Source organism: Hesperophylax consimilis, chromosome 1 (genome assembly GCF_061612785.1).
Source record: "Hesperophylax consimilis isolate HC1 chromosome 1, BYU_Hcon_1.0, whole genome shotgun sequence".
NCBI classification, from domain to species: domain Eukaryota; kingdom Metazoa; phylum Arthropoda; class Insecta; order Trichoptera; family Limnephilidae; genus Hesperophylax; species Hesperophylax consimilis.
Window position 1 is genome coordinate 47,433,242 of NC_142836.1, and position 72,089 is coordinate 47,505,330.

The 72,089-nt window shown below is 32.9% G+C and overlaps 5 protein-coding genes across 5 annotated transcripts; 1 reads left to right on the forward strand and 4 right to left on the reverse strand.

The window, feature by feature from the left end:
- The first annotated feature begins 4,182 nt into the window (after positions 1-4,182).
- Positions 4,183-12,537, forward strand: LOC149427024 (uncharacterized). The gene is made up of 4 exons (XM_089634714.1): positions 4,183-4,225; positions 9,184-9,411; positions 10,277-10,443; positions 12,328-12,537. Exons 1-4 carry the CDS (start codon positions 4,214-4,216, stop codon positions 12,410-12,412), a joined length of 492 nt encoding a protein of 163 aa, XP_089490840.1. The 5' UTR covers positions 4,183-4,213; the 3' UTR covers positions 12,413-12,537.
- Positions 12,538-17,360: 4,823 nt separating this feature from the next.
- LOC149427025 (uncharacterized) lies at positions 17,361-25,807 on the reverse strand. The gene is made up of 4 exons (XM_089634704.1): positions 25,658-25,807; positions 24,234-24,695; positions 20,433-20,599; positions 17,361-17,556 (listed from the first exon to the last, which is right to left on the reverse strand). Exons 1-4 carry the CDS (start codon positions 25,667-25,669, stop codon positions 17,505-17,507), a joined length of 693 nt encoding a protein of 230 aa, XP_089490830.1. The 5' UTR covers positions 25,670-25,807; the 3' UTR covers positions 17,361-17,504.
- Positions 25,808-36,372: 10,565 nt separating this feature from the next.
- Positions 36,373-38,287, reverse strand: LOC149427026 (uncharacterized). The gene is made up of 4 exons (XM_089633980.1): positions 38,250-38,287; positions 37,473-37,964; positions 37,153-37,319; positions 36,373-36,502 (listed from the first exon to the last, which is right to left on the reverse strand). Exons 1-4 carry the CDS (start codon positions 38,259-38,261, stop codon positions 36,448-36,450), a joined length of 726 nt encoding a protein of 241 aa, XP_089490106.1. The 5' UTR covers positions 38,262-38,287; the 3' UTR covers positions 36,373-36,447.
- Positions 38,288-46,050: 7,763 nt separating this feature from the next.
- LOC149427027 (uncharacterized) lies at positions 46,051-53,260 on the reverse strand. Its single transcript, XM_089634043.1, has 7 exons — positions 53,237-53,260; positions 52,935-53,141; positions 52,614-52,780; positions 52,455-52,506; positions 46,502-46,993; positions 46,182-46,348; positions 46,051-46,105 (listed from the first exon to the last, which is right to left on the reverse strand). The coding sequence occupies exons 1-7, from the start codon at positions 53,258-53,260 to the stop codon at positions 46,051-46,053; spliced, it is 1,164 nt and encodes a 387-aa protein (XP_089490169.1).
- An 11,975-nt stretch (positions 53,261-65,235) lies between these two features.
- Positions 65,236-70,313, reverse strand: LOC149427028 (uncharacterized). Its single transcript, XM_089639602.1, has 5 exons — positions 70,242-70,313; positions 69,386-69,518; positions 67,050-67,237; positions 66,704-66,870; positions 65,236-66,070 (listed from the first exon to the last, which is right to left on the reverse strand). The coding sequence occupies exons 1-5, from the start codon at positions 70,251-70,253 to the stop codon at positions 65,944-65,946; spliced, it is 627 nt and encodes a 208-aa protein (XP_089495728.1). The 5' UTR covers positions 70,254-70,313; the 3' UTR covers positions 65,236-65,943.
- Between the last annotated feature and the right edge of the window lie 1,776 nt (positions 70,314-72,089).

Genomic DNA, 72,089 nt, shown 5'->3' on the forward strand with positions numbered 1-72,089 from the left:
CTTCTTATGTTATTTTTCAGCTCTTTCAGTAATTAAATACTTTTTTCATTATTATAAACTATCACTTATGATTATTTAAATACTCCTCTCATAGTTACGAGTCAGTTCAACCTATGGAGAGTGCATATATATAAAGAACAAATATTGAACATCCATTCTTACCATGATAATTGTATTATATACACCAGACCTATCCATGTTTTAAATAAATAATAAAAAAACCTAAAACAATTTTAAAAAATTTACCAAAAAATAGATAAAAAAGTAAATAAATAATTATTTGTGAAATTAATTTTAAATGTAAAAATATATTCCCTGTGACCATTAAGTTTATTATCAAAAAAGTTTTTTTTATTTGGATCAGTTTCAAAATATTATGAATACAAAAATAATAAGCAAATCACCAATTTTATTTGAAAATTAAGTAATAATGTTGACACGTTATGACTACTTACTACTAACAAGTACGAGTATATTTAAACAAGATCAATAATAGCTCCAGAAAAGTACCTCCGCAACCGGCGGATAAGTGAATCTTGCAAATATATCTGGGTTAAACGAGGTATCCGGTTACGCTATAACTATCGGTTCATGATGACTGTGGAGCTGTAATTTGAAAAGGAGAAAACTGTTTCTTATAAATCGTGATCACTAAAAACGTAATAAATAAGGGGTGGCTAAATGATTTTCATGCACAAAGTAAAAGCACTACATAGGAAAAGTAATTTGAGCGGATGTTAATTACAATCTTAATAAAAGACGTTATCGGAAGTCGTGGACCTCCTTTGACCGCGTATGGTCATATTCAAACAACAGAACACATTGTAGAAGTATAGTACCTTTTGTCAGTTACCCTATAACATGTCGGTGCTAAATAAAGCGACTCCTGATGCCGTCGACTGGCTGAATAAGCTGAAGCATCCAAATTTCATCTCCACCAACTGTCCTGAACCATACAAGGAAGAACAATAACTGCATTCGTTTTTATTTCTTCAATAGTTGCAATTAGTTTTACATTAATTTTTTGAATTTGGATGCGGCTATGGGTACAGCTGCCCCGGGAACCATTTATTAAATGACTAACACCCCTGCCTTAGGTCACCTCAAGTAGTTCGCTACTTTTGGTGTCTTAACAGAAGTGCTTGGGTTCATGGAGTGAGGTTTGTATAGGTTTTGGAGGCGGATGCGTTTGCCCATCAACTGCGTGGCGGGTCAAATAGGGAAAGGCTGGTTGAGGAAGACCTTTTCATCTCTCTAGTCGGACTCTCTCGACCATAGCTTTACATCGCAGTGAGAAGTATGGATTCATACGTCCATCATTCCTCGATACATTGACTCGAAGATTACCCACCTCTTATAACTTTTTTCTTCCCAGTACTTCCTGTACGTAAAAAGACAATTAACACAACATCCCTTAAGATGAAATAGGGGCTGTGAGAATGTTCCTTCCTCAGGGTATCCTGTTTGGAGCTAATGTAAAGAGATATATAATTATATGGCATTTTGAGAAAACACTACTTCACAATTACAAACTTGGTAGTGGTATTTTATAACTTACAGGTAATGTAAAATCTGAAATCTAACTTGCCATTTTACATAATTGCATGTCAAGATACGATATCGACAAATGATTAAAAAACTAGCGTACCGGTAAAATTATTTGCTTAATACGATTCTTAGGGAAAGGAAGTAAAATCTCAGGTAGTTATCTGTTTATTTACACGATTATTATTAGTCAATAGATTACTCATACAAAGATTGGACTGTATACTAAATCGGTCTTAATGTCAAGGTTTGGAAAACCGAAGCATAAAATCCATTTAGCTTTAATAGGCTTTTTATTTTTAATACAATGTAACCGATATCATAATTAATAATATGTATTATTGTTGGGTATTTTTCTAATCATTTCACGGCCAATTCTATTCCAATCTAATAACAACTCAGGAAGGAATTAATCACCCTATTTTGTTTACTATTAATTATTACACAGATCTGACCGATGAGTTTTACTATTGGATAGTTAATGCGTAATGAGTTTTAGACAAATGAGCATAAATATGTACTTCAGTTTCTTAAGTAATGTCAAATTCTTTGTCAGCATGTAATTGCAGACGTGGAAATAAAATAAATTATCTTTGCATAAATAAAATAAATTAACTTAATGTTAGCAATTTTTATCGAAAATTTGATACCGAAAAATCAGATTAAAGATGCAGTCACATCTGGGACTTGAACCCAAGTCCTTCGACTTGCCGGGGTGCTGCTCTACCAATTGCGCTAATGAGACCCTATTTTCTTCGGTAATATTTAACTGTATCATACTTTTAATAAGAACTACCAACATTATCTTCAATATTCTCACCGCACATGTTTATTGGCTGTTTTTATGTATTTTCACAAGATTCAACTTGAATTAAATGAAATCTAGATAATTTCAAAATTGTCGTTTAAAAATCGCTAATATTATTTTCAATATTTAAATATTAAAAAATTGAAGTTTTACTCATTAAGTTATTCCAAAAATAAAAGTTATTAATTTGCATACACCATAGTTTAATCAAAATATTCTACATGTTTTGAAACCATATTTTCTTCATCGAGATAAACATATAAAAAAAAATGCTATAAAAAATAGATATAAATACAAATTATTCTTTACTTTTGATTCAATAGTGGTGTACACAAAGTGATTTATTTTGTTTAAGTTAAAATGACGCCGCAAAGTGAATTTGCAATTGTAAAGGCAAAAATCAATACGAAATTATTTTATATTATCTCGGAAGAAAAATACTTACTCACGGGACTGGGAAGCTGTTTCTATTGCTATTTAATTTAATTTCTTCCAATATTTCTCAGGAAAACATATTGATTATTTTTCCTTTAAAAGACTTCCAAATGTTATTTTATCTAACCCCTCTGAACTTACTTAACATCAGCCTCGTGTATTGGAATTAGGAAGGTGGTTTTTACGTCTTTCCTTTATTTTCTTTGCAGGTAATTGATTTCTTTCACTTAGGTACGCCTGCCAGTGCCGTGCCAATCCTTTTACGATTTTTCACGTTACCGCGCATCATTGATGTTTCCAAAGAAATGTGGATTATGCAAATAATAGTCATAATAGTAATATTGGATTGTTACTAATGTATTTATATTGTAAATTTTATACCCTTTAAATGTTATTTGATAAATTGGGCAGACCCGCAAAGACTTAAAGAATCACAGGCTATTTATTAAAATTATTGTAAAGCTTTAGGGTTTTTATCTTTCACAAGTAAATATTGTCAATTTTTTTATTGTATGATAATATTTTTTTGTTGAAAAAATTGAAAAACGTTCATGAATTAACGATTTGGTACTCCTTCACTAAATCTAGTTAGTTAACTAGTAAATAAAGCTTTCTTGATGGTGGAAAAAGTGCACACCCTTAAAAATCACACAATAACCCTTAAAAATAAAATAAAAGAAACACACATTTCAAATAGAAAATTAAAATAATTTAATAAAAAAATACTAGGCATAAATGTGTAGGATCACGTAATCAGTTCCAATTTTGAAAATTGAAGTTAAATTCAAAGACAGTTTGAATTCATTAAACTAGATTTCACGCAAGACTAACAACTAACGAAAATTATGAAATACTGACTTTTCTATCTGCTTTCGAGATTGCAAAAAAAAACTTTTTTCCTACTAAATACTGAACAATTGACCGGTGCATTTTCTTATTTTCTATTGACGGGAACATTTTGTAACTACATATATCATAATGGAACTGCTGATAATAAAAACCACGATCTTACAATTGTTATAGACAAAAAAAACTGTTAAGACACCCGAACTCGCCGTCCAAGAGGTTTATCAGTTTCACGAACCGAAAGTTTGAACCGAAAATGTCAACATAAGTAGAGTATCCATGAACGTAAAGTCCGATGTTGTCTGTTCAGTTCTACTAGCAGCCATCGGGGAGCTTTTGTAATATCTGCCGATATCGTTATGTTCCATGGTGTTTATTATTTGAAAGCATTTACCGCAACTGACGTTCAATGTTACATTCCGTGCAGCTCTGGCTCTTTTGTTCTGTGCTTGTGCAATTCGGCCCGCCAATAATACTGTAATGCCGCTTTTGCCGGTTTGGTATAAAAGCGGCTACGATCGCCACCGTTGACATAGTCAATCGCATAATTCACTAAGTGAACAATATCCCATTCCCACAATGTTTGTTAAAGTGAGTAAAACCTTTCATATAATTAATGTGAGAATTTTTGACCGACATTGAATGAATTGTACCGTAGAAACATAAGATACATTGTAACTGGTAGTTGATGCTAGTGTGGTTTAGTTGTGTTTATTGCGCGAAAACAGGTGTCGTTTTGTTGAATAAGATTTAACGGTGTGGGAGATTAAAAATTTTGTAGATGTGATATCGTGGGACATTAATTTTCATCGTTAGATTTATCTTCGTTTACCAACACAATTGTTTCAAATCTTGGCAATAGTTCAAAACCATACCACAGTACAATAAGAGCACAGTAATAAAACGTGCCTTATTGTTCATTTTCTATGTTGTAATCGTCATTTTATAGGTTTTTTAAATTATTGGAAGTATTTCTCACAAAATACTTGAAATTATAATGCACTAAACAATTAACTTCACATATTTTTTTGTATTAAAATGAGACTTGAACCCCCAATCCACCAATTTAAACAAAAATTCTAAGACCATTGCGTCACCTAGGTAACTTATATAAAGGTAATCATTTAAAAAATATCCTTACATGTGTGATGGTGTACTGGAGGGATCAAAAATAAAGTTTGTTAATCTTTATAAATTTTAACGTTTGAACACAGATTCAAATTCATAATTCAAATACTCTAATATACAAATGAAATACAATCCGTTCCTTGTAGTTAACCAGAAGAGCTAACCCAAAAAAGGTATATTTATCTGTACATTATAAATACCTAAATCTATAAATTATTTGCTAGTCGCTACATACTTATAATCTTTGGGCATTTACGGGGTAAGGGAGGACTGCGGGTGGGTGTTCCAAACCAAATCGAAAAGTTTTGTAAAAATTTTTGACTCTGTCGGTTTGCACAAATAAATTAAAACGTGTCCTATTTAAAATGCTTTTCCTGCTAATATGAAAAAAATATAATTTTTAATCAAAATATATAATTACCTTGCCTCCTGGGGAAAAATCACTTAATCATACATAGTTTGTAAAAGTTAAACATCGTTTCTTCAAACATTCTGAATTAAATTGAAAACATACGAATTTGTTGTTGATTTAAATTTCAGTTTCAATGGTCTGATAAATAAAACATACCAATCATAAAACAAAAATAATACATTTGATAAAGTAATAAAAATAATTTAATGTTTTAAACATCCAAATCAAAATAAATTTATCGAATTTGAGCCCTGTGAAATGTAGTCAGTACAACTGACCAACGCAACAACCCGCTGTAAATCTTCTTAATTAAAAAAAAAACAAAGGTCAAACTCGATGAAATAAAAATTAACAGTTTCTTTCGTTGGCTATTAACTTCTCAACAGCCGGTACTTAGAAAACCTAATCGAATTATAAATTACAAAGTTTCGACACGAAACTGCTTCCTGATAAACTTTTCGTTGAGTCCATTTCGCAACATTAATCGGCAAGTCCTCTTTTAATTTCGTACCTTGGTTTATTTGCCTGTATAAAACCTCAGTTTTCGAAACTTAAGTAATTTTCTCTATTGTTATGATTTGAGAGTTTTCCGGTAAAAAATCTTCAAAATCAATAGGTACGATTCAAATTTATAAACGCCTTTCTAGGTTCGATTGGATGTGACTAACTTGATTACGTTGCTTTGTCACATTATTTCTTCTTTTAGGCTTGTTATATTTTTCTTAGATTATCTATCCAATTATTATATAATTTTCAACATCTTTAAAGATGAATAAGTCCATGTACTTATTCTGTTTATTTTTTAAACGTTTTCATCAACAAGGAAGTTGCTTGAGTGAACCAATCTATTAAATAGATTGGTTCAACTAACCATTAACCAATGCATAAAATAAAACTTAATTTAATGCATTTATTGGTTAGTTGTTACTTTTATTTTATAATATCCAAGACGGAGCTGGAACTGCCTTTAGTGAACTAATTTAAAAAAGCGCTTTTTATTTAAGTAAATCAAAATCTTCGCAAAACCAATGCTGGAAGATTTTTAATTTAAATTTATTTGTTTGTGTAAAATATAATTAAATAATTATTCAGTCCATATCTCACTGGGAAGTTCATTGTCGAAGGTGTCCATAACGCGGTATGTGATCAAAATCAGTTGGCTAAATATTTTAAATGAAACCTCATCGTGATTTTCATTTGTTCATTTAGCACAACTTCTTCAGTAATAATGTATAAAATTTATATATCATTTTATTGGTTTTAATTATTTTATGATTATTTTTTTTGCTTTTGTATAAATGTATATATTTGTATTAATTTAACTGTATTTCTGAACCCCTCCGGCCTCTGGCATATTATGTCAGAAGGTCTGAGTATTTCCGTTTTGCAATAAAATCCAAATAAATTGAATTTTTCTGAACGCATCTGAAAACTAAAAAAAGTTTTCGAAAGGTGACGAAGTTCGCTTTTTTTTGTTAGAAAAAATATTTTTTTTTTGAAATAATAAAGTTTAGAATGCATAAAAAGTTATAAAATGGCTCACAATAGCTTTTTTATAACTAAAAGAATTGATAACGAAAAAAATTAAAACACATTCAAAAAGTTGTAGTTGTTTTTTGAAACTTTATTTTTATAGAGGTGTACATTTTGATTATTCTGTGGCTTACTTAAAGATTTGAATATAGCGCGTGGTATTTTCTCTTCCTAACACCGTTTAGAATCATATTTCCCACCATGACAGTAAGGGAGATTTCTATGAGACTAAATGAGGTTTTCCCAAATCTGAACAAATTAACAAAAGTATTTTCAATATTTTTTTTGCATATCTTCCCATTCAAAACAAATAAAAAGTAAGTGCTAAGTTTCTAAGGAAAAAAATGTTACATTTTCACCAGGGTGCATTGAGATTGCGTGCTCCGGGCACTTTTACTGAGATCTCAGACTCACACTGTAATTATCAAAAACCTATTTAATCAGACTTAGGTAAAAAAAATGACTTTGTAATTGTTTTTAGGAAAACAGAAACTGAATTGGTACTAGAACCTACATTATTTAATAAGTTGTCTTTAAACAGCCAGGTGGTAATTTGGTGGCTGTATAATACCTATGTCTATTATAGGTACTTATAATGTATTTAGATACTTGATTTTTCCTATTTTTAATCTTTATTTGCGTGTGCCTGAATTAAAAGCCAAAGAGAAAACAATCGAATTTATGTATTCGTTGTATTTTTGCTAGCCATATTGTTAATCATTGTTCTCACACTCCCGGCTAGCGCGTAATACAGAAATATCACTAAAACTTACACTTCATTCAGAATTTTATTACGAAAATAAATACTTTAGTGTTCCATTGTTTCCAAAGTATCATGTGAGAAACACCGTAGTATGCGCATTCACGTTCAAAGACTTGCATTTTCATCTAATTTGAAGTTTGGAGGCAAAACCTAGGAATGCTGATTTCTTTCGAAGACATAAAAAACCTAGTTACTTGGATAAACTTTAGATTATCTAAATATAAATAAGTTTCTCTTGAAATAATTTCACAAACAAAAACAATGTAATTTATTTAATTATTCTAAGAAAATAAAAGTTGGTGGAAAATAACGTTTTTCTACATTTATTTCAATTAGAAAAATCACGGGTTATTATAATTGGATGATTTGTGAAGCTGAAAGTATGTAAAATTTTTTTCATCAGGGATCAAATTATTATCTTTTAAAACAGATTTTGCCAATTTTGGTTTATGATATAGCTATAATTATTTTTGTTAAAAAATTAGAGAAACGTTTGAAATTTACCTTTTGAATGAACATTGTTAGTAAACTTGCAAAGTCCTTTATATAACATTTTAACAAAAGAAATATACACAAAAAATAAAATGACTAATAAAATAAATCAAAATGTCTTGCTTTAGATAGGTAACTACTTTATCGATTGTCTGAATTCACACAATCGTCAATTATAGTTGTATTTATAGTTTATTTTGAGCTGGTATATTTTACATCACGCAATACAGTAAAAAACCGACAGCCAAAATTAGTATTTTGGATTTAGTACATAAAAATTAAAGTGTGGTTAGTGAAAACAACAAACGCAGCGTAATCAACTTTTTATAGACTTAATTGATCAAAAGTCCGTGAAATCAACGATTCGATATGAAGAGTAACAATAGAGTTAAAAAGTTCATTCTTTAATTAGACGGGTCATTATTGTGAACGCGGATGTGATCTGAGAAAAATAAACAATTAAATGTGTGTATCCTTAACCGAAAAAAAGTTCTTTCCCAAAAACTACAAGTTTTGAACGCTTCGAGTTAATAAATAATTATTATTGTAGCCATGCTTAAAAAATTTTAAATTGCTTTATGTCGTCAGATGTTCATATTCGATTTACCGAGAAATCGATTAGCATTTTCAATCAAGTTTCATAGCAAATTAATGTAACGAAAGTGTCCACATTTAAAAAAACACTAAGTAACCGTGAAAAGCGTTGACAGAAATGTTGATAATTAAACCTCTTGATATGATATCTATCTTGAAAGATTCTTCTTTATGATAACTACAGTCGTGTAACAAAAGATTAATATACAATAATCAAATGCAAAATCAAAAATATAGTTTTGTTTGGCAATAACATAATTTATTTATGAAGTTATGTATATTTTATTTTGTATCGAGTTTATGCAAAAGTGAGATATATACAAAAGCTATAACTATATAAGTATAGCCAAAATACCCTACGAAGTTATAAGATTTGTAAGTAGGTACTTAAATACCTACCCACTGAATTATAAGCCATATATATTGGGTAATTTTTGTTATTATTTCAAATTATTAATTATACAATCTACACTAAGAACGGTCACTATCTCGATGACATCCACTATCTGATTTTGAAATAGAGACGGAACAGACAAAAACAACAGGACTTCGCCACACTCAGTCAACAATTAAGTTTGGTACTCCTCAAAAGATAGAAAAATGAATACTAATATATTTCCCTCCCAGGCTGCAGTGTTCCTAGGGGTGGTGGCGGCGTGCAGCTGCTGGCCGGTGGCTGACTACGAGGCCTACGCGCACGCGGACGGTGGCTACGAGCCGGAGTACGCCTCGCACGCTGTCGGGCACGCCGTGTCCTCGCAGAACGTGGTGCGCCACGACGGGCCCTCTCACGGCTACACGGCGCCTGAACACGAGTATGGACATGGACATGCAGATCACTACTACGACGAATATGTAAGCTTACTAACTACTCTGATGACCTTTGTCATGCCTCTGAAATAACCCACTCTAATTTATGCGACTTTGGTAAAATTTCCGTTGTCTGCTTACTTCAATATGCACAAAAAATTTTTCAAATAATTCCCCATGAAAAATTACTGCCCTACCAAATTTCTGTTCATTTCTCCCCACGCTTTCTTCCAATTGATTATTTTTTGTTATTAATATTCATTCCTACATTAGTATATATGTATTATTGAGACATACGTAATAGGAACTATTACCACGTGAAATTTAATATATCTACCTTATCACTTGAAATAATATTCACTGTGACAAATAAATGAAAAAATTTCACATTGTTTCAACTCAATTACTACAAGAAACAACAATATGCATAAAAGTTAAACTAATTTTATCAATCAAAGTTAAGATTTTCTCGTGTGTTGAACGTTTTATCGTCATTTTTGTTCTCGATCAGTGTGATGAGTCGGTTTTCCGAAAGGTTCCGTTTCAATGAAAACACTCACAAAATATTTAAATAACCGAAATTAAAAACCTAGTAACCGATTTTGTGCTTGTTTTTTCATCTCCGATGAATTGGCAGATCAAAATGTTGCAAATCTCCAAAACGGGCCGATAATCATTGGGTTTGTGAACGGTTCAAACCGTTAATTTAATAATCAATCAAATGTGTCAAGAATCTTTTTCAAGTGTAAAAAATTTTATTGGTCGTAAACAAGTTTTAAAAACATTGGAACATAAAAGAACTTAAGCCTACATCATATGTACTAAGTATACTAAAAGAGGATATCTGAATACAACGTCTTGAATTGTGAGAGATTTAAAAATGTTTAAAAAAAAATTATTTTGATTTCAGGCCCACCCCGCTTACAAGTACGACTATGGAGTGACCGATCACCATACCGGAGATCAGAAGAGCCAGTCGGAGACCAGGGATGGTGATGTAGTAAAGGGACATTACTCCCTGGTGGAGCCAGACGGTTCCATCAGGACTGTGCACTACACCGCTGATGACCACAATGGGTAAATCATCACTACTTCCTGTCATAATCAATTTTACACCACACAAAAAATTTCACCGTCCGAAAAAAATATTTTAAATTTTTTATTTGAAACCTTACAAAAGCACCCGTGACTTTACAGTAATGTAAAGACAGGGGAACTATATCGGAACCCGTTTGGTAAGCGTTATGAGATGGGTTTTGGTAGGAGCTGTAAGGGATTTACTCGGGTCTTGAATATGAAGCAGGAAAAACAGATTCGGCTGCTTGTTACATATACGACTTTCATGAAGCCATCATCAATTGTGAACTGCTCGTGTCCATCAGGTTTCACGTATTTACACCGGTGCACAGGGGATCAATGCTGCTAGCCCCTTAGATCAGGTTCTATTGAAATACATGTAGAACAGATTCAGCATGCCCGTATTGTGTCTGTGCATAGGAGATGGCAATTATTCTGTTAACAGAGGGACCGCCTCCTTCGCATAAAATCAAGTAGGTTAATCAATTATTTGGGGTACCAGTCCAGAGGTGACATCTTCGAGTCCTAATGTACATCTGTTACCATTGCATCTTTAGAGTTTGCCATTTATGAATTTTTCACGAATGCCGTTGAAAACAGAGAAATTGATTAGGTATCATGAACTCAGAGCACGCATTTTTCGAATGGTTTTTTTTGTAAATTTAATGGCGATTGTGTTGCGAATTGACGATTGTATTGCGAGTCAGAGAGAATTTTCTCAAGCGCGATGAAATAATACAGCAGAAATGTTCCTTTTCACACATTTGCGACAAATTATAGTTCAATTGTCTGTTACATGGATAATCATCAGGCCTTCATGAAATTGTTAAGTGTTCTTGTTGCCTCAGGTAGCGTGCATTTTCCTTCAGGTTCGCTGTGCAGATTTCGTCATTTCTGTTATGATAGGTCTGGTCGTTTAGAAGTACCGAAACATAATTTAAGCATGCTTCAGTGGTATAAATGGAATGCCTGTCTCATAAAATCCCATACAATTTCTGCTCCATTAAGTAAAATTGAATTGTGAAATTTTCATTATAAATGAGAAAATATATGTGCAAATCAAATTGAAAGTTTTTTTCAACATTGTGTATCAAAATTTTGAATAATATATATATGAAATGAGCAAAAGAAATTAGTCATATCAATACTTATACTGATCGGTTATGTGTCTGCCTGTAACTCTAGTTTAAAGAACTCTAGAACTCGGATTTGTTTTGAATTTTAGGGTCTTTTTCAAAATTGAAATCAGTTGTGTAAAGAATATTAATTCAGATAAGCGATTAGATACTTACCTGTATTATATTATTATAACATACAAATATTTCAGTATGGTCTTTTATGAATTATAATAGCCCGCGATTTTTCACGGGCCTATGCTATAATTCTTATATTTTTCAATTATAATGAAAATTTCTGCCGCCGTAATTAAAATACTTTCTCAGCCGTGTCAATTAAATTAAAAAAATAATAATTTTAAATTAAACAGAAAAAAGGTAAAGACGAGTATTTATCTTATGGAATGGATAAAGACGTTGTCCCTGCAAGACAGAGATCATGGGTTCGATTCCCAGTTGAGACCGTTACCTTTTATTTTCTCTGTCTTGTTCTGTTTCATCTTTATAGAATTGTTATATTATTTTCGTCTTCAATGATATTTGTTTAAATTAATTTATTTTTCATTTTTAATCCCGTGAGTTTTCATAGGCTATAAATAATTTTCTTGATAATATCGAGTTTTTATTTTATGCTTTAATAACATTTTTTATGTCTTTAATTTCACCATTAGAGAATTCTCTTTAGTCGTAGACCGAATTTACAAAAGTTGAATTCAAATTAATAAATTAGTAGAAAATAATTAATTGACTTCTCTTTTATTTATAACAGTTTCAACGCAGTTGTGAGCCGCACTCCCGCCGTCCACCCCGCGCCCGCCGCCCCCTCCCACCATGACCACGGGTACTACCACTAAAGATGAAGACCAGATCAACACCACTCGAGATTATTGTATTGTTAAAATAGAACCTAACTTATAAGCTTTTATACCAGATGTAAAATTTGAATAAAATTTTGATTACCGGTCACAAAAGTAATTTTCCTCATGCATGAACAAACATACCAAGTTACTTAAAAACTTGCGATACCATTCAGCTTCTGTAGAGGGCTGCCATTTCAATTACACTTCCAAAGAATTTTTATAATTTGCTCGCAGCTATCTTACTCTCTAAGATAATCTTGGTGGCCTCAGTGGTCGGGCAAGATTCAAAATTCCGGCGTGCGCAAGTAAGTTTCATTCACACAAAATAATATAATACGGTTTATTTGCGGTACGTTACCTACCGCTTTGATGATAGACCATAATTCAGAATTAAAACATTGAGATGATTTTAGCCTTATTTGATGACCAGATCTGGACTTACCAACTTTCCTCTTCCCTAACTCCTTCCCCGCTTCACTTCCATCGGAATCACAAAATACCTAGATTGAGGATGCTATTATCCCACTGGTTTCAGACGGATTGAAACAATTGGGACTCTTATGCTGTATACATTTATAAAAGCCCCTTCAGCCCGGCCAGCAACATTCCTTGGTCATCCTAAGGGATTGATGTCAAATAGCTTGCCTACTTTACACGACCGATCTATTAAAGTGATTTTGGAAGGTGTCCGTTTATTATCAAGTTGAAACTTTTGATAAATCGATGTTTCCTTGTAGAAAGAAAATAATAATAATATTTGGCTAATTTATGTAGATCAGTTTTTGTGGAAAATCACCTCAAGGGCGCTGTACAAATATATTTATTAAATAATAAATACAGCTGGCTTACGACTAGGATTCTTAATAACTAGTGACTTATATCTAGTGACTTACAACTAAGGCCTATAACTATTGTCTTAATGACATACATATTTAGAGACTTACAAATAACACACTTACATTTAAAAATACATACATTGAGATATCAGATTAAATATCCAAAATTACTGCACTCGTACTGTTAATACGCAGAAATTATTTAAAAAAAACACTTTGTGTTAGTTTTATGACAAAGAAGAACAACTTTTCTGTATTTGGAAATGGAAAACAATGCCTCTTTAATAGCTATTTCGTCATGTTTTGATATAATATGAAAACAGGTTTTTAGGCTAGTTTTTTCTCTTTTTACTGTAAGAAACTAATTTGGTTTATTAGGTTCTTAGTTTGAATTAATAATATAAGATAAAAACTAACCTTCGACTGGCACATCAATAATAATGACCAAAGCCAACATCATTTTTATTATAACGAAATTTTTATTTTCCTAGGATTATTTATTAAAATGTTTCACAATTACAATGTGGTTCCGTTAAACTGCTGGATGGCAGCTTGTCAACAGGTTCTTAGTAAAAATCTACTTTCTGTAAAAGAACTTAAAAGATAATGACCATAAAATGTATTCATTTCCATTTCCGGTGACAGAATTATTTATATAATAATAATAAGTGTTTTATTATTTTTTTTTTGTGTAACAAATAGATATAATGATATCCTCACTGGGATCTCCCGTGCTGAGGATTTCATTTACATATTATGTATAATTTAATTATAAGAAAATTAATATTACATCAAAGTTACAAATAAATTTAATTATGAACAAATATCATTCAATATATTTTTTTAAAATAATTTTTCTAATAAGTAAGATGTTTTTGATATATATATATGAAGTGTTATAAGTGTTAAGTGTTATTTGTATATATACCGCACAGGAGTCAACTGCTCCCAACTGTCTAGAGCCAGTGAGACTATTGCATCCCCAATTGGGGTATGTTGTGAGATTTAAGTTAATGGGAAGGGAAAAAAGATGGGAAAGTACTTAGCTATTCAGATCTGGTCACCAAACTTAACCAAAGCCATTTCAAGCAACGTTTCAATTCTGAATGGTGTTCTTACACCAGGGCGATACTGAGAGTATCTTCCAATCTAAAACGTTCCGCAACTATAATTATATATTATTGGTGAAATAACATAAATTTATCAAAATAATATTTACTTGCGCACGACGGGATTTGAACCCGCTACCTCCAGCTTGTTGTTGAGAGTCTTACCCCTCGACCATGGAGGCGCGTGTTTTTAAAATAATTTAATTGCGTTTAGTAATTCTGGATATTTAATAATTATTAATAATTCCAATACAACAGTTATCTGTGTGAAATGCATATTATATATTTAAAATCATGTATAATAGTTTTGCCCCTTATATCTTAGGAGAAAGTGTAAAATTTCAATGTTGTGAAATCCCAACCTCTAGTGTAAAGTGTTGATTTTCAATGTTGTGAAATCCCAACTCGAATAGTTAATACATATCAACAAACAAGTCCTGCTAAGCCAATTGAATTGGCTTGTCAACAGGTGCTTAAAGTTTAGTCAAATATACATTTTAGAAGTTATAATTTTCATCTTATATCTACAGATTCAACATTTTTTCATACAATTTTTCATACATATTAAAGTAAATATTTTTTTCCGATAGCCAATTTTTCACCATATATTTAACTTTTACATACCATAGATTTACATTGCTTTATAGTGTCAGGTAATAAATTAAATATCTTCGGTATGTTGGATTCAAACGTTCTCTGTCCGTACTTATTATTAAATTTCTGAACTATTAACCCGTCATTGTGCGTGAATCTAGTGCTGTATTTATGTTCTAATTTCTCTTTAAGCTGCGGGGTAAATACCTATATGCTGAATTATAATTTTTTGCCACAGTATAGCCTTAACAGGTAAAATTTTGGCACTCTGAAACAGCAACGGTGTATTATGTCTTTTTTTTAAATATTAGGGATGACTTGTAATTTAACAATAGCGTTTTGTACAACTTGGACTTGTTACAGATTGGTTATAGTAGTATTTCCCCATGTTGTTAATCCATATCTTATAATAGATTTAGCCATTAACATTTAAATTATTTTCAGTGTTTCAATTATAGGAAAAAAAATAATGTGTCATTCTGCCAGTAATTGATCTGAGTCTTTTACAGTTTTTTTAAATATGTTTGTCCCATTTGAAAAAACAATCTACTGTAAAACCAAGATGTTGTGAAATCCCAACCTCCAGAGTAAAGTGTTGGTTTTCAATGTTGTGAAATTCTAACCTCCAGTGTAAATGTCGAATTTTTAAATAACAAGATTTATATTTTTGATCATTTGGACACGTTTTTAATATTAAAACTCATTATTACTATCCAACCAGATCTTGTTTAAAAAATTGTCAAGAATTGTTACATGTGAAATTACAGGGTTTTCCAATAAGAAGTGTTATTTTGAATAGCCCGCTATTTCGATAGATGTTACTTTTGAAGCTGTTATTTTTTGACATTTGACAAGTAAAAACTACGTTATTAATAAAAATGGAACGATACACGCTTCAACAACGCATTGAAATTATTACAATTCTCTTGAGTGAATCAAATGCAAATCATCTTGAGTGATGAGGCCCATTTTCACCTTAGTGGCTTCATCAACAAGCAAAATTGTCGCATCTGGGGCTCGGAAAACCCAAGAGTTATTGTTGAAAAGCCTCTTTATCCTCAACGTGTGACTGTTTGGTGCGGTTTATGGTCCGGCGGAGTCATTGGACCTTACTTTTTTGAAAATGAGGCTGGAGAAACAGTTACGGTGAATGGATTGTGCTATCGAGAGATGATTAATGATTTTTTATGGCCGAAATTAGATGGTATTGATTTGGACAACGTTTACTTCCAACAACACGGCGCTACGTGCCACACAAGCAACGAAACCATTGATCTTTTACGTTTGTATATCAAAATAACACCTCTAATTGGAAAACCCTGTAATACATATATTAAATAGATAACTTCATCTTAACAGTCGGTTGCGTGGAGTCATAACTTCATCATCTTGTAAATTGGATGGTATATTTTGAAATACCTATTAGCTATAGCCAAATATATAGCTAAATGTGGTTTAACCAAGGCAACAACAGCAGTAATTTGAGGTCCTAAATGACTACCAAAATATAAATGGTAATATATTGATATTGGCACGGGCCCTTTCGGCAATCAGGTCTCCTGACGACAACTCTAACCAACCAGAACGCGCTTTGCCACTAATAACACTCTTAGATTCTTTTATTTAAAATAAAGTATCTTATTTTCACTACGGTCTTCCTAAAGGTTATTTCATGTTTTTTCTCAGTGAAGATATTGATCATATTGTCAAACTAAAAGCTAAAAAAATGTAGCTCAACGGATATTGATCAATCATTCAATAGTTTAGCAAAAAAGTTTGGAATTCAATACAAAAAATAACAAGAGCGTTTATAATAATTAATTGAAAATTATATTTGGTACAAAACACAACAACACTTTTTCTGGTAGATAATGATGACAAAAAGTAGGGTTTTTGTTCTTATTAGTAAAATATGCTTTTTGTCAATAACAGCAGATTTTTTTTTGTTCACAGTTAAGTAGGTACCTAATGAAAGCATTTTCTTTGTTCGGAGTAAATTAACATTTTTGTGTGAACAAAAGTTAACTTTATTATATTTTTATTAATTTTATTTGGTTTTCATTTGTATTGTGTACATGTTAATGCGATTGGAATTGTATATCGTATTGAATGTCTTTAGAACTATGCGATGGGAACAAATATATTGGTACAATGGCATGAATCCAACCTTCTGAAATGTCACGTATTCTTAAGTTGTTACGGAAGATTTAGGCATTGAAGACGCCTAATATGTAGTGAACATTTTTGTCAAAGGTTCAAGCTAATAAATAATTTAAATATAAAATGTCTAACCTAATCTCTTTAGTTATTGAAACTTATCTTTTAATTAGTTTTATTGTTTGTGAAAAACTTATTTAAATTTATTGAGAAGTATCGCCATTTTATTTAAAAAAACGATGTATATAAGTTTTGAAAAATTTTATTCATTTTTGTACAAAATATATGTATATAATTTAAGTTAGTTACATATGATTACTGGAAGATACGGCATCAATATGAAGCATAAGGTAACTGTCTGGTAGGTGAGATAATAGCAGATATTATTTCCTACCACTTGGAGGCGTGGATTCCGGGGGTTTTGTGAACTACTGCTTGGAATCTAGAAATAAATTAAACAATGCTTCATTTTATATACGACATCAAGTAAAGGCAACAGGAAAGAGAGGTGAAACAATCCAAAGTAGTACTCGTAAATGGACTACATCCTAGACATAGACAACCAGGAAACCTTCACCACGTGCCTTTTCTCCATTTCCTTCCCTTCCCTACTAAATTTAGCCTCACAACATACCGCAATTGGAGATGCCGTAGTCTCACTGGCTTCAGACAGTTGGGAGCAGTTGCGAATCTTGTGCGGTTTTACAAAAAAACACTTTTATTTAAACCATTCAATATGGATCGTCACTCACTGTGGGAACTGGTTGTACTACTAACAAGACACTGTCGTCTCAGGAGACCCATGCATCTGTTGGGAATGAGAAAACGCCAATAGCGGGAAAAAGTGAAGAAAAGTAATGGGAAAAAGGATCAGCTACCCGGGAAGATACATTGTTGACCCAGGAGACGAATATCCAACGAAAACACTGATGAATTTTATATATTAAGATTCTTTTTCTTCTTAATAAGAGCTGCAGATTAAATAATTTATGTACAAAAATTTCCGCAAACCTGATCAATGCATATTTTTCGACGTTAATATAACGCAAGATATAAGTCAATGATTCACTTAAATTATCGTGTTAATATTGTAATGAACCAATCCATGTGATTTATCTATAAATAATATAATCCAATGCTCGTTTTCCCACAATGCCGTAAGTAACGATGTGCATTATTGCATATTATCTCGAACACGATATAAACAACACAGTGCTGATTGCGCTTTAAGCGACTTTAATCACGAAAATTCTACCTAGCAAAGATCAACCCAAGTATCTTAGAAACATGTAATAATATCCTTACGTAGTATTATAATAAATATTCCTAGTCATTACGAGGTTTGTGTAGTTGTACCCGTGTGAATTGGGCTAAGGTGCTTTAGCTGCATTATTTCAACGACTTGTTGTTTTCATAGATTCAAATCTGCGAGGTTTTTCAATGCAGTCACATATGAAATGACAGATTTTCGCTAGGTCTGGAGGTGGAAAATCACACGACGACAATGGCATTCGTAGACGATTTCTTCACTCCAATTACATACACACTGCGGGCGACACAATGCTGTGTTTTGTTTTGGCTTTAATCATTCAAACAATGCAGATTTACTCAGATACGCAGGTCACTAACTATGAACTGGCTCTAAAAGAAATTGTACGATAAAAATTATACGCATTGACTTTGAAAGAATGTTAATGAAAAGATTTTTCAAAAATGTAATTTGAAGATTTTTTTCCTTTCAGTCACTTATTTATTTATAAACAAATTTTTTAACGAGCACGGAGAAAACTTGATAAAAATTTTGCGAATTTATTAAAAGTCTTATCAAATTATTCGAATTCGTGTTAAAAACGGGACTGCTCAAAACGGGACATTAGAATAAATTGACAGATTTTATAAAAAAATATCAGTTAAACACTAATATGTTTGTTTTGATGATGTCGGAATACGTGTTCATAAAAAATCAAATATTTTTGCATCTCGTCATTATATTTATCAGGATAAGGGCAGCTGCACGTGTTCCGATGTATTCTGAATGTACTAATATTATGCCTGCTATCACGTTTTTAATAGGGTTTTAATAAATCAGCCATACAATTTTTTCTCTGGTTTTATTATTAAATATGAATATGTATATATTTGTTCATGGGGATGAAGAGGAAGGGAAGTGAGGCGTAGCAGTTTGAATCAATGAAAATAAAATAAATTAAAATATACATTATTCTGTCAGTGGTGACAAAGTTTTTTGGTTGTGTACAACATATTAATTGAGTGACTGGTCACATTGGGCAATAACTAAAGATGCGCGAATAATTACTAAAGATCACACCTGCTAACTTGTTTAACGAGTATTAATAAATTTAAAAAAAAATCATTAATCTGACCTTAGTGTCCGAAATGTGAGTAATTAATTTGATTGTGCAACTTACTTGTTCCATGTTTATTGACTAACCGGATAGAAAACATTTTTAGAAATCGAACAAAAAATTTTTTTTTTACCATCGTATAAATATCAACGGGTTAAAACTGTTTTTTTTTTCAGATGAGAGGAATTATAAAATTAAACGGAGGATATCTAGTTTTTGTACAAATAAATATATACGTCGAGTCATTAGTACCGTAATGTGTCGCAAAATTATTAGTTCCGTCAATACTTACAGAATTTGCAGAATCTCAGTTTACCGACTCGATTAAAAGCCAAACAGTGTCTTATTGTACTACGAGCTTTAGTTAAATGCCAATCTTTCGTAAACAAACATGCAGCCTCTCCAATAATAATGAGAGGCTATGTTATTTTAGTTAATTGGATTGTTAAAACAAACTCATCAATTTAACTGAAGAATTCAGATGTCAACATATGTTTAATGTTCATTTGAACAAATTAACGTTCAAGGAATTCTAGAATTCCGCTTCGATTTACGCACAAATAATCATTGAAATATCACTTAGTTTCAATTTTTAATTAATTACTGCAAAGTCAAATTTCAACATTTCCCGACCATTTTGATGCTACGTTTGATCTTATTAGTATGATATGACGCTTACCGGAAGGTTTTCGACGCTCAAATCATGACACAAACCAAGAACCTAATAAAAAATTTAATGCGCCCCATGTAATTCCATTGTTTCATCCGGTTGTTTCTTGCAGTAGTTTAGTTGAAACTTAGCGTTATTTCAATAATTTGTGCAGAATTCCAGATTTTTACCAAAAATGCGATTTAAAAAATGTTTGAATGATGAAATGTAGCTCTTTATAAGTGTCTAATTCCATCTTGAATATGTCATATTGATTTCTGGATTGAATAGATGGATTCTCACCCGCTGTGGTCATCAGCCGTATAGTGGACGGTCCTGATGGAACCGTCTGGCTCCACCAGGGAGTACTGTCCCTTCACCACATCTCCTTCCCTGACTTCCGAAGCGCTCTTCTGGTCCCCGGTGTGGTGGTCTGTAACGCCGTAGCCGTATTTGTACGATGGGTAGGCCTGGAATACAACAAATAATATTAGAACCATTAACATAGATTATGTGAATTCCGCTAGAATTTTTTTTCCTAAAATCCAGATCGGGATGCAGTGAATGTATTCATGTCATTAACTAGAACAAATAAACACTCGTAAGTTTATTTTAGACCTCATTTTTTTCATTTGAAAAGAGTAATAATAATTTGTAGAATATCAAAAATTATTTAAAAAAAGAGTAAAGATACATTACTGAGACAACGCGCGTGGTTTTCTTGAACCGAGTCCAGTGAACATACTTTAGCGGGCCGTTCATTTAGCCAATATATTTTATTCGTGCACACATATTCTTTGAAAGTTTATCCTTTTCATAAGCGGTGATATATTTTTGGTTTGATTAGATTAATATAACGTATCTAGTATTTTTATAATCTCATTGGTTGGCAAGCGAGGCATTGAATTCGAGAAATCGAACCACGTTTATCACAAATCTGCCACACGAGTTAAAAACACGAGAAAAAAAAATTTTACGATGGAAAGAAAAATGATCATATCTAACGGAGTCTAAAATGTATGTGTAAAATGTTTTCGAACAAATGTATAATGTTATTATTGTCATTTGAAACATTGAAATAATATGTATTATTAGGAAATAGTGAATATGGTTAAATATTACAAAAACCATAGGATTCATATACTGCATTTGTGAAAGATAAGCGGTGATATATTTTTGGTTTGATTAGATTAATATAACGTATCTAGTGTTTTTTATATTTTCATTGGTTGGAAAGCGATGCATTGAATTCGAGAAATTGAACCACATTTATCACGACCCAAACTAGATGTAAAAACTGCCAAATACATCGAAAAATTTCGAAATGATACTCAAAATTGCCGATTTGAAGTGATTATCTCGTTCATGATGTTATTTCTTTGTCAAGTAACAACAGTAATTATGAGTAGATTAATGATCGCATAACAAGTTAGATTTTAAGTAGAACTTGACAAAAAACTGAATTCATTTGAATTTAATTAGGGTCGTGCCAACACGCTCAAAGAATACTATGCTTGTAGTAATGATTCGAGTCAAACACGCATGGTAGGTACTTGTTTTTTTCCCAGACCTTATAAAGTGATTTGCATTCGAATTATCTTATATATGTACACACTATGCAGATAGTGCATTCCATTTTTTCATGTAATGAATGTATTAATTATTATGATTTCTGAGAATCTATGAATATAATCGATAAACATTTTTTTTAAAGTTTGTATAACCCTCTCAACGACGGACACACATCTTAATTGAATCTTCGCAACAATAACTATTTTCAATAAGTCGTTAAATTGTGCACCGATCACGTATTAAATCTATTTAATACCGTGATCGGGAAAACTGGAAACACAGTATTATTAAAGATTTAGTCGATAAATAAAAGTATTGTATATGACGCCAGGTATAAACTTTCCTAAATAGCTCAGTTGTACAAAACTATGATTTGGTTCGTTGAAGTTTTTGAAGATGAAATAACGTTCCCGGTGGTAATCTTTTTTCTTTTGCTTTTTCCTATTACAAATATTGAAATAAAAACCTTGTTTTAGTGTTCAATTATTATGTCCTTATGCGCTTTGATCTATATAGAAGAATGTGCAAATATAAAGGATTCAATCGTCTTCAATCTTTTTTTCTGATACGGATAAAATATCCCTGACCACAATCGAAAATGTCCTTTCAAATCGGAGAGTTGAACTGACCATACTAATTTAGACGATTTATTGTCATTAGATAAAATTGGTATCATCTTGAATGTCGACTATTATAAACATTATCATAAATAAAGCAATGATTAGAATGATATCGAGGTCAGTGGATGCACGAACTCGGCAGATACGCATTTACCTGGCTGGTATCGTCATTATTTCGAATATAAACTTGTAATTTTAACAACCTTTGAACGGTATTTAAAGCAAATCCATGAATGAGATTTACATAAATTTCTGCAACTAAATAGATTTTCATTTCTCGTTTGCGCAATGTTAAAATGCAGATAACCACTCGAGAAGGTAATTAACAACGTTTATTAACACGGTATAGCAAAATTAAATTTTTATTAATAGGATTTAGCAACACGGTATGTAGTTATTTTAATCTATTCAGCCATCAGTAAATTATTAATGTTTTTAAAGTAATGATTTTGGATAGTGTGTTATTTATTATACCGATCAATACGGTTTGCAGATGATGGACACTGCAACGCTGTCCGAAACGTCGGCTAAAGAAGGAGTTAGCGCAACACGGCATAACACCCCAAAAACAAACAACAAAAATGCTTTTGGCCGTGAGAATCTAAAAACTTTGGATCCATCTTCACTAGCGATTGATGGCAATTTGAAAGTTGTAAAAAACGATGTGGCAAACTCGTCCTTCTCTCGACCGCTTTTCTTATTTTGTTCCTACTATCTAGTTATTTTATTGAATTTATTATTTAGTTAAACTAGTCCCAGCGAGATCTGTCATCGGCATTCGTCCTCTTCCTTCTCACGCGTCTTATTTGAAAACGAAAAAGACAGAAGATACTAGAACGCGTCGTCACGTATGACTTCTCGCTAGGATTAGTTCAGATAAATTCCTAAAACAATATGTCGATTGTTAATCATTATTACAAAGGAATTTTCTTTCCATAAAACTTAAAATTGTTATGGGACTTCAGCCTTCCATAGTGTATGTTATTAAATGGAACGCTTTAACGAAACTTTTTGTGGATGTAAAAAAGAGATCACGGTCTCCAACCTTGCGAACCATTAATGACTTATCGTTATTTAAACGGAACTCGCCTTAAAGGCACAATCTTATCGATTGAATTGATCTCACAGTTTTCCGTGGTGAGTATAACGATTATGTCTTTCGTAAATCAGCAAACTACTCTTTGAAAGTAGGTTTAACAATATCCTGCAGCATAAAAAGAGACGGACAGAATGAAAGCGAGAAACGACTTTCTTGTGGCGATTTTTGTAGAAAAATCTGTTTCTGTGCATCTTTTTGTGACATAAATTATTGGCGCTTACGAGTCATAAGTTTTAAGCATTTAGCTTCTAAACGACAGACATTGTGTTCATGAATCACTTACTTAATAAAAAGTGTTAAAAATATTGACGTAAAGAAATCTGCCACACGAGTTAAAAAAGCGAGAAAAAAGATTTTTACGATGGAAAGAAAAAAGATCATTTTTAATGGAGTGGTGTGTAAAATGTTTTAGAACACAGGTATAATGTTATTATTATCATTTGAAACATTGAAATAATATATATTACTAGGAAATTGTGAATATGGTTATATATTACAAAAACCATAGGATTCATATCCTGCCTTTGTGAAAGATAACGTCATGTCCGTGTGTTCAAACAATTAAATACAAATTTTAAGGAATGACAAACGTTTCAGAAATGCGTTTTTTTGGTTTTATAATCAATTAAAGCCTTAAAAGAGGCACAAACTGTCTTTTCAGATTCCAGTGAAGAATAAGATCTGAAGTAAAAGTTGTCTTCCTTTGAAAGTATACATATTTGTAAATGAAGCATATTTTGATTTTTGATATATTTGATAGTAAATTTGAATCAGATCGGCTCAGAAATAAAAGGTGATTTAATTTTAACTTACGTATGAATCAGTATGGTGGTGTGCTCCCTCATAACTTTGTGCAATAGGAGCGGCGTATCCGTGAGACACGACAGGGGCGTAATGCACAGCAGCTGCAGCGGGTGCTGCATAACCCAGGTTATATCCAGTATATCCACCCACATGGCTCGAGTCATAGTCCGAGTAGTCCTGCGCCCCGCTGGCTCCAGCGTAGGCGAGGTTGTGCCCCGCGTACCCCTCGCTGGCGTAGCCCTGTCCGTAGCCATGCACGGACTTAACGAGCCCCTGCGTGGAGGCGTCCAGCCCCTGGGTGGAGTAGTCCAGACCCTGGCTGGAGTAGTCAAGCCCGGAGCTGGAGTAGCGTGCGCCGTGCCCGTGGCCGTGGCTCGGTAAGTCGTGGCGCACGATGGACTGCGAGGACACGGCTCCGTGACCCAGGAGCCCGGCACTGCAAGCAGCCACCAACCCAAACAGCACTGCGATCTTAGAGAAGAAACAATATTGAAATTCATTAAATTTATGTAATTTTAAAAACGAGATATGAATTTGTTTGTAAATAAAATGTTCTTACTCGATTTACGCACAAATTAATTACTACAAGAGACTACTATTTTCTTCGGGGGAGAGTGTAAAAGATTTTAAAACGAAAGTTACAAATTTACCGTGTTTTGACCAATGATTATTCCCCATATTTAACTGTCATTGGTGTCAAGTTTGTGAGAAGGTTCCATGCCAATAATAATTTACACAAATGATTTACATAATCTGATCTGATACCATATTTTATGCATCTTTTCCATCTTTCGTTAAGTAAATTTTCATTTATTTTACTAATTAAATTTGAAAAAAAGAGTTATTTAGAAGTTAGCGAGTAAAGATTTTTTTTCAAAATTTGTTTTAAATGTTATGGATACAAAAAAATGCAATGAATGCAAAACATCATCCTAATTTTCTCAGAAGTGGAGAGAAAACAACTTTCATACATACACCCCACAAATTAAGGGATGGCGTTGTACGAGTACACGAGTTAGTTCTTGGTGTTTAATAATTTAAAAAAAAATGTACACTAATCAAGAAACATTACTTTTGATTTCATAAGTTAAACAAAATAAAAGTATTTTTATTACCAGACCACTTTGTTAAATGATAAATTGTGGCGATTAAAAAAAAAATTAATAAAAAGCTTTAATATCATGACCATTTTAATTAAAATAAAAACCTTAAAATATGTTGATGAAATGTAATTTAGTTAAAAAAAAATTTTTTTTTTTCAAAATTTATGACTTCTGAAACTGCATTAAAAATAATGAATATTGAAGCCAAAAAATTCAAAATTTACAAATTTTTTGGTTTTACCTACAATTCGAAAAACTATTTGAATTAAATTAATTATTAAATTGTTTTAAATAATTTAAAGCAAATATACGCCACAAACGTAGACTTACTTTGGAAAACATGATTAGGATGTGCGCGGGAGTGCACCACTTTATGAACTGTGCCTCAATTCAAAAAACCCCGGCACTTTTATAGCAAAAGCAAAGAACGCCCATACAATGGCTGGTGCAGCGGTTGCCAAACTCAAACAATGGAAGCTTCTCGGACCAACCAGGCGACCAACCAACAGCCACATTCACCCGATCTGCTCGCTACGATCTCGGCCACGAGAACTTTTCTCGTCATTCCACATTCAATTGTTACTAAATTTTGACTTTTATGATTTTCACGATCTGTTAACGCTTCAAGAGCATTGGGTGAACCTTGTTCTTGGATCATTGCGTTGGTCCATTAAAGTTGCTTTGATGTGGGGTGACCATTTTTTCCAAATGTTTTTTTTTAAATTAGCTGTACACTGGAAGCCCTAAGGAAAAAAATACCCTAAGGGCCTATGTAATCTTTGGGGATGCAGTTTGGAGGGTCCTTTAAGGGAAATGAAGGAGATGAATTTCTGGGAAGGAAAAATGTGTGAGAGGTGGGTAGGTGTCTGGGGGTCAATGTGTCGAGGAATGACGGAATTATGAATCCATCCCTCCCACAGCGGTGCAAGGCCATGGGTCGAGATAGTCCGGCTAAAAAGTCAAAATGTCTCCCTCAACCAGTCTCTTCCGATCCGACCCACCACGTGGCAGGTGGGGAAACGCATTCACCGCCAAGACCTAGACAAACCTCACCGCAAGAACCTCTGCTAAGTTACCAAACGTAGCAAAATATTTGGGGTGACCCTGTTGGAGGAGTGTTGGTTGTCCAATACATGATTCCCGGGGCGGCGGTACCTATACCCGCCTCCCAAATAAAATACTACGTTGTTTTAATCCAAAATAGAGAAACAGTAACTTCTTATTGTGAGTTATGGCAATTTTGTACCTACCTTTAAAATGCACATGTTTCTTATAAATTAGAACTTTAAAATATTAAATGATGGCACTGGAAAAATATTCACAATAACTGTAATTTATATCTCTTATTTCTAGAAATAAAACTAATTTTTCTTTCACTTGGTCTTCAGTTATAAGTCGCAAAGTATTGTTTGTGAAGTCTTTCATCGTTTGTCGATAAACGAATAAACGTCAGGCGTAACAGTGCTCGGCGATCATACTAAATCGGTATATTTAACGTAATAGGAGAAATGCCCATCTACCTGCCTATATATAAAGCCTAGAGAATCACACTTCTTGCTTTTATTACGCGACGACAATAGAAATCTTGAGAACATTAAATAAGAGTAAGGGGGAAAACCATCACTTGGTTTCTTCTCAAAATTATATAACTTAAACTGAGATAAGTTTCATGTGAATAGTTACGTATACTTACACTATTAGTGCGTACTCTCGGTTTAAAACGTCCATAAAATTAACATGATGTGATATAACCACAGAATCATACGAAATGTTACGTTGAGATCCTTTTCAAACAAAGCGTTGATGGCAATCACAAAAGTGATAAAAAATATGCGTCGTAATTAAATATAACGGATATCATATTAAAAGTTATGGAGTATACAATTGTTTAAGTTTTAAAATGAAAAATAGGTTGAGGCGATGCCATACGTGGTAATGCAAAATCATGGGTTTTTGGTTTGAAAATTTGGTCACCTAGAAATGTTTCAGATGCTTTAATTAAATACTGCGAGTAGAATACATCTTTACCTTTAAAATAATCGTCAATTTTTTTTTTGTCTTTTTATAAGCCCAGAAAAAAATAATGTATGATAACTATGAAAACTGCTTTAAAGTTCAAAATCTCCTACTTACGAACCCATTTTTGCTTATGATTTTATTGTATAATGTGGAAAATTAAGTTATTTATAAAATGATCGGAAAAAAATGAACTATTTATGCCTGAACATCCACAAAATAAAATAAAAGGCACTTTTAAGCCATGTTTTTTTCTTGCATAAATCAAAACAGGCGGATGGTGTTAAGCGGCAATTTAAACCTTATCGCCATCTACGTAAGGGTTGTTATTGATAGCGGCTCAATTTAAAATATTACACGACGTAGTGCATCGCCTTAAGATGTATTGTATACATTATGATTTACGATTAAAAAAACATTTACTAGTTAGTAGCCTATTTTTTAAAACTGTGTTTGATTGTGGTTTCCACCTCACTAGTTTCATTGGATTTTCATCAGTTTTAAAGTAACATGAAGATGGACAATTTTGTTTTTACGCCCTAGAGTGCGTTGAACAAATGTTAATGGAAAAATATATCACAATATACCTATTTGGTCAGAGCATAGCTTATTTCAAATACACAAAAAAGGTATCTCGTAATTTAAAAGAAAATTTCTCAAAAAAGCATTATTTCTGATGGAATAGATTTTTTTAAGGAATCACATAAATCAATAGCCACATGAAAATTGACCCCAACCAAATAAAAAAAAACAAATACGAATTACAAAGATGTAAATATAATTGCGTTATAAAATAATACACCTGTTTTCACAATTTAAACTAATTATTTTTATCAACTTTTTCTTATTTCAATCAAACAAAATGCAATTGTGAAGAAAATGTGCATTTAACTGGTGCAATGTGATTGTTTAAGCCTAATTTTTATATTTCATTAGTACTATTCACATTTACAAGAGTAGTAGCGCAGAATTCGGATGATTCTCACGTTTAGTTGCAAAATAGAATTCATGTAATGTTTACCATAATATTATACGGAATGTTAAGTGTATTGCACGAAAAAGGTAATTAATTCAAATATTGCATTAAAATCACAAGAGTTCATAATACAGCGGAGAACGCAGTTAGTAATTCTTACCACTTCATAAATTATTTCAGAATAATGTGTAATTTTGTAAAAAACCAGCTATTGTTTTGCTAAATTTCACGAACGCATTTTACGAGCAATATTGTACAGCTGGCAATTTTTTTCGTAATACTCGTAGTATTAACATAACTTGTATTTGGAAGTGCATATTGGACATTGGTTTCACGGGTTTTATTCTGAAAAGAAAACTGAAACACCATTTTTTGTTCTAGTCAAAAAAACTATTACTTTACACGTTGAATTCAATCGGCACTAGAACTGACCCATCTAAAAAAAAAAGATTGAAAATATCCAATTTTTTTCATATTCATTTACTGCCGTAGCGCCTTTCAAACTCTTAATAGGTAGGTATGCTGACAAATAAATAAAATCAGTAAGAAGATACAACAATCTTCAAAAAATCATCAATTATGGCGGTGAGATCTGAAAATATCTCATACGTAGGGTTTTGGGTGTGGGTAACGTATTTGGTTTTTTTAAGGAGTCATTTTGAGGATTTTATATATAGATACAAATTATTAGGTACATGTTAAGAAAAATATTTACATAGTAATACATATGTGTGTATTTTAATCCTGTATTTTTTAAGTGCTAAATATAAAAATTCCATATTTTGAGCCATTTTCAAAAGCAGAGAGGACATCAACACATCAATAAAATTTCTCAATCAAAGACCGGTCAAATGCTGCAGATGATTTCATTGTATATCAATAAGCAGTGATAAAATAGACATATTATTTGACACGATCTTTCTTCATCATCGTTGATTTTAGATCGATTAAATTTATATTGCTGGAAAACCTGTTATTATACCTGGATATGTTGTTGATTTAATTGAAATACTTAATAAATTATTTTCGTATTACCTGTGTCTTGACCTATTTTCATTATATATTATAATTGTTACCAACTTTCTTTTTCGGGTGTCGTTTTTCTAACGCAAAACTTCCTATTCAATTTAGAGTAGTGTTAATCGCTTCCGATATTTCGGTAGTATTCAATTAATCTAAAGAAAAACATGTAAAGCGAACTTTGGTTTAGCGGATACCGCATGAAAGTAATTTTTGCCCCCAATAAGAACACTTCTCCTAGGGCATATAAAATAATAAGCTCAATAAAAATATTGATGAATAGTTTTCCAAAATGCATTTTTTGTATAAATCCACCAATTAACAAGTAAGATAAAGTACCTCGGTACATATAACAAATCCATCTATTAACAAGTAAGATAAAGTACCTCGGTAAATATAACAAATCCATTTATTAACAAGTAAGATGAAGTACCTCGGTACGTACAACAAATCTATCAATTAACAAGTAAGATAAAGTACCTCGGTTCCTTTTAAAAATCCATCTATTAAAAAGTAAGGTGAAGTACCTCGGTTCCTTTTAAAAATCCATCAATAAACAAGTAATATTTTTTCACTACAAAGTTGTCCGGGATTTACGCGGGGTTTTTTCTAAATCAGAAGCAAACAGTATTTTTCCCTTTTTTTAACGTCAAGTGAGCAAAATTTTATTAAGAAGTATCAAAATTCTGATTAAGGAGTTAGAAAGGGGGACGAGGATAGTTTTTCAAAATGTCATGTAAACAGTGACCTTCCTCGTATTTTGAAGGTCAAATGTGCAACATTTCATCAATCCCAGAAAGAAACAGTAGATTTGTATATAAATCAAAATCCACGCCGCCCGTCCACTACAGACACCCTTCCATACAAAATAAATATTCATAAAAAGATAGATATGTTTGAAATGTATACTTCCTTTCTCTATATTTTTAAGTTCATCTCAACAAATAACGTTAGAATTCGTGATTTTTTAAGGGTCTGCGCTTTTTCCATTTTCAAGTTAGCATTATTTAGTTACTAGATTTACTAACATAATATCCCGTAATTTTTCACATACCTGCGGTAGTATAACACAATTTTTTTGTGATTTTATAACCATTGTTTATTTTTTTGCTTTAAAAATACATAAAGATTCAGTTTGTTTGTTTGATAACTTTATCCTTCGTGCAAATTGTGAAAAATCCATACAAATGGTCACTTAAACGCTTACGAAATCGCAGGAAATTAGCCGTAAACGCCGTGAAACTGCCGGCGTACAAGTATAGTCCGGAGTCCTTCTGTGAGAGGAAACTGACTTTTCTAATATACGGTGCCATTTCACAATTGCCAAGGCTATGTGATCTACATCACGATCGGGACTGGATACGTTTGTTACCCGGTAATAGTCCGTACCCTTTTTAACCTCCACGCTCTGTCCAACGCCATGATTTATTTCAAATCTAAATATTTACGACTATGAAAAGTGGTTGTTTCTTACATTATGATCAAAGGTTTGAATGGGATAAATTATGATAATTAAAAATATATTTTAACATAAAATATGTTTCAAGACGAAAAGTTTTTCAAAGATTTTTGATCTTCTGGTGAGCAATTTAAGAATTGTAAATTTAGAGCTCGGCTGTTGCGAAGTCTGGTCAGTTTAAGAGCACCTACTTGACACAATAGGCATAAGGATCTATATCAATGTCACAATTCACAAACATATTATGTAGCAAGCTCGCAAAATTCCTTTCTTACGTAGTTTAGCAAATGAATATACTACTGATATCGCACATTTGTAATGTGAATATTCTATGTTTATATATTTTTTTTATGTCAAGATATTATTTCTGATATTTTCAGTCAATAATTGTACATTTTTTAAATCCAATTGTAAACGTAACTAAATATTTCTATTAAATTTTGATGGCCTCCGAGATCGAGGAATAAGGCTCTCGACGGCGTGCGCAAGTTAATTTTATTTGATTATTTTATGTTATTTCACGTGCGGAACGTTCCAGAGCGTAAGATACTCTTAATATCGCCCTGGTAAGACCAGACCGCCATTCAGATTTGTAGCCGAATACTTCCCAACCTTCCTCCCCCTTCTACTTACCGTTCCCGCTACCTTCAGCCTCACAACTTACCCCAATTGGGGATTTCTTAGTGTCACTGGCTCGAGACAATTGGGAGCCGTTGGGAATTTTGTGCGGTTTCACATTTAAAACAAAAAAATATTACTCGAGTAATTAGCACGTACGTAGAATTTTAATATTTAAAAAATAATGGTTATAAAAATCGGATAATTGTGAAGATACGTTAGATAGATATAGAAGAGATATAATATATGTTTATATATACATTTGTTTTTATTTTGTTATAATTTTATTTTTTATTAATATAATATATAGATAAATATATTTAGTAAGTATATCAGAGGACGAAAACTGTGTGTTGTGTTTTAAAAATCTTAAAGTAGGTATTCCACGGTAAATATTAACTCTGATACTATGACCATCGATATAGAATTCACAAGTTGCCATGAGATGAAAGAAACGCCATAGATCATCTTTAAATTCATAGATAAATCAAGTGTTAAAAACAATATGCTTGAAAAATTACCCACTTAACGGAAACACAGTTGCTTTTCTGGGAATGCTGCGCGGTAGGAGTTTTCAAGAAGATAAAGGAGCGATTTTATTGGAGCAAAAAAACTTACAGATTCTTGCAAAACAATGTGTAAACGTCTTTAAACGCTTTAAAAAATTATAATAATCCGTAAAAAAGACATGTTATTAAACGGAAAATGATAAGCAGAGCCCCAAGCAATATTTTGCTGTGAATTTTCAAAAAACAACGCTATATAAATCAGCCAAATATTATTATTTTTATTGCAGCTCTACTATTAACTAAAAAATTAATAATTAGTTAAAACCCCGCTCTGCGGATTTTTTGCTGCTAGGGCCTGCGGGCGGCATTTGGTTGGGCTTCGCCCAGTTTAAGTGATACTAACAACAGTTAAATTTAATAAGTACATATTAGGTCATTCACAGAGAGAGGGTGAGAATATATTGTAAATAGATTATTAAAATATAGTGCCCCTGGTGTGATATCTCACAAAGCGGCGCTATACAAATTGTCCAATAAATAAATAAATATAATTTTTACATTTTATTGCGTACATATGCATTGATATATAACGGGAATAGATAAAATAATGTAATCTTACTAAACTTTATTTCAATCACAAATAACTTTGTTTACATCACTTTATTATAAACAACCACCACATGTTTTATGAACGAAGTTCACCTCATCAGGATATAAAGCATTGCAAATAAATAATATTGAAATTTTAGAAATAAGAAAACATGTCAATATAAAATCAGATATAATTAATAAAAAAAAATTATAAACCCTCTTTAAAATATTTTCCCACTCACCTGGTCTTTTCCGTCTAACTCCTAATTTCGATAAACTCCGCCCACTCTTACCCCCCCCCTTACTTCCACTTCTTCTTTCCAATTGTAATCTATATTTAATTTTTGACTTCAATGTATACTTACTCCTGATGAGGTGAACTTCGTTCATCTAACATGTAGAGGTTGTATGTAATAAAGTGATGAAAACAAAGTTATTTATGTTTTAATAAAATAAATAATGCCATCACAAAGTGATAAGCTTCCAGAAGAAAACTTCATATTAAACGCATGTTAATGGTCAAGTAATTTTGCGTATTGTTAGATGCATATTTAAATATTCGCGCCAGTCATTTGGTTCGTTCTTATACCGCCAGAGGGGCAGAGTGGTCGAATTTTGTCTGCAGACCCACTTTAAGCGGGATCTAAGCGAAACATACGATTTGAATTCGACCAATCAGAGGGCCTACAACGTTCAGACGCTAGGGTAATAATACTAATCAGATACATTCTTTAAGATAAATAAATCAAATAGTTTCGTGAATATGACAAAAAATCTGGAACTGGAATCCGTAATTGAATAGCGAAAATGACTCATGCGGGGACAACAATCCAATGCAGAAGATTCCTATCACTTTTACGTATAACTCAAGTTCAGTAATACGATAATCAAATCTTTCATTTATTAACCACAAAACAGAAATCTCTAACGAGGGCTTAAAAATGTTGGAATTTTATATCTAGGCTAACCAGAAATTTTAACAGTATAAAGTATATTAAATTGTTATATTTTGCCTATGTAAGAAGTCAACTTGAGTACAATTCTCCTGTCTGGAACCCACATTATAATATACATGTACAAGCTGTTGAAAGAATACAAAACAAACGTACGCACGTTTTATAAATTTTAACATGGGTATTCCAGCAATTATGTTGAACTACAACGCTCTCTTGAATTATATGAATATGCTCAAATTGTCAGACAAAAGAATTTTCACTGACTTGGTTTTTCTATATAAAATTCTAAATGATTTAGTTGATAGTCCGGTATTGCTAGAGTTGATATTCTTCCGGATTCCACAACGTAATACTAGAAGTCAGGAATTATTTCAGTACATAAATTCTGAGACTAACTACCAAATGTATTCCTCTTTACCCAGAATACTAATGGAGGGAAATAATTATACCAAGTCAGTGGACATCTTCAATTTATCTTTAAAAAATGTAAAATGTTGTTAATGAAGAAATTCAGTTATGCACAATATATAATGTATATTTCTTAATATTCATATGTAAAAACCCCGAAAAGGGAGTTAATTTATAAATAATAAATAAATAACAATTATTGTAATAGTAAATGTGACTCAAAAAATGTAATGATAAATACTTTTCACTCGTTTTTAAACATCTCTTCAAATTATTCGTAATCCGCTTAAAAATGGGATTGTAGGCCTTTAACGAATGAATTGATAGGTTTCCTAGTAAACTTTCAATAAAACACGAATGTTTTATCGCGATGTCAAAACAAGTGTTCTAATATTATCGAATTTCGTGATTGTATATTATCAGGACAAATGTAGGCGCACGAAGATGTATTCCGATATATTAGGAATGTACTAAAAGTTTAATAGGAAAACGCAAAGGTAATTAACTAATATTTGTTGCATATTAATTAATTAGTCCTTAAATTATAATTAATAAATCAACTTAAATCGGTGTGGAGTAATTTAAAGAGTGAATGTCTAAATCCAATCAGAAATATTCTATTTCAATATATCTGCAGTTTCAGATGAAATGACCGCACACGGTTGTTTTCGTTCTGGCTTAATGCCTCCGTGAAAGATCAAGGTGATGTTTTACGTTTAAATGGCAGATTTAATTAATTAATATGTTTTTTTTTTAATGTGTATTTAATTATAAATCAGTGGGAAATTACACTACCGCGTACTGTTTTTCACGCATAGTTATTATCTTTCGTGGTTTGAAATCGTATTATGATATTTTCTCAGTGAAACAATGGATTAAATTAAATATTACGTTTTTTCGTGAGGTCGGTTCAGTGTTTACATTTTACTAAAGTCAACCGGAACACTGCTCAACTTTTAGATCCATATTGCTCCCGTTCCATAAATTTGTCATTTACATGGAACGTAAAAAATTCAATAATCATGTGAAATTTACAAGTCTCTGCTACAAAATGTTTTAGAAACCGAGTCCATGTTATCCCTAATCTATTAAAGTGAAATAAGTTGAAAAATGAAATATAATAAATCTCGTAATCGACTGCGTTAATAACTATCTGAATAAAGTAAATGAATAACTTATTGAAATAAACATGTGTATATAAAGACAGGTATACATAAAAAATAAAGACAGAAATATATATTTCTGTCTTTATTTTTTAATGTGAAACCGTCCAAGAAACCCAACTGCTCCCAACCGTCAGGAGTCACTGAGACAATGACATCCCCATCACTGTGATGATGAAGGTAGTGGGGAGGAGCAGGAGATGGGAAAGAGGAAAGTTGGGAAGTAGTTGGATATTCAGATCTGGATACCAAATACGGCCAAAGCCATATCAAGTAAAGTTTCAATTCTGAATTGTGGTATTACACAAGGGCGATACTAAGAGTAATCTGGAAAGTGCAGCAAATGTATTATATATTAATTTAAATATGTAAATTATGAAAAAGCATTGATTAATCACTTAAAAATTACTGGCGCAAGCCGGGAGTTGAACCCGCGACCTTCGACTTATATCGCGAAAAGGCGTATTCTACCAAACTCGTACCTTTTATTGGCTGGGAAAGCAACGTCACACATTTGTAATATTTATTTATTTTCACATTGATTTCTTCTAAATTAAAAAAAAAAATAGCGTTCCGGTTGGTACAGTTTTCCATTTCGTGCGCTGGATCATCCATGATAATGAAAACTGTGCGAACTTAAGATAATGAACAGAGTATAAGTATTTGGTGATAGATGTAAAATAAACACCCGAGATTAAAGCCCTTATGGATGGAACTTTCATTCCTTAACGAAATGTAAACAATTTATCATGAATAATTTTAAAGCGTAACACCTTTTACTTTAATTTAATTTGGTAGTGAACCAAAAAGACAAGTTTGTTGAAATAGACACTTTATGTGCGTGCAACAGAAGTGAATCAGTGAGGTGAGAGATTAGTTGGAGATCGGTTGAAGGTTAGAAAAATGTGTTGTGGAAACGATATAATAATTCAAACACGGAGAGGAATATAATACGTAGAATGATTATTTAATTAAATAAGATTATTGTACTGTAAGCACGCAACTATTATTACGGAAATCAAATAGCTAGCTACCTACTTACTTACATATTAGTGTCACAGTAGTTAGAGAATATTTTATTCCTTTGTCTTCGCGTGCATTGTCCATTGCAAAAAGTTTCATTGGAATTGTCAAGGATAGTAAGGTTTGTTTGACAAACAACAACCGAAATAGCTATCCATAATAAACATAACTTCATAAACCTGAAAAATTATTCTCAATGAGTAAAAATAAAAACTCCATTTCAATCACTCAAGTAAAATAAGAAGGTTTTTTGATGAAAATGTATATTTAGTAAATGAATACATGAATTGATTAACCTTAGCTAAAAATGGCACTTATATGTATATTATTTTCCAAAATCAACCAATTCCAAATATTTAATAAATATAATTTGGGTAAAGCTTAGTGGGAATATCCGTGTTGGGGAGCGTGGGAGTTGGTGACGACTGCGTTGAATCTGAAAAAATACAAAGAATATAAATTATTTACGTGGCAAAAAATATGACAAAGTAGATATACTCGTATAATCTTCCCCATTTTAATCTGAACAAAATATCGGAAGCTCCATAATTTATTTTAATTTTTTATATTATTTAACTGGGTGAGTAATGCGCGTGTTTGTTTTCGTTTTGTCAAGGTAACATAGTAAATATGCACTCACTGAAATGTACATTTTTAGTTATCTTCTGTTCTTGGCATTTTGGGAAGAGAATCGTACTATAGAAAAAAGCTTTACTATGTTTGACATTTTAAGTGAATCGTTCATTAAATATGTGCCGGTTTTGTTAGTTGTCTTTATTGACCATTTTATAAAAAAAGATGCTAAACAAATTAGAGAAATAAAATTTATGCTGCTTTGATTTGGAAATGGATAGTTTTGAAACATCAATTGCCGCATAATTAAGGGGAGTCGTTAGAAAAGGAGTAAATAACACGAGGATGGCAAGTTGGAGGAAGATGGCACTCTCAGGAGTCGTAAATGGTTGAATTTCATGGAAAAACATTTATTATTATTCGGAACAGGGTAACGAATTTTTATCGAAATTTGCAGAGATTGCTGTTTGCGCCATCTGAGATCTACAAAAAAGCGAAATAAAGAATCCTCACCCATTGTGGTCATCAGCGGAGTAGTGGACAGTCCTGACGGAGCCATCGGGCTCCACAAGGGAGTAGTGCCCCTTCACTACATCACCGTCCCTCACCTCGGACTGGCTCTTCTGGTCCCCGGTATGGTGGTCGGCCACGCTGTACTCGAACTTGTAGGCAGGGTGTGCCTAAAGTAAAAGGAAATGACATCGAGACTTGGCCTACTATTAACACAAATGCTTATAATTTATCTATCAACTGTGAATCCAGTAGTTTTTGAGAAACATTAAAATACTGGCTGTAAATTTTTGGTGATCGAAAAGAAAAACGTTAATTCTTACGTATGGTTCGGGAGCGTGTGCGTATGACTTGTATGCTGGGGCGGCGTAGGCAAGAGGAGCCGCGTAGGCCTTGAGGGCTGGGGCGGCATAACCGTGCGCGGGGGAAGCGTGACTCACGATGCTCTGAGAGGAGACGGCGTGGGAAGAGTGAGCTGGGGCGTAAGCCTTAAGGAGTGGGGCGGCATATTGCAATTGAGGGGCGGCATATTTCAGTTGAGGGGCGGCATACTGCAGTTGGGGGGCGGCATATTTCAGCAGCGGGGCGGCGTATTGCAGTTGCGGGGCGGCATATTGGTGACTGGGGGCGGAGTGGCTGACGATGCTCTGGGAAGACACAGCGTGGCCATGTCCGTTAGAGTAGGCGGGGGCGCCATAATGGCTTGGAGCAGAGTGGCTCACAATGCTCTGGGAGGACAAGGCGTGACCATGATGGCCGAGGGCGGGAAGCAGATCTGCTCCGACCAGAGCCACAAGGGCGGTAACGAACAAGATCTGAAAAATAAGACATCAATATTTAGTAAGGTACTTTAAATAATTGTAGAAAGTTACTTCTGTTATGTACCCATGATTTGAATTTACATAAAAAATAGCTACACTGAACTTAAAGTCTGCTGGGGAAGACAATTTTTTTTATCTGTGGAATTAAAACTTCAAATGGTACTATTAAATTGTACTCGTTTTTCATTAACTATTGAGGAAATTCTTGGTTTTATGACTCAATAGGAAAATTGGTGTGCCATAGAAATGACGCTACAAGAAAACATTGATAACACTTACCTTTGCAATCATTGTATAAATAAGTGTTCTGTATTGCTGCCCGAATACAACTGTGACAATCTGAATACTGGACATGGCTTTATACCAATTCGGATAAGTACACCAGGTACTTTTGATCGGGACCCTAAACAAGGCGGGTCCAAAAAATAACTCGTTACACAACCGTTCTAGCCTTATGTTGGTGTTCCGATAAGAAGGCAGCCGCATTAAAAACTATAAACTGTCCCCCATCGGGGGTTGCGACATGTTAACACATTATTTATATTTCGGGTATAATTATTATATTTATTTTTACGTATTCTATATAAAAGATATCATGTATAAGACAAATAAACAACGAATTTAAATACAATACTAACCATTACTCTACTGTACATAATCGAAAGTGATAATTAGTAACTAATCTTATCTCAAAGCTTTTGGTACGATACAAAAAATATTGATTTTTTTTCCCTAAGTCCTGATTTGATTCAAAGGAATTTTCCTTTTTTAACGGTTTTCGAGTTTCTTTCAAACTTTCATGTATTTATTATAATAATATTTTCGCCTTTTTAAAACCACATATTAATACTATCACATCTATTAAAGACCTTTTCGTCTCTATAAAGAGCCAGCATACTTTTCGCGAACACATAAATATTGTTGTTAATAAATCTTTCAAATAGTTGGTTCCATTGCAAGAATTACAATTACAATTAATCAAAGGACTTCAAAAAAAATAAATATCCTAAGAGCTCTTTACTACTCCTTGGTTCACCCCCATCTTGAATATGCTTGTGTCGTTTGGTCTTTTTATGCCGTCCATATTCGTCAAATGGAATCAGTTCAACTTTGGTTATTAAAAGGGATTGATGGGTTTTAAAGAGACAATTAATTACCCATCTGAAAAAATGAACTCTAAACCTTTCTTTTGATCAAATTTGTTTCTTCAAAATTATTAATTGTTTTATTATTTCACCTACATTCCTACATTTAAAAAATATATTTACATCAAATTTGTTAATTTTGTTATATTTCTAATATTTCAGTTTTTTTTTTTTAATATTTTGTTCGTTGCAATTTTCAAACGGTATTAAATAGCCTTGAACGCCGAAACAGCTTTCACAAAGATAATAATCTAAAATACTTGCAGAACTTAATAACGCCCTTGAACTCCGAAACAGCTGTCACAATAATAAAATACTAACAGATCTTAATAATAACATTATTATTTTTCATTTACATTCCATTTTACAAAAAATAGTGGAGTTCTACGATTACAATTTTTATTTTTAATTTTTTTATTTTTATTTATTATTGAATTTTTTGTGGATAGTTACATAAAATATTGAAAACTGTAAAAAAAATATTGTGATAAATAAACGTATTTAAAAAACAAAACCACGAAGGCGAAGCCTGAGTGTGGGTATTATAAGTAGTTTTATCTTATTTCCATGGTTTAAGTGGAGATACAATATCAAATATAAATTTAATTTATTTTAAAAGAGTTACTGTAGAGATGAAATAAAGAAACTAAAGCATGAAATGTGTAAGAGTTTTAAAATAACACAAAAAATAAGGTAAATACTAGTTTTCAAAGAAGACATCTTAAAAATCGAATTAGCAGACAAAGCATTACAAACAATAAAATTTATCCACTGTTTTGTATGTATGTGAATTAATAAAAAATAATCTGTCTATGGATATAAATGTTACAGATAGCTTTGCTAAAACTTATAAGAAAAAATATCTAGTTCAGTGTTTTTTAGCCATGATTTGATGTAGTTTTTAAAAGATTGAAGGTTTACACACGTGGCCCTTTTAAAGGTTGTACATAAAGAATTATACATTTTTGGAGCAATAAAACTAATATGCCTTTGGGCCAACCTGGTTTTGCAGTTAGGCACAGCATATTCACAAGCGCCATGTCGTTAGAACCTAGAAATAATATTAATCAATCAACACTGATTATTAATACTATTTTTATTCACCATTGTTCAGAATATGTCGACTGGTCAACTCAAGTCCAAACCTTTAAAAGTCTGTATAATTTTTGTCTGTCACTAGACAAGTGACAACTATTATAAATATTTTTTTAATGATAAACTAATGTTTATAAGACTAGGTTTTATGCATAGCATATAAATATAACGTTGACGTAAGTAATTAATTACTCCAATCCCCATGGACTATTACATTCATCGAGCGATGGGTGATGTAGATGGGATTAATTTATAATCAATCTAAAATAGACAATCTGATAAGGTATTCTACTAGAAATTTTTCAATATTGGGACAGTGTTTGTCATAATGTCGTGAAAAGCGCATTTACTGCGGAAAAAAAATACTATTTAAAATTAGTATCCTTCCGTGAAGCACCATGCTGATTGAAGTGGGGAACTTTATCTAAAAATGTACCGCTCACGCAACGTAGAACATCAAGTACTTTCCTCTAATAAAATCATAGACAAGATGTGTAATATTTCCGATATCTCGGCTTCCGACCTATATACAGATTATGTTCCAAGCCGAGCTAAACTCCAAATTTCAACCAAGCCTAGCTTTAAATCAACCGATATAAAGGGCCTATTTACCTTTATTATTACCTTTTGTCTTTGTTTTCATATACCATTGTTTTATATTATAATTTACATTTTTATGTATATTATGTTGTGTTGCTGATTTTGTAAATTGGACGTAAAAGTCCGTTAACAAGTAAATTTTCTGTTTCTTTTAGTTATTAAAAGAAATGCAAATATTCCTGCATTACGAATATTCTGACAATAATTGAAAATCTCATACTAACATCATCACAAGAAGAAGGTGTTACCTTTGCAATGATGAACGAGAAATTGAACTCACAGCCGCTGGCTGGTTTTGATGTTTTTGGTACGCAGTTTAATATTAGTTTGAAATTATAAAACGTATTACTAAGTCTGTCTTTTATTTATACTTTCATATTATTTGCTTCAGCGAAGACATTTTCAAATCTCGTAAGTTCGTCAGTCTTTAATGATGAGCACAATCTAGCACGTAATTGATTAAAATAAAATATTTATATATACTTTTTTATGCACCTATTTTTCTACAATAAATATAATGTGAAAATATTCAGCACCTGTTAAATAATATTAATTTGCATATAGCTTCAACTTGTGGGTAGAGTGAATACAGAGATTTATTTTAAAATTTCTTTTAAAATGATTAAAAAATGTAGTTACATGTTTTTTTTTAAATTATTTTAACAGAAAGACAAACATTTCCGGGTTACGATTAAACTGTCAATATTTAAAAATCTCCTTCTACTACCACAGTAAGGGGGCGTTCAAGTATTACGTAAGCATATTTATTACAATTATTTACCCCCTCTTCCCCCTTGTCACCAAAAGTAAGCAAAGCTCTTACCCCCCCCCCCTCCCATGCTTACGTAAAAATTGGTACCTATATGCATTTTTCTGTTAATGTATTCTGTTTTATAAACAATTCAACTTTGGCGAAAGAGGATCAACGGTAACACAAATATTAACTTGCTTTGATTTGCTTACAACACGTCAAATCGTCAATCGTACTGAAACGAAACAATATATTGATAGAAGAAATTTTGACAAGTGAGTAGCGCGCGGTAATTCCCCCATTCGCTTTTAAGCGAGTACCTAAACGAATTAATTATTTGTGGGAATCCACGAATATGTATTCGTTTTTTTTTATTTTTTATTAGGAACATTAACAGGTTTGTATCAGACGTAATCGTGACACACAAGACTGTAGATAGGGCCGGTGATCCCAATCTGTGGAGGCGTAAGATGTCTTCCTTCAGTGGCGTGGAGGGGTAGAACGGGGCCGTCTCTGATGCCGTTGTAGCTGGTCCGAATGCTGTTTTCGCGTCCTTGATGCTGAGTCCGGGTCTGGTCCGAAGGGGTAGGCAAGTCCGTGGTCCAGGGTGAAGCGGGGGTCAGAGTGAAAGAAGGCGAGTAGAAGCAGAAGTCGGAGCGAGGTAGAAGGCAGAGCAGAGAGAGAGGTGTTGAGCTGGTGGTGGTTTCTGGTTATCTAACTTTTCAAGGGACTGTTGCCCGTTTTATAGGACCCCGGCGGCCTTCGCTGGCCGAGCGACGCTCACACGGGCCTGCTTTCTTTTTGATTCCTGGAATCGAGGCCCGTGTTTTGTGACGCGCCCGCGGCCCGCCGCCGGGCTAGCTACCGCCTCTCGGCCGGTAATTTCGGGCCCTGTGGTCGAACGTGACCACGGCCTCTCTTTGTTCGGGCACGGTCCTCAGAATCGCGCTTGTGGAACGTTCGGGCGGCAAACACCTCGCACGCTATGACGGCGCACGGCCCTTTGCTTCGGGTCGCGGCCGAACGTTCCCTCTCGTATAAGCACGATTCTCATAACCGTGCCCGAATTAAATGCTATACTAATTAAATGCTATTAATCCACCAGCTCTCTCGGTATACTTCTCTGCCCGTGTCTCCTAGCCAAGCTCCGACGTTTCATTTATTGTTTACATAATCATTTTTACATAGGGGTTCAGACATACATTTTATACATTTCTTTCATTTAATACAATTTAGGATTAGACAGATTGGCGTAGATTATGGATTGGCGACCGCGGCCGAGCCCGGAGCAGTACGTCCGTAACAAGGTTTATAACATAACGTGCATAGAGAGAGAGAAAAAATAAGTAAAAGAATTAGGTTACAACCCAATAACCAATGTTTACATCATGCAATAAAGATAAAGAAGGTTAAAAAGCAATAAACAAACAAAGAAAACAAAGAAAGGTTAAAAACAAAACAAAGAAATGTTAAAAACAAGGAAATAATAAGAGTAAATATATATATACACGTATAAACACATACATACATATATATACATACACATGCATATACACATATAAATACATACGTACACACATACATATACATAGTTGCATACATACATACGCATACATACATGCATACATACATACATACACACACGTACATTTGATATTAAATACAAATAATATGTAAGAGTGATAATGAATAAATGATGAATGTAATGTATTAAATTTAGAAAAGGGTTAATTATTACAATACTCTGTTAACAATTTTTTTAAAAGCTCCTAAGGTACACGACAGGATATCAGCATCAAAATAAGTTTTATTATAATGATTGCAAGTTCTTAGTAAGAAAGAGTTTTGCCTGAGACTCGTTGAAGCAATTTCGATATGAAACAATGATTTGTCTCTAGTTTTCTTACTTGGGACTCTAATATTTATTGATGACAAAAGGGCTGGACAGTCAATATGACCACTCAAGACTTTGTGTAAGTAAATAATGTCCGCAGTGTCTCTCCTGCTTTTTAATGTTTTAAGTCTGTAGTGCTTGATAGAGCTTTCCATATCGTCATAACGTAATTAAATTGTCAATACCCACATTGTCAATATTCAAACATTGACAATGTGTGGGTTGCCAATGTGTAAAAAAAAATAACTACTGCTGAGCAGTGCTGACGTAATCACTATCTCGACCCCCCACCTCCCCATGTCATCCAAAATAAGCAAAGTAAAGACCCCCCTGCCCCCCTATACATAATACCCCCTGCCCACCTATAGTGCTTACATAATACTTGAACGGCCCCTAAGCGGAAAATGTTGCTTGTTTGATGAAAGACTTAGCCAGCCGAGGAATTGAACACACTACGTCTGGGTGGGACACAAACGCGATGCCAACTCAACCACTGATAGGTCAAATTATAGATTGACATTGATGCTAAAAATAGTGTCACCAAATCGAAAATTTTGGTAGTGATGTAGAAATATTTTACCCTGTGTCTATCTATTTTCTGAGGTGGTCATTAATTGTTATAGTTTTGGAACGGTGTGCGACTGAGACTTTATTGGACATAAATAAATTCTAAAACATATTTAATCAGGAAAACTTACCTCGACCCTACCCCAAACTTGATGTTATAAATATAAAAAAAACATAAGAGCGACCTCTACTGGAATATGTTTTCCAAAAAAGTCCATATTTTGCGATAGATGTATCAATATCTTTGAAAAACCGACAAAATGAAGATGGACTTAAGGAACAAAGTTAAAATAATTGCCCTGGCATCCAAAAAATCTTCACTTCACTTTGCTTACAATCCTAGGAAACGCTTCCTTGCAAATAATGTAGTGGGTGCATGGAACAAACTTTCATAATATCCATATAAACCAATTCAAAGCTCGATTGGATTATTATTTGGGGAGAAAAAAGAATTAACTCATTATAAAATTAAAACAATTCATTTACTGTTAAACTTATTGTGAAATCAGATACGAGATTAAATAATTACAATAAAAGTCTAATCATAAAATTATATGAATAAGAAAAAACCAGGTTCCCAAATCATTTTTTAGGTTAAGATCAGGACCTGCGGTAACAGAAATAATAATATTGTGTTTTGTAGGCCTCTCGGATTCTCCAATTCGCTTTTCATCTAACGAAATTAGATAAATTTAATGATGGGTATTAAATATGAACGCGAGGGACAGACAATATTGACGACCTAAAATCCATCGGAAGACCAGAATTTAATTGCTTCCTCTAAGTAATTGCCGTATCAAGAATCATTAATTTTTTTGGATCTGGTAAATTGTAAAATATTTGAAAGTGAATTTTGACATAAAGGACTAGATTCCGCTCAAAAAATATTATAATGACAATTTATAGAATTAAATATTGTATTTTAAAAACAGTTAAGCTTCAAAAATACAACATTATTTTAGTCAGAAGCCTCGATTATATAGGTAATAAAAAAACAAGTTTCCTTTTGGCAAAATTCCTCACAAACAAAGGCCTGAAAAAACTTTACTTTTTCTTTAAATAATTTACCACTAAATGTAAAGGACCGGTATAAAGCATTAAGCCATTGAATTTTTGTTTAGTTATTGTCTTTATAAAAAAAAAATCATGATTCACAGATTTTTTAATGTTCACAAGCAGATTCTATAAGTGTGCAGTTTTTTAACCCTAAGTTATTAATTATACATGTATTTTTAGATACGTAAATAAATGACTGGGAGTAAAGAAGTCAAGTAGAGTGCTCTGTTTATTGTAACGCAGTGTTTTCCATTTGGCATTTAAAATGTTTGTAAAACTGTTTGTTACGTTCCGGTTCCGGTTCAAGAAAGTGGCCTTTTTAGATACTACATTTTAATGCCGCCAGAGTTCGAATGACCATGGTTCCTGCTAAGAGCTGACAAACGTATTTGAATAAATGCGAATGAAAATTTTTATTTCCATCTTTTATCAGGAATATTTAAAAATAATAAATATTATGGTACCTACCGGCCTGATAAAAGTTGGAAATAGGAATTTTCATTGACATTTTAGTTAGGAAAAAATTCTTTATTCGAAATTTAAAAAAAAAATTGAATAAAAATATTGCTGGTATTTATTTAACTTGGGAGGTATTTGAGTACCTACTAGTAATCGAAAATTATAATTTTAGAGAACACAAGAGACATATTGAAATATATATTGTTATCCAATCTACATTGTCATTTCTTGAGGAATAGTATGCAAAAATAACAATTGAAGTAAGACAAACAGATTTGTGAAAAAATCATTTATTTTATCCCATTTTTTATGCAACACATATAATACACACTACTGAGGTAACATATGATACAATAAATAGATGTCAGTGATATAATATGATTGCCAAAAAAGATTAGAAGGCAAAACAAATAATAAATAATAATAATATAATAAATAGATGACAGTACGAATAGAGAGAGGATACTTATTTACAGCAGGTCACAATAAATCGCAGGTCAGTTTGGGTAAGGTTTAATGAGAATATCCGTGTTGGGGGGCGTGGGAGTTGCTGACAACTGCGTTGAATCTGGAGAGAAAAAAATGGTGAAATTTCTTTTCAGTTTACAAAAAAAATAAATTATTATGATGAAATGAATTCTCACCCATTGTGGTCATCAGCGGAGTAGTGGACAGTCCTGACGGAGCCATCGGGCTCCACCAGGGAGTAGTGCCCCTTCACTACATCACCGTCCCTCACCTCGGACTGGCTCTTCTGGTCCCCGGTGTGGTGGTCGGCCACGCTGTACTCGAATTTGTAGGCAGGGTGTGCCTGAAGTAATAGGAAACAACATCAAGACTTGGCCTACTGTTTACACAAATGCTTATAATGTATCTACAAACTATGAATCCAGTAGTTTTTGAGAACCATTAAAATCAGGCTGTAAAAATTCTGGTGATCGAAAAGAAAAACGTTAATTCTTACGTATGGTTCGGGAGCGTGTGCGTATGACTTGTATGCTGGGGCGGCGTAGGCAAGAGGAGCCGCGTAGGCCTTGAGGGCTGGGGCGGCATAACCGTGCGCGGGGGAAGCGTGACTCACGATGCTCTGAGAGGAGACGGCGTGGGAAGAGTGAGCTGGGGCGTAAGCTTTAAGGAGTGGGGCGGCATATTGCAATTGAGGGGCGGCATATTTCAGTTGGGGGGCGGCATACTGCAGTTGGGGGGCGGCATATTTCAGCAGCGGGGCGGCGTATTGCAGTTGCGGGGCGGCATATTGGTGACTGGGGGCGGAGTGGCTGACGATGCTCTGGGAAGACACAGCGTGGCCATGTCCATGTGAGTAGGCGGGGGTGCCGTAGTGGCTTGGAGCAGAGTGGCTCACGATGCTCTGGGAGGACAAGGCGTGACCATGATGGCCGAGGGCGGGAAGCAGATCAGCTCCGACCAGAGCCACAAGGGCAGTCACGAACAAGAACTGATAAAAAAGACATCAAAATTTAGTATGGTACTTTAAAGAATTGTAGAATGTTTCTTTTGTCATATACCTATAACGTGAATTTACACCGAAAAAAAAGCTACAGCGTATGAACTTAAATTTTGCTGGAGATAACAATGTTTTATCTTTGTAATTGAAGCTTCAAATAGTTGAAAGGTATTTTAAAATGCTCATTTTGTATTAACTATTGAGGAAATTCGATTAATGATTTTATGACTCAATAAAAAACTAGTGTGCTATAGAAATGACCCTACAAAAAAGCATGGATTACACTTACCTTTGCAATCATTGTATAAATAAGTGTTCTCTATTGCTGCCAGAATACAACTGTGACAATCTGAATATTGGACATGGCTTTATACCAACTCGGATAAGTACACCAGGTACCTTTGATTGGGACCCTAAACAAGGCGGGTCCAAAAAGTGTGGTGTTACACAACCGAACTAGCCTTTTGTTGGTATGCTGATAAGAACCAGCCGTATTAAAAATCACTGACCCACATCGGGGGTTGCGACACGTTATCGCTTCATTTAACAAAAAAAGATCATTGTATGTTTTAGGGAGTTATATTCATTTTCTCACCTTAGCATACAATTCACAAAAAATATTTTTAAGGAACTGCGTAGGATAAGCGACGTACGCTTATTTAAAAAAAAATGTAAATTCAGAGCTAGACTGTTGCGATTTTCTGAGTCCAGTCAAATTAAGAGTACCTACTCAACACACCAGGCATATTTCAATTCATAAACAAATTGTGTAGCTAACTCGCAAATTCCTTGCCCAAATAGCTTAGCAAATTAATGTACCAATGATATCGACATTTTAAATGTATCAAATTCGATGTTTAACATTCTACAACAATTTTTTATTGTCAAGATATTATAAATGATTATTTCGGTTTGTAACAATATTTTTTAACCAAATGTATACGAATTTGATGCAAACAATAACTTTTGCAACCATTGTTCTTATGTATAAAATGTCAATGCACCCAATGAAAAAGCCCGAAGGGCATATAAAAAGGTTAAATAAAAATTAAATAAAAATAAATGCACAAACCATGGATTGTACAGGCTTGTCCTAGTGAGGTTAAAAATTCTAACGTAAAAAAAGATACAATGTAAATAAACAATAAAGAAATAGACAATTTTAACCCTTACCCTACTTTACAAAAATAAATAGTGATAAAAATTAACTCTCGGCTCAAAGCTTTCGGTAAGAAGAAAAAAGATATATCCATATACTTGTGTTTTCTTAGAGTCCCAATTTTCCTCAATTTTTCTTTTTTAACAGTTATCGAGTTTTTTCGCACTTTTGTGTGTTAATATAGTACTCATTCAGTCGCTGATAGGTCATATAATGTGTTTGATATTTTTGTCAGTTCGTCGATCTTTCATTTATACTTTAACAAAGATATTTTTAATTCCTAAAAGTTCATCAGTCGACACCCCTAAATTCTTAAAGAGAAATTTTTAGTCGTGAGAACAATCTAACAAGGAATTGACGTAATAAAATATTTATAGACACTTTTTTATTTACCTATTTTCTACAATAAAAAATATTGTGGAAATACTCAGCGTCTGTTACATATATTATTTTGAATACAGTTAGAATTTTTAAGTCGACTGTAGAGAGAAATTATTCAGATTGGCCTTGGGACTAAAAATAGCGACATATAATCGAAAGATTTGGTAAGTGTGATGTACAAATATATGCCCTGTGGCTATCCATTTAGTCAAGTGGTCCTTAAATGCCCACCTAAATGGTTGCGAGTACCTACTAAGTTACATTGACACCAAAAGTAATAACATTTTATGAATATTATCAAACCAGGTCTCCGTTCTTTTTTAGATTGAGGTCAGGATATGCACTAATGGGAACATTCTGTGTTTAGGCCTTTCCGATACTCAAATGTGTTTTTTATGTAAAGAAATTGATTATATTTACTTAAAAATGTGTATTAAATATGAACAATAGATACTGACAATAATAACCTCAAACCAATCGGAGATTCACAATTTAATAGGTTCAACTAAGTTCAATGCCGTATGAAGAAACTTGAAATTTTTAAAATTGGTAGATATTTGAAAGTGAATACTTACATAAAGGACTCGGGACTTCTTAAATATTGTTTATTTTTATATTATTTTAAACACACAGATAAGTAAAAAAAATACGTTAGTCAGATGTCTTGATAATGTATTATTTTAAAGAAAAATGTTATTTTTAATTGTCAAGTCTCTGACAGCCCTGAACTGTGTACTTATAATCTAATGTTTCACATTACTGTAAAAGCCTTTTATGGCGTTTAATAAATAAATAAATAATATAGATCATGTTTCCTTTTGTCAAAATTCTTCAAACACATAACATGTTTTCCTGTAATTTACCAACAAATGTAAAGGGCTGGTATAAAATCACAAGGTTTTATTTTTTTCTTCAGTTTTGTTAATAAATAAATGTATTAATTAAAAAAAATTACCATGTCAATGTTACGTTTCGATTCCAGTTCAAGATAGTAACCGTTTTGATACAACCTTTTAATCCAGCTAGAGTTCGCGTGGTGGTGGTTCCTACTACGAGCTGTCAAATGAAAAAAGATTTGTTTATAATTTCATCGATCATATAGTTTTGTATTAGTTATCGACGAACCGGAGGATGTAATCTGTTAACCATAAGTTGATAATACATTGTTTAGTCTATGGGATAGATAATTGTAGAAATATATTATATATTTGTACTGTGCCCTTGAGGTGATTTTTCGCAAAAACGGCGCCATACAAATTATCAAGAAATTTTTGCTAAGCAGTGTTTAAATTTTTAAATACTTACATAAAAATCTTAAGATTTTGGAGAATTTTTTTTTATTTGGATTTATTGTACAGAATTTAAAAAAAATCTTGGTTGCGAGGACTACTGTTCATAGAACTATTAGTTATAATAATATATTAACTAAAAATATTTACTTAGTTCCACCAACAATTTATTTCATAATACAACAACGTAGTTTGCCTTTTTAATAAAAGTACACAAGTTGTTATACTGTCTTCCTGTCCAGGGAACTTTATTTCAATGAAACTATATTTTATTAAAAAGATCGATTAAATGTATGAAGAATGGAAAGGCTGTCGGTTTCCACAATATTGCTGCTGAATATATTACAGGAGCCATATAATTCTCACATGGTTGTGCAATCTTTTGAACCAATGTTTAAAGGAGGGTTAAACGCCTTTAGATTGGAGGAGGGCTGTGATCATGCCGCTATACAAAGGTAAAGGGTCACCTATGGAATGTGGACCATTAGGGACCATATCATAGGACCATTAGCCTGCTATGTTTAGTTGGCAAGCTATATGGTAGATTTTGGATTGAATGGGTAAGAAAAGAAACAAAGGATAAAATATGGGATCTGCAAGGTGTTTTTTATGAGTGGAAGGGGGTGCATGGACCAGATATTCTCATTGCGTATGCTCGCTGAGAAGTTTTTACCAAAATACGAGAAACTTTTCTATGCCTTTGTAGATCTACAAAAAGCATACGACCGAGTCGACAGGAAAAAAGCTATGGAAGATGTTGTCCAAGTATGGAATTAAAATGAATCTCACACAGGCAATTGCGTCTCTGTATGAGGAAAGTGTTGCATGTGTTAGGGTGAACGGTGATTTTACGGGTTGGTTTGATATCAAAAAAGGTTATGCGTTACGTCACCATGGTTATTCAATCTATACATGGATAATTGTATGCAAGAATTAAAAGCGGTGGGATTGGGCGCGATTTTGAGTAATCAAAAGTATGTTGCCTGTTGTATGCTAATGATGCGGTGTTGAATCTTGACATGATGAAAGATCTACAGTCTCTCGTGTCTGGGATGAACGGAATACGTTTGATTTTTTTTAAATAATATTCCTTTCATTTTATGCTTTTAAATGTACAACTAGGGAGGTTTCCCGTTTTAGGACGGTCAAATTTACAGGTTTCAAGTTATCCTAAAGGAATACGGGATTTAAAAATAGAGATAATAAGTATTTTAAAACGAAGATACATAAAAAGATACATAAAAAAGATACATAAATATACATAAAAGGCGTTCGTGATAAATAATTATCAAATGACATTTTTTCGTAATATTTCGGAATCAGTCCTGTCTACATCTAATAACCATTTGGAAATTTTTGGACCGAAGGATGACAATTCACATAGTTTCAGGTGAGAGGGGATTTTGTTATATATTTTAGGACCGAGATACGAGAATATTTTTTCATAACCCGCTTTGTTGCTTGTTGGAACGGTAAGGTCATTTCTTCCCTTATTTCTGGTTTAATGTTTGTGTGTTTGTTAAGTTCCTTGAAGAGAGCGTCACTTGAATATTTTAAAGGTTTCTTCACAATAACAGAATAAAATCTTTGCCTTCAATAACGGGTTTATGTTTTTCTTCCTGTACCTACCAACCCAATCCAACCGTAGGTTATGATTGACTTACACAGCCTGTAGTATATGTATTTTAAGTATTGTTTTTTTTAAATTTCCTGTAATTAAATAAATATGTGAATCAGTGTTCACACTCTTTTAGCTACATTTTTAATCTGGTTCTTCCATTTGAGGTTATTATCAATTATAACGCCTAAATATTTAATAAATTTAACAAACTCGAAGGCTTCACACTTACATGGAGAGTTATTATTTCCAAAGTTACAGTTGATTTTATTTATTGTAAAGTGGTAAGGTGTTTGAGGTTGCCCTGCAATATTAGAACTGATTGTTAGGTATTTAGTTTTTAATACGTTTAATTTTAATACGGGAACCATTTATTGGATAACAAACACCTCTGCCACAGGTCATTGTCACTGATCCCTAGATTCAAACCCAACCCTCATACCTTTTACCTTTCCAAAACTTCCTCTGCTTTTTTTCTTTAAAAATGACACTCCACACAGCATCCCAAAAGATGACACAGGCACTGTGGTAAATTATTTCCCGCAGGGCCTTGTAATTGTAAATGTTATTCTTAAAACAATTTTAACCATGTTTAACCGTTTACTTTAACCATCCACTTGAAGAAAAAAATGTGCAATCGAACAATAATTGTGTCCAATTTACATTTATCAATGTTTTGAGGAATAGATGCAGAAAAGGAAGTTGTGCTTAAAGGGGTCAGTAAAAGTGAGACAAATAGATTTAAGTGATAAAATCATTTAATTGCTTCAAATTTCTTCATGCAACACATATAATACACGATAATGAGGTAAATTATAATACAATAAATAGATGTCAGTGTTACAATATAAATGCCAAAAATATGATAAGGCGAAACACATGAAAGGATAAATGAAACTCAATAAATAATAATAATATAATAAATATATGACAGCACGAATAGAGAGAGAAATACTTATTTACAGCAGGTCACAATAAATCGCAGGTCAGTTTGGATAAGGTTTAATGAGAATATCCGTGTTGGGGGGCGTGGGAGTTGCTGACAACTGCGTTGAATCTGGAGGAAAAAACGTTAAAAGATATTGGTGAAAATTCTTTTAAGCAGCATAGTCAGTTTACAAAAAAATTATATTTTACTATTTTGAAATAATCTAGGATTCTCACCCATTGTGGTCATCAGCGGAGTAGTGGACAGTCCTGACGGAGCCATCGGGCTCCACCAGGGAGTAGTGCCCCTTCACCACATCACCGTCCCTCACCTCGGACTGACTCTTCTGGTCCCCGGTGTGGTGGTCGGCCACGCTGTACTCGAACTTGTAGGCAGGGTGCGCCTAAAGTAATAGAAAACAACATCAAGACTTGGCCTACTGTTAACACAAATTCTTATAATGTATCTACCAACAGTGAATCCAGTAGTTTTTGAGAACCATTAAAATACTGGCTGTAAAAATTTTGGTGATCGAAAAGAAAAACGTTAATTCTTACGTATGGTTCGGGAGCGTGTGCGTATGACTTGTATGCTGGGGCGGCGTAGGCAAGAGGAGCCGCGTAGGCCTTGAGGGCTGGGGCGGCATAACCGTGCGCGGGGGATGCGTGACTCACGATGCTCTGAGAGGAGATGGCGTGGGAAGAGTGAGCTGGGGAGTAAGCCTTAAGAAGTGGGGCGGCATATTTCAGTTGTGGGGCGGCATACTGCAGTTGGGGGGCGGCATATTTCAGCAGCGGGGCGGCGTATTGCAGTTGCGGTGCGGCATATTGGTGACTGGGGGCGGAGTGGGTGACGATACTCTGGGAAGACACAGCGTGGCCATGTCCGTTAGAGTAGGCGGGGGCGCCGTAGTGGCTTGGAGCAGAGTGACTCACGATGCTCTGGGAGGACAAGGCGTGACCATGATGGCCGAGGGCGGGAAGCAGATCAGCTCCGACCAGAGCCAGGAGGGCGGTTACGAAGACGATCTGGAAAATAATACATGAAATGCTATTATCAATATATAATGTAAGATAACATTTTTGTCGAGGAGTGAATAATAAATGCCATTTTTCGGAATTGAACCTAAGCCAATAGGATTGGAGAAAATCAATGAAGTCGTTTATTTTGTTCGTTTTTGATAAATACGCCTGTTTTTTTATATGTTCTACAGAAATGATATGACAAGGTAGCTTGCTAACTAGTACCTTTGCAATCATGGTATAAACAAGTGTTCTCTATTGCTGCCAGAATACAACTGTGACAATCTGAATACTGGACATGACTTTATACCACTCAAACAGGTACACCAGGTACCGTTGATTGGAACCCGAAACAAGGCGGGTTCTGTCAAACCTAAGTTTTGCAACCGATCTTGCCTTTTGTTGGTAAATAAACTAGAGATAAGAACGCAGCCATATTAAAAATTAAAACTGACCCACATCAGGAATTGCGACATTTCTAGACTATATTTATGTGTCTGCCCAATTCAATACACGTGAAAATATTAGACACCTGCTCCAAAGTAAAAATAGCGCCAGAAATCAATCGATTACCCATTTCATGTTGAAGTGAATAGATGATTCTAGTCCATTTAGCACAAACTCTAACAATCTTACACCTTTCTGACATCGTATTTTGCTATCCCAATTTAATTTCATAATAATTAGAATCTCAGTTTTGTATAAAAAAATGAAGGCCCGATTCTCCAGACTTTCTAATATGAAACACGCCCACATCTCAATTCTTGTGTAAGTCTTTACTATTTTCCCATAAAATATAAATATAATTAATAAATATTTCGGAATTTTAATGTACCAACTATTACAGAATTGTAGAAAGGAAACGCCTTATATCAAATTTAAAAAGAATATTTCGTCTATAAAATTCGCCCCTAAGATAGCAGAAGCAATCGATTTAAAATAACGGGTCTAGTAACTATCCCAATGCTGAAAACTATCACGGCTCAGCACCACTGCTTGTTTTTAGGTGTGAAATGGTACATTATATTATTGTTCAAAAACAAAATTAAGGTTACAGAAACATTGAAATTTGAACAATTCAAAAAGAATAATAAACTCCCTGAACTTGGATAATGATATATTGTACTAATAAAATTTGTATTTATTGACTTTGAAAATCGTTTACACATAACCTGAACATTATTTATTTTTGTATATACTTACTCCTCCCATAAACACGAGCTCCTGGAGCTCATCTTATGGAGTAGTAGAATAATTAGGAAAAAATGATATTTATTTTGCATACTGTTATAATTGGAAATCTTGTATTATTTTGTAATAAATAAATAAATGGGTTCAGCTATCCTTTACGACTATGTCAGTTATCAATGCGTAGAACATATCATTGACCTTCACGGTACAAATAATGACACCAAATTTTAAGGTCTGGTAAGTATGATGTACAACACATATCATAATTTTAGAATTACCCGTAGGAGATCATTCGGTACAATACCAGAAATAATTTTCTACCGTCGAGCAGTGACCTAAAAGTTTGACAAAAAATAAAAAGCAATATTCAACTATTAGAATATCTGTGTTTTTTTTTTCTCAACAACAAAATTTTTGTAACGTTTTACTCGATAACTGTTCTACTAAATGAAATAAGCAATCCGCAATTTAAAAAAAATAATGACAATCCGGGGTGTTAATTGCCGTTTTCTGTAAGAAACTAAAATTACTCAACATTTCAATTTTTTTTTAAATAATTTCAATTGATTTGCTGTTTTATACCAGTTATTGGGCATCTTTCGTTCGAGTGATTCCACTGAATTCCACCCAAAGATTTTTATTTCAATGAAGCTATGTGAATAACGCAGAAGAGTTCCAGTTGTTCAACTGTCTGGAACCAGTGAGAGTATAGCATCCTCAATTGGGATATGTTTTAGTGGGAAGGAGATTTTTATAGATTTTGTATATGCTAAAGGCAATTTTTTCAATCCTGAATTGTAGTCTTACGCCAGGGCGATACTGAAAGTATCTTCTACTCAGAAACGTGCCTCAAATACAACTTGTATTATTTTAAATTATCAAATTTGTGAACGTATACAAATAATAATTATTGGCGCACGCCGGGGCTTGAACCCGTAACCCCCGAATTGCTAGATGAGAGCCTTACCCTTAAACCACGGAGGCTGTATGTTGTATTTAACAGCAATAATAATTTTAATGTGGTATTTTTTACCGTTTTCAGTATTATCTTAAGTACCAAATTTTACAATGTCAATTTGTTTTAGTAAGTTAATTTTATTTATTACGTTTGAGTACTGCGTGTAATTGTTTATCTAATGGTAAATTTACATCGAATACTCCTAAACACAATACACGAATTCAATTCTGTAAAATGCAATATTAGTTTACGGTTACACAAAGTTATGAATATTATTTGGCAATTATTATTGCGATATGAACTCATGGATGATATAATGTAATTGTTATTGTGAAATGAACTCATGGCTGATAGAATGGAAATATAACACATTTTAAAGCCTGACAATAAATTGTGATTATTTATCATTTGATTTATGTTGTGATTACGATAATCACTTTTTTGTTTTGTGAAACCGCACAAGTCACAACTGGTCCCAACCGGCTGGAGCCAGTGAGACTATGGCATCCCCAATTGGGATATGTTGTGAGGCAAAAGGTAGTGGGGAGGGGTATGAGATGTGGAAAAGTACCTGGCCATTCAGATTTGGTCATCAAACTTTATTTGATCAATTTGGGTTATTTCACAAATTATTATTATTTAAAATAATGAAAACTTTGTATACACTAATTTTAATTAATAAATATTACGTTATATTTGTTTCACATTTTAGAGCTGAATATACTCTTAGTATCGCCCTGGCGTAAGTTCACCATCCAGAATTGAAACGTTGCTTGAAATGGCTTTGGCCGTGTTTAAGAAAGTTTATGCAACTGTTTTTTCTTCTGACATAAAACTTCACTGAATATTTCGTAATATTTATGATTTGTATAATTTATTAAAATTATTTATCTACAGAAATGAACTCTCTTCATAATAATATAATGTACAGAAGAGGACGACCAAAAAATAGACCAATTATTCGTGTTCACAGAAAAGTTGATTTAGAAATATAAAGCCACTAACGCTTGATTATGAAAAAATATTATATACATGTTATACGATTAATAAAACCAGAATTATTGGAAGATAATATATGTGGGTTTGCACTTAAATAGGGCGATAAGAGATATACTGGGCAAGTGAAAAAAACACAAAAAAATATTCTTACTTGAAGTTAGGTCAGGTTAAAGTTGGCTGGGAAGGTATCCCTTGACGTTCTGTATCAAACCGTTGCAAATAATTTCTTTGTATAATCAACACTTTCTCATCATTTCTTACTGATTTTGGTACTTTTTTCTCAGAAGATAAGGCAACAGTCATTTTAATTGCACATTACATGTTTAATATCCCACTTTTATTACAATATCATGTTATGTGCCAAGTATTTTACTTAATAACTCTATTGCAGATTTATCTAAGAAACTATATATATTATATTATATGCACAAACTCATTCACAAAATGCAGTTATAGTTTATACAAAATTAACGCCCTCTTGTCCGCTGTAACATATTAATGTAAAATTGATTTACAGCAACATTAAATCAATACACGATTAATGTCATGCTAAAATGGTGGCCAATTTTAATTTGCAAATAAAACACCTACCGGGAACAAAAAAAAGCCCACTTGCATAATGTTGTGACAAATTCCACATGTTTTTTCTGGGGTTTTTGAGCAAGTTTAAAACATACAAATGTTTGATTATAAGATCTGTTTTAATTCGGGGCAGTTGTGCAACATGAAGTGGGCAATACCTTATGATATTTATGGGTTCAACGTATCGATACGCAAGATTCAAATTAATGGGTGTAGGTTGGCTGTATCCACCTTTTAAATTTGGACAGGGCTTACATGTAAAAATAATTAAGCGTTTCTAGAACTAACACAATTTGGCTATTATTTGTTGGGTTGGCTGGTCGGTTTTCAACAAAATGCTCGCACGTTTACAGTGTTACATTTTGAGTCCGGTTATTAAATAATAGAGGTTTGGTTTATCTTATAAATAATTATTATGATTTCAACCGTGGCAATCGATTACGATGTTGGTACTTGTGTGACATATTGGAATAACTGCATAATATCTGAGTCCTTTCATTTATCATTCATGCACCCACAATTCCTATGAGTAGGTGCTCGTAGACACGTAACACGCCCGAGAAGTTATTAGAACTTTAGATGAATTGTTATGCCAAACTTTTTTTTTCGTTGTTAACAAATAAGCAATTTATCGGTAATTTTATTGTTTTTTTTTTCAGAATGACCAACAAACAACAACACAACATTACTTCAATAAATTGAAAAGCTCATTCCGGTACGACAATATTATCATAAATGCACTATGCATTACAAAGCTACAACCTTTAGATACTTACGAGTATACACACGTAAAAAAAGGAACAGCAGTTTGGTATTGAATATCATGAATGTGTTACATTGAAATCGGACGCTTTTTCTACTATTGATAAATAATGCAAGAAACTCTTTTAAAGAAATACTTTTTTTTTAATCGCTAGGGAAAAAATATTGTGCTTGATCCACTAGTGGTAAAGACGTTTTCACGTAGATTATTGACATTAAAAGGCCTAATGTAAACAGTAATATATAGTATATTTATTTTTGAGGTATTATGCCGTGTTGAGCTAGCTCAATTTTTAGCCAAAGTTTAGGACAGCATTACAGTGTTCATCATCAGGGCAGATGTGTAATCTCAAATCAGTAACACAAAACATAGATATCCTAAAAATAAATAATTTTTTGAAATAAGCAGAAATTAGAGCAGAGACAGAAAAAAAAATTACGATATTGACGAAATAATTTGAAGAATTTTTCATCAGTTTAGTTTATTTTTAAAATTACAAGAAACCTTAAACATCATCGGTTTGAAAGAATATAGAGCTGGCACACAGATTTTAGTTTTGACATCAAGTTTCTTAGGATGAGTTGTTTCACAGAATTTGAACAATTTATCAAATTTAAATGTTAATATTCAAGTCTGTGTAAAAACAGGCCCGTGATGGAATGATAACAGAACTTGAATAGAACTTTCACTGAACTTGAATTTTATCTCTGAAATCTGATAAATTGTTCAAATTCTGTTAATACCTTTGTTTACTTAATTATACATATTTTTCATGCCCCGGGATATTCTAGCTACGCCACTGTCAATGTTGTACAAACATACGGAGTTTAAAGAAAAATATTCTCACGGGTGGTTAAAACACTGTGTCAGCTGTTGCTTTATTGCTCATGTTAGGTAATTAGTTATTGTTATTACAGTTTTACTGTAATATGAGGTACATTAATGATCGTATATCAATATAATAATGTAAGTGCATCATATAATGGCATGAGATAAGCTCCACCAAAACTCACAGTTAGAAATTGATTAAATATGCCGAAAATGATTAAAAATAGGAATTAATATTTTAGAAAATTTGATATCCTTGATATTAGTGTATGAGCTCACCCATAGATGGCACTAGATTGTCTGTTAGGTCTACCATAGATGGCGTTAGATGTCAAGTATTGTAGAGACTGAGGGGTAATAATTAAGATGGGAACCTTAAGTTCAGGGTCCATATTATTCTAACTGCTTGCTAATTAAGATATCATCGCTATTTGTCAATCTATCACATTAAAAATTCAATTTTTTGTTGAAGCCGAAGTTTTATTCAAATAGAGCGTTTGATCTGCTAATTTCTTTTAGTAAAAAATATGTGTAATTTTTCGGATTCGGGAGGGATTTTCACGTTTTTCACCTACTAGTCAATAACGTGAATCGAAATAATAATGAAAGTATAACGTAAATCGGTCAACTATTTGTAGACTGAATTTGACCAGACCTTCAAAAATTATTAAAAAGTACATCAAAGATATTGGAATTTTGAGGTTGAGTTATTGAGTTTACATAACAATTCACAATGTCAAAGAAGGATACAATCTATTTGATCCAAATAAAAAATATATATTGCAATAACTTCAGTCTCACGACTTAATGATTTTATATCTGACAAGTCAATTACGTCGATATTTTTTATGAAGTATGAAAAATAGCTAATTAAGTACTAGTTTGAAAATTCCGTTTGTAATTTCAACAGCTTATTCGGAAAAAACAACTTCAAGATAAATGAGTAAATGAGATCTTTTTTTAAAGGTTTAAATTTATCAAAAAAATTCTTTTCGGTTTCAAACATACTCTTATGAACACCATATTACTAAACTTAATACTGAATTAAGTTATGTACAAAAGTCTTGTAATATCGTTTAACGAGCTGAATTGAAAATAACGACAATATCGTTTGATGTCCTCCGTAGTATACGGGTAAGGCTTTTGACTCGCAATCCGAGTCCAGCACCAAACAGTAGTTTGTAGTGGACGGAAATTTTCCTTGCGAGAATCGTTAAGGCTACCGTTTTAATAAGACTTGCTTAATACAGATGGCGTTTGCGCTGCCGGGAATTTTCTCACAGGGAAATTGTTGAAGGACGTCTAGAAAAATCATATATTTTGCTATAAAGTTGTTGTGATTCTTCAAAGAGGGTGTATGTCAGTGAATAACAACGACCACGTAACTGATGGTTAGTATTACATTTTAAATAAACAAATTAAATATTTAATGATAATTAGGAATGTAACGATATCACTGGATACTTAAAAATACTGAGTAAATAATTTAAAAAAAACTGTAATTGATGTCAACGGAAAAGGAAATCTTTCGAAATGATAATTAAAAATACTAATTTCAGTTGTCTGTTTGTCCTGCGTAACTCTGATTCAATAAATTCGAGAATGCTGTGTGAATTTATGTGTCATTTTCAAAATTGGAGTCGGCCGTGTGAAGAATTCAGAAAAGCAATAAAGTAGGTACATACATATAATACATATATAATTAAAATAAATATTAAATATATATGTTAAGAATTCAGACCATCCCGTGATTTTTTAAGCTAATAAATAGTAAAAATAAATACCGGATAGATTATTAATGTTTTCATTTTGCTTTTGGTACTACAATCAATTTTAAATAATAAAAAAAATCTCGTATATTTTTAATTCTATGAGTATGTACAGTTTGATACTAGCGTATTTGTGGTACGGGGCCCGACGGAAGTACCTGCATGTAATTTTATGTATCTGTACGTTTAGTTTGCCTACTGTACATATTGATCTAATCAGGCTGCTACCCTTCTATATTTCCTAGTTCTTTTCTCTTTTTCATTATCAGATTTTCTTTTGCCACATAAAACTTCTAAAACTAGATAATATTTTAGCTTGATATTATTAAAATATTCGAAGCCGAACGCTTGTGGGTTACGAATCAACCGTTGAGTTCAGTTTTGTTGCAGTTATTATCTTGTTGTTGTTGTCTTCTAATACTCTAATGTAAAGAAGTGTAAAGATTTTTAAGAAACATTTTTTTTTGTTAATGAGAAAAAATCAGAGCTCTAAGACTATAATAATAATAATATTTGGATGATTTGTATAGCGCCGTTTTTGTGCAAAATCACCTCAAGAGCGCTGTAATAGCCAGGTAATATTTTGAATACCCATATGAGGTGGAAATTGTAATAAATATATGACGCCGTTCTATTTTTCGAACAAGTTAAGTAAAATTCAGTAAATTTAAATTAATCCAGAATATAAAAAGAGAATGAGTAATAAAAATATAAAAATAATAAAATATATATAAAAATATAGTAAGAATATAAAACTCATTGAGTCCTCTTTGGTTTTGCTTAGCATTAAATCCTCTATCTAAAATGTTAATTAAAAGCAAGTTTGGAATAAAAGTTAAGGGTAATACAAGGGAGAGTAGTACAATTTCGCATTTATTATTTATGGATGATATAAAATTATTTTCGAACTCTGAACAAAATTTAGAGAAAATGATCAAGGTAGTTAAAAACTTTTCAGATGATATCAAAATGACATTTGGTTTAGATAAATGTAGAACGATCCATATAGAGAAAGGCAAAATTGTAGATGGGGACGAGAGTATATTTAGAAATTTCCAAATTACTAGTATGAAAAGGGATGAGGTTTATAAGTATTTAGGATACCCACAATCAAATAGATTAGACCATAATAGTATTAAAAATGATATTAGGATTAAATTTCAAACTAGGATAAGGAAAATTTTAAAATGCAATCTATCTGCTAAAAATTTAGTAAAAGCAATAAATACTTGGGCAATACCTCTATTAACGTACTCATTTGGCATAATTAAATGGTCTAATACAGATTTAGATAACTTAGAAAGATTAATTAGAACTACGCTAACAAAGTTTAATTGCCATCATCCAAATTCAGCTATAGAACGAGTTAATTTACCTAGAAATTTAGGAGGTAGAGGTATAGTCAAAATAACTTCTTTGAAACATAATCAGGTAGAAATGCTAAGAACTTTTTTCCATAGGAAAGCTCATAGCTCAGAAATACACAAAATAATTTGCAAGGCAGATAGAAATATTACACCTTTAAATTTATACGATGAGAATGCCAACTTTTTTATAAATCCCAACCAGGAATTATTAGATTCCTGGTCAAATAAAATTTTACACGCAAAACACTTCAATTATCTCAACCAAACGTATGTTGACAAAATTAAGTCAAACAAATGGTTGAGTATTGGAGAGTTGAGCGCAGAAATAGAAGGATTTATGCTTGCAATTCAGGATAGAGTCATTAATACTAAAAATTATAGAAAGCATATAATCAAAGATACAAATCAAATTGATGATTTGTGTAGAAAATGTTTGGCTTTTCCGGAAACTATAGAACATATTATATCGGGATGTTCTATATTAGCACCGTCCGAGTATACATTTAGGCACAATCAAGTTTTAAAAATAATTCACCATAATTTGGTAATTAAACATAACTTGATTGACTGCCGTAATGTAGTACCATATTATGAATACGAACCAAATTCATTTTTAGAAAACGAATTTTATAAAATATATTAGGATAAAACTATACTAACAGACCGAGCGATTAGTCATAATAAACCCGATATAGTTTTACATGACAAAATTAAAAAAATAACTTATATCATTGATGTTGCTATTCCAAATTCCTGTAATATTCAAAAATCTGTTAGTGAAAAAATAAGAAAATACACAGATTTAGGAAAAAAAAATAAAAAGAATTTGGCATTCTCAGACTATAAAAATATTACCATTCGTTATTTCGGCTAATGGCATTATACCTAGCTCTCTAATTAAAAATTTAGGCGTATTAGATCTATCAAAAAATTTATATATAAAGATGCAAAAGTCGGTCATTTTGAATACATGTAGGATAACAAAAGATTTTTTAAATATTTATGTTGAGGGATCAGTAGGATTTATAGGCCCTGTTAGAAGTTCTACCGAGCCGAACCCTCTGATATGAAAATATCTGGAGACGGTGAATTTTTTTTTCCCATTTGATATCTGGTGATTTGACGTGTTGTTGTTCTTGTATTGTTTTGTATTTATTTTACTTATATAATGCACTTACATAGTGTTGATTGACTAGCTGATCATTTGTGGAAAAGTGAGTGGAAGGGTTAAGTTTTTCCTTTGGGGAAGACTTAACCCGGACAACTAAATCGGAAGTTTAAAAAAAAAAAAAAAAATTCATAAATCTATATAATGATACCAAATACTCTATAAACTTATACTTTTGAAAGTAGCTATAACTTTGTAGTTATCCTTTATAAATAAATGAAACAATGTAACTTTGTTATAAACACTATATTTTTTTATATACGCTGACCGGTTTCGGAAAAAAATGTTCCTTTCTCATAGCAAAATATATACTTACTTACCGTTACAAAATAATGGGTGAACATAATTAAACGGTCGGAGTTTATAAAAAATAAATAAATGGTGTTGATAAATAAATTCAAACACAGTTACATTGTTTTGTTTACTATATAATTTAACTAGCGTCATTGGTCTCTTTGGTACTGGTGCATTGTCAGGAAATACGCCAAGCGTGCTGGCAACATTATTTAAACATTTTCGACATTATTTACGGGTCGTTTTCTACGACTCAACAGCTCGGTTGTGGAATGATTTACCGGCTCCTTTGTTTTCTCCCTCCTACAAGATGAATATCTTCAAGGCCCATGTTCACTTCTTTTTCTCCTTAAAAAGATCCTCAAATGTGACAGATATTTTTTCTTCGGGGCCTTTCCGAGGAAATTAATATTTGAAAAAAATTCCAATTTAAAATTCGAATGGAAAAAAATTTTGTTATTTTTTGGGTTGCCTGCTCATTTTCATCAAAATAAAATCAGCTTTATATTGTGGTCTGGACTAGACATGTCATAGCTATATATTCATAATGGCTATCTGGTCTAATTATCGAGAGGTGGGGTGCTCTCTCACGTCTGAGAGGGTTAAAAAAAAAAAGTTTGTGAGATTTTTCTACACGAACGAATACGGCCACTATCCGTGGCTCTACCCGACGAACTTTTTTCTAGGGATACCAGGACCTCACTCCCTGCAGCTCAGAAGACAGGGGTATGCCGCCATCTACTTTTTCAGACTACTGCGGGTTTATTGAAAACTATGTATTTGACTGTTGCGAACTTCTGCAACACATAAACTTACGAATCCCTACAATAACAACACGACAAAATACAATATTCCAATGCAGCACACATAAGCGCAATTACATTGCGAACCCCCCAATACAACAGCTTCACACTATGGGAAACCAATATTTAGGCGATGTCGATATATTTAATATTAACTTTGCAAATTTTGTGAATCACGTAAAAGATTTTTTTTAACAATATTTCTAAATAAAAGTTGTATTTTTGTAAACCAGTCAAATCGCTTTATTTTTTAATTTATGTTCTTGTTCTTTTTCTTGTTTTTTTTTTGTTTTGTTTCTTGTATGTATTTTTTAATATAATTTTATTTTGATTATTTCTTTCTTATGTTTCAAAATTGATTGTCATTAAAATTGTACCACCTACATGTAAAAGTCTTCTGGGCATCAAATAAATAAATAAAACATAAAAAAATAACTGCTATTTTGGAGCGTGTGAGTCTCTATGTTTGTTCCTGAGCCAAATCTCTTGCGATATCGATATATTTTGCGTCAGTGAGGGGAGATTTAAAAGGGAAATCCTATTGATTCTTAAATGAATCTCTCCACTGCTTGATTTAAATATATATTTTTTTCTTAATATTTTTTTTGGAAAATATTGTCTTACTTAATTTCTTTTATGTATTACTTAAATTTGTAATTTTAAAAGAAATTTTTAAAAATATATAAAGATATTTATATAAAAATATTAAGCAAGAGTTTGCCGACTGTTTTTGTTTAGTATTCAGTTATCTGCAGTTCCATAGAAAAATAAATAAGAAAACCACAAAGAAAGTCACTATTGTAAATGTATTTGAATAATTGATATGAGAGCGGTAAAGAAACTATCGGCTTATTTCTGACGGATATGCGTAGGTAATACGTTTTAATTATTCATATTGACTTATTGATCTTTAAGAACAAATCAATTGTAAACATGTATCAGCCATTCTTCAATTAAAACGGAATTCCACTCTAGAATTATTGTAGGAAGGTATTACTACAAAATATTAAAATGTAGTTGTTTACCTGTTTGGACTAAAGAACAGAATTTTTGAAGAAAAATAAAGAAATTATATAAAATACGATTTATTTTTTCTTATTTTTTTTACATTTTTCATGAGTATTATAATTAATGTGTTTGTGGTATAAAAGACATATATACAGTTGGTCATTTACAACGAGTAATGTTTCTTCAGCTTAAATGAAAGGCAGTGATTTGTAAATTATCTTGCAAATAAATGCTTACTAATAATTTTCGATTAATGATGTCATGAGGTAGAAGCATGAGATGTAAAATGGAAGAAATATATTATAAAGGTACATACAATTTCATAATGTCAAGAAAAAATATAGTACACGAATAATAAAATGATTGAAAGTTTTGAAATAATGGCAAAGATTGTCATTGGTGTAAGCAAGTGAGAATAATACTTCTTGTATGGGATTAATCGAATGATTACGAAGAAAATATTTGCATTACAAAATAAAATAGAGTTTATCATTTAAGCTAGGGTACATTACTATCGCACTCACGTTCATCAGCGATCACAAAACACAACGTGAGTATAAAAATATAATATATAATATTTTTCTCCATTTCCAAGACCAACATTCACAATATGGCGTGATATAATGGTTACAGATAAAATGATGTATTAATTTTAGGTGTTTGCCAAAATACAAACGTATAAAGATGGGTTTAAAAATTTAGGGGTGACTTTGAGTTGTTTCGGAAATGGGGAAAAAGCACGCGTTGGGATGTTTGTTTGTTGGATTAGTTAATAAATATCGAGTGGGTGAAGATGGCAGGTCTGGGGTGCAGCTTAATGATGGTATCCACCATATCCGGAGTAGAGGGGGGCGTGCGCCAGGGGTGCAGCCACCACCTGCTTGATGATAGGGGCAGCGGGGTGGACGGCATGTCCGGACTTGCTTACTACTGCGTTGAAACTAGAAAAACAAAGTAAATATTACATTCACTTGGAATAAATTCACGTCACATGTTATCATTGCTTATATTAGCAACTTTTTGAATAAACAAAATAAACACTTAGTTTTAACCACGTTTATTGTTTGGATGCAATTGACACGTTTCTTGAGCTATGCTCACCTTTTTAGAACATTTTATTGTAATTAGTTTTTAAAAGCATATGTTTTTTTCTGTAAATTTATCATAAGCATGTATTTCAAATAAAAAAATAAAAAGTAAATCCTGATGAGTGGAGCATGGATCATGAAGCTTGAGTGTATCCAAACGATGAAAAGTTATTAAAATGAAGTGTTTATTATTTTAAATTAAAATGGTTCCTTAAAATAAGTTTGCTATGCTTGAAAAAAAAATTGTGCAGTTAAGATCTTAATGGTTAAAAATCATTTAAGCCTTTTGCATCTTTGAAATTTAATTGACAAAAAGAGAAAATAAAATGATCTTTTATTAGCACTAGTATCCAACAAAAGATCTGAATGTTTTTTTTGTTTTTGAGAGCAACAAATCATAATTGCAAAGAGCTAATTATCAAAGCGATACATCATCTTTCAATTGCTTGTACGTCCTACTGTAGTAAAATGATGAAAGGTTCTTACCCATTGTGGTCATCAGCGGTGTAGTCTACGGTCCTCACGGTGCCGTCGGGTTCCACCAGAGAGTACTGTCCCTTGACAACATCTCCATCTCTGGCTTCCCATTGGCTCTTCTGGTCTCCGGTATGATGGTCAGCTACTCCATAGTTGAACTCGTATTTGGGGTGAGCCTGAGGAATACAGTTAAATGTAAGATTATAAAAAAAATGTTTGGAACCTATCTCCAGAATGAGCCGACTGATAGATCGACGGATTGATGTCATCTTGTAGACAAATTGAGAAAACCATTAAATATGTTATGTTTGTTGTAAAATTCGTCATAGTGCCATAAAAAATAAGTAGAAATTACGTAGATCTCAACTGGAGCTTGCTTGATGAGGGCGGGCGCGGCGTATGCATGACTGGCGTAGGCAGGAGCGGCGTAGCCATGGGCGGCGTAGGCAGGAGCGGCGTAGCCATGGGTGGCGTAGGCAGGAGCGGCGTAGCCATGAGCGGCGTAGGCAGGGGCGGCATACCCGTGAGATACAACGGAGTGGCCTGAGAATAAAATATATTTTTTATTTACCAACCAAAGACATAAAAAATGTTCAAAAAATCTGCAGTTTATACCAAGTACCAAATACCATGAATCAATCCCATTGGATACAAATGTTTCATAAACCGATGAATAGATTTTTTTAAATAAAATTACGCTTTAAGGTTTCTTAAATTGTTAGGGAAAGTAAGCGAAATTCGACGCTTATTACAACAATGAGATTTGTCTTAATTTAAACTACTAAAATTATTTTTATCGAACAAGTCGCATTAAAATAAATTATCTCTATGAAAGCCTTTATTACAAACAAGCTGTAGTGGACAACATCATGGACTAAGTATTCAAAGTGTTAGTAGGTTTGATGTAACTCATGTACAAATGATAATAATTGATACTGCAATAAACTTTCATTCTGTTTGGAAATAAAGCAATAGATTTATGATATTTTAATATGATGGTATTCTATCTTTACAAAAGAAATCGAGACAAATTAAATAAACAATCAATGAATCCGTCGGAAATAACTAATTTAATTGAGATAACAGTTTATTTGAGAGCGCAGTCCTCGCGAATCGATGTCACACGATTAGCCACCTAATTAAGGGGACATCCGTCTAACAACCGGACGGCTGCTCAGTTAAGCAGACAACAGACATAGAAGCAGCGAAGCGTGGACTGTCATTTTAAGGTTAATGCTTAAAGGATGTTGGATTTGTCGTAACTGTGTTTCTTTTAAATACTGACGAAACAAATTTCTAAGTGATGCTTCGAGTACATAATTTTCTTGTGATAAAGTCAAACCGTGATTATAATAAATTTAAAACCAAAACATACTCGAGCTATTATATATATATATACATAAACAATATTATTTCATTAATATAATTCCTCAAAATAATAATTTGGAAAAATGAACTGCTTACTGCGGTTTAAAGCCAAATAATACACCTAATTTTTGCCGCTTATGCTTTATTTTTTGGTTTTAAAATTTGGCAAATTATGACAAGCGATCGCTCAAAATAATTTTTGCAAATTTACCATAATATGCCAAAAACCGCTCGAGCGGGCAAATGATATGTGGAAATAAATACGTTTTTATTTTAATATAATATAATAGTCGACCTTATATATATATATCTCCGAGGAAATTTGATAGAAATGTTAAAATGGTATTTTCTAACAAAATTTCAATATCGTAAGCAAGAGTCTTAAAACATAAGTTTGTATTTGAATTTGGAACTCGTTCTTCCGTAATCGGCCCCGGCTTAAAACTTCCGGTACAGCCTCTGCCGGCGCGCGGCGTGTCGTGCACGGGTAGACGGTGCGGGGGACTTGAAAGGTAGCAGGAGGGGGCGGGATGGATGCCGCGTTCTTGACCGTGAACTCGGACGAAAGCGAACGGTAACAGACCACTAACACACTTTACAGCTGTTACGAGATAAATCCCACATTATTATGTGGAGCACTTTTACTTTCACGATACGGATCGTGATTTCAAAGGTGAGACTTGTGGGAAAGTGCTGATGGAATATTGTTATGGATCAATTTATTTTTCAGAACTGGCAGTTTGATAATTTTATCAAGTATGTTCTTTGACTTGATTTTAACAAACTTCTTATACACTTTTCATTAAGAAAGAATCATTAAAAACTTCTTAAATAAGAATAAACCCCTTTACTAACTGAAATGTCCCATTGCTTGAATCATCTTGCATCTACTCTTAGTATCGCTCTTGTGTAAGATCACCATTCAGAATTGAAACATTGTTTGGAATGGCTTTGGCCGTGTTTGGTGACCAGATCTGTGTATCCAGGTACTCCCCACCTTCCTCTCTCCAATCTCCTTCCCCTACTCACTACCTTCAGCCTCAAAACATTATCCAAATAGGGATGCCATATTCTCATGGGCTAGTCGACGGTTGGGTTGGATTGGAACTATTGTGCGGTTTCACAAAAAAAAATGTTTTTTCTTAATTTATTCTATTTAAATAAGAGGTATAATATATGAGCACCAGTGTAAGGACTGACTGATTCGCAAGAGGCAAAGTGCCATTTTTATGGAACTCACTAAGAGGTTGATTTTAAATCTGGTGACACTTTACCCAAATTATTTGCGGGTGATGTTACCTAGCTTACAATTGTTTGACTTACCAAGGCTCAGGGCGGGGGCGGCGTAACCGTGCGACAGGGCGGGGGCGGCATACGCGGAGTAGGCTGGCGCCGCGTATCCTCCGGCGATAAGACCGGCCTGGGAGGCTCCCAATACTGCGAACAAGCAGAACACCTGGAAGAGAAATAAATATTTATAACAGAAAATATTCTTAAAATACTTTGTATCGGGTTTACCTACTATTTTTTTGAGCCCTAAACTCACATAATACATATTATGAGAGTATAGCGCTCATATGAGACTAGCATTACTTCTACCCGTGTTCATTTGGGAGCAAATATTTAATTAAAAATGTATTTTTAGAAGTTTTTTGTAACTATTTGTTATCTGTGTTCAAAACTACTTGGCAAGTAATGTCAAAAGGGTAAATTTATCATCAACGGTTGTAACTAATTAACTCCGTCTTTTGCAAACGTTCCCTCGGTAAAAACACCTGCAATTTAAATATTAATGTTCAACAGGCATAAAAAAAAGTTTTCAGAAACATGCATAGCCGATGAGGGAAACTATGATAAAGGGGACCAACAAATAATAATGCATTTACCGGTTACTTGGTTATCAATCAAACAAGTTGGTTATGTTAGAAAGTTGCATAAAGTGCACGAGTTATGCAATATCAATAAATTTATTGATATTTGAAAATGTTGTTTTTAACAAAATAAAAAAAAGTTAAATTCAAGCTAATAATAGTTAGGCTTGAAACACAATCAATAATTATTTTGCGATTGTGTTTATACTGAAAAACCCTTTCCTCTGGAAAAAGCGATTTGGCACAGTTTCAAAATTTATTATGAAATTGTCACCGCAGAGTGGTATATTGGAGTGGAGTGGACCTACCTGGCTGATCATTCTGAGATAGTTTCCCTTCACAATTGACTGAACTAGTGGAACTGATCACCTCTGGAACTTTACTGATACGTCCTTAGGTCCGCCCGAGCCTTATATACCCCTCCTGGTGACACCCCTCCCCCCACCACTCCACGGCTTTCCTCGGCCTTTAGGACACAGCGGACACAGGCAGACAGTAGTCAACGCATTCCACCCAAAAGGATATTGAAATCTACTATATCGAGCCTTCCCAATTATGTTGTTTGATAGATATAGGTTTAATTGCAATATCTTTATTGTTCGTAGGTTTTGCAGAAAAGGGTTTCAGATATGCAGATACTATAATTTATTAACAATCGTTGTCTTTATTCAAGGTAAATTTTTTTCACCCCGAGTAAGGAAGGGCCTGCTGCGATACCAGTTGGCTCACTTGAAAACAAGTGCTATACAATGATTTTTGTATAATTTTCTCTTAATGACTTTTAATTTTATAAAATGTTCCTAACATTTTATAAAATTAAAAGTTTGAACGGCAATACAAAGCCCTAAAAAAAATGTCCGTATACTAATTTAGAAATTCGAAAACTATTGAAAAATACTTGAAAATTTATATCGTTCGTAATTTTTTTAAAAAATCACTTAAATTTATAATTCCAATTGTGAAAATTTTCTGTAAAATATTATATTAGTAGCGCAGACGGGATATTATAATTGTGGAATTTGTAAAGCTGACTTTACAAATACGAAATAATTTCATCAGAATCATTGATATAAAAAAAATATATGTTGCCAATTTTCTTTGTATCATAATTATATATTTTTGTTGACAAATTGGAGAGATATCAGAAGAGATATCTATTACAAATATGTCCTGATGATGGACACTGTAATACAGTTCGAAATTTTGGATAAAAAAGGAGGAAACGCAACACAGCATAATTCCCCAAAAATAAAACACTACAATCCTTTTGGGCGTGAAAATCTTTAATCGTATCAGAAATAATGTAAATTTTAAATATTGCATTATTTCGAATTAATTTATTAAAATAAAATGATTTTAGTGCCCACACTTTTCTATCTATCGCTTGTTTCTAGAATCAGTTCCGATTTTCTAAATTAAAGTTCACCGAACATGAATATGCATGCACATTTTGCATCCCAAAAAAACGCTTTTAATGTCTATTTTTTCGCTCATCTGAATTTGTTCAAATAAACAGTTCCAATAACGAAAATTACACTTAAATTAAAAGCAAATTCTAGTTCCAGAGTTCATTGAACCGGATTTACAGACACTCAACCGAAATTAGTCTTTTTAATTCCAGAAATAAGTAAATAACACAAAAAATACAGGGAAACTGCTGCTCATATTGCTGGTGCAAATGCACATATTAGGCACTTTGCAAAATATTTATATATTTTTTTTATTAACTCCACGCGGGAGGCCTTGAGGTAAGTAATTTCCTTCGGGACTGTATCATATTTAGGGATGTTGTGTGGAGGGTCTTATCGTGGAAAGGAAGGAGTGAACCTGGGTCTTGAAGTGACCCATTTTGGGAGGAAAAGCATAGGCCGGCAATTCATTCCACAGCCGAGCTCAGTTGAATTCACAAATGACCCTTTGTCATGTAATATATGTTTAATATCACTTTTGAAACCGAACTTCATTAATCTTATTGCTAGCAATTTTTTTCGTAAAAAAAGTTTAAAATCATTTTTAAGTGTTGTTGAGTTCCAAAATATGTTATTGATAAATCACGCTACATACCAATTTGAAACATTGCAAATCTTTTTAAATACTTTAAACGCCAGATATTATAGAAATTCTCGTTCAGTCAGTGATATTCTGACAAAAACATG

Excerpts from the sequence above, each read along its gene's own strand:
- LOC149427025 (XM_089634704.1), bottom strand. Across the intron at positions 20,600-24,233 it reads ACCACCATACTGATTCATAC|GCCTACCCATCGTACAAATA; the intron begins GTAAGTTAAAAT and ends GTTGTATTCCAG. Across the intron at positions 17,557-20,432 it reads ACGGCTGATGACCACAGCGG|ATTCCAAGCAGTAGTTCACA; the intron begins GTGAGAATCCAT and ends ATTTATTTCTAG.
- LOC149427026 (XM_089633980.1), bottom strand. Across the intron at positions 37,320-37,472 it reads CACACGCTCCCGAACCATAC|GCACACCCTGCCTACAAGTT; the intron begins GTAAGAATTAAC and ends CTTTTACTTTAG. Across the intron at positions 36,503-37,152 it reads TCCGCTGATGACCACAATGG|ATTCAACGCAGTCGTCACCA; the intron begins GTGAGGATTCTT and ends GTATTTTTTCAG.
- LOC149427027 (XM_089634043.1), bottom strand. The coding sequence starts at position 53,260 with ATGGCCACGCTGTGTCTTCCCAGA. Across the intron at positions 46,349-46,501 it reads CACACGCTCCCGAACCATAC|GCACACCCTGCCTACAAATT; the intron begins GTAAGAATTAAC and ends CTATTACTTCAG. Across the intron at positions 46,106-46,181 it reads TCCGCTGATGACCACAATGG|ATTCAACGCAGTTGTCAGCA; the intron begins GTGAGAATTCAT and ends TTTTCTCTCCAG.
- LOC149427024 (XM_089634714.1), top strand. Across the intron at positions 9,412-10,276 it reads ATCACTACTACGACGAATAT|GCCCACCCCGCTTACAAGTA; the intron begins GTAAGCTTACTA and ends TTTTGATTTCAG. Across the intron at positions 10,444-12,327 it reads ACCGCTGATGACCACAATGG|TTTCAACGCAGTTGTGAGCC; the intron begins GTAAATCATCAC and ends TATTTATAACAG.
- LOC149427028 (XM_089639602.1), bottom strand. Across the intron at positions 67,238-69,385 it reads CGCCCCCGCCCTGAGCCTTG|GCCACTCCGTTGTATCTCAC; the intron begins GTAAGTCAAACA and ends TTTTATTCTCAG. Across the intron at positions 66,871-67,049 it reads AAGCTCCAGTTGAGATCTAC|GCTCACCCCAAATACGAGTT; the intron begins GTAATTTCTACT and ends TGTATTCCTCAG.